General features: G+C 37.2%; 4 protein-coding genes and 1 pseudogene across 9 annotated transcripts in view; 3 read left to right on the top strand and 2 right to left on the bottom strand.

The window, feature by feature from the left end:
* Nucleotides 1-25,976: 25,976 nt before the first annotated feature.
* LOC147474563 (homocysteine S-methyltransferase 2 pseudogene) lies at nucleotides 25,977-26,592 on the bottom strand (annotated as a pseudogene).
* Nucleotides 26,593-34,731: 8,139 nt separating this feature from the next.
* Nucleotides 34,732-38,011, top strand: LOC147474564 (putative L-type lectin-domain containing receptor kinase S.7). Of its 2 annotated transcripts, XM_086582742.1 has the most exons (3): nucleotides 34,732-35,972; nucleotides 36,180-37,209; nucleotides 37,699-38,011. In XM_086582742.1, the coding sequence occupies exons 1-3, from the start codon at nucleotides 34,905-34,907 to the stop codon at nucleotides 37,725-37,727; spliced, it is 2,127 nt and encodes a 708-aa protein (XP_086438868.1). In that variant the 5' UTR covers nucleotides 34,732-34,904; the 3' UTR covers nucleotides 37,728-38,011. The 2 variants fall into 2 exon arrangements, with proteins under 2 accessions (XP_086438868.1, XP_086438867.1); XM_086582741.1 differs by having other exon boundaries at nucleotides 34,732-37,209.
* Nucleotides 38,012-38,863: 852 nt separating this feature from the next.
* LOC147474565 (uncharacterized) lies at nucleotides 38,864-39,784 on the top strand. The gene has a single exon (XM_086585116.1). It carries the CDS (start codon nucleotides 38,864-38,866, stop codon nucleotides 39,782-39,784), a length of 921 nt encoding a protein of 306 aa, XP_086441242.1.
* Nucleotides 39,785-41,947: 2,163 nt separating this feature from the next.
* LOC147474566 (serine/threonine-protein kinase Aurora-3-like) lies at nucleotides 41,948-50,207 on the bottom strand. Its single transcript, XM_086585117.1, has 7 exons — nucleotides 50,095-50,207; nucleotides 49,944-49,980; nucleotides 48,953-49,192; nucleotides 48,773-48,868; nucleotides 42,610-42,824; nucleotides 42,444-42,516; nucleotides 41,948-42,354 (listed from the first exon to the last, which is right to left on the bottom strand). Exons 1-7 carry the CDS (start codon nucleotides 50,205-50,207, stop codon nucleotides 42,250-42,252), a joined length of 879 nt encoding a protein of 292 aa, XP_086441243.1. The 3' UTR covers nucleotides 41,948-42,249.
* A 17,993-nt stretch (nucleotides 50,208-68,200) lies between these two features.
* Nucleotides 68,201-72,089, top strand: part of LOC147474567 (Tetratricopeptide repeat (TPR)-like superfamily protein) — a 5,233-nt gene continuing 1,344 nt past the window's right edge. Inside the window, exons 1-2 of one of the 5 annotated variants that reach the window (XM_086583708.1) lie at nucleotides 68,201-69,952; nucleotides 70,043-70,102. In XM_086583708.1, the coding sequence (XP_086439834.1) occupies nucleotides 68,438-69,778 (1,341 nt within the window). In that variant the 5' untranslated portion in view covers nucleotides 68,201-68,437 and the 3' untranslated portion in view covers nucleotides 69,779-69,952; nucleotides 70,043-70,102. Of the gene's footprint in view, nucleotides 71,064-72,089 lie in introns of all 5 variants that reach the window. The other 4 variants (XM_086583710.1, XM_086583709.1, XM_086583707.1 and 1 more) reach the window with 4 other exon arrangements.

Genomic DNA, 72,089 nt, shown 5'->3' on the forward strand with positions numbered 1-72,089 from the left:
CATCGACCACTTTGCAATCCGTGGGAAGCAAGTCTCGCGGACTGGCTCACAAAGTTTCACATGCTCACACAAAAAATACTGCACATAACATGTGAATTTGTATTAGCAACATTTTCATATAATTTTTTTTCCAACATATGACATATGACATCTGCATTGGATATGTAAATTTCAATTTTCATATGCAAATATAGATTTTCATACGTAAATTTCTATTTTCATATGTAAAATTGTAGTTTCATATATATTTTTTCATACACCTGACATATGTAAATATATTTTCATAGACCTGACATATGTAAAAATGTTTTCATATTTTCATACACCTAATTGCAACTAGTAATGTGGTCGGTCATCCCTAACTAACTCTCTAATTACCCGACTAACATGAATTCTGTCAAAAATAATGTTATGCTAAAAGTAAAACTAGATCTCCACCAAAAACACTGATTGACTGATCAATGATAAGTTTATAACTGGCGTTGTACAAACTAGATTTTCAGGAATACAGACCCAGTTAGGTGACAAAATTTTTAGATTTCATCTACAAATTTGAAGGACCAATCCAGAAAACATCCCTCTAAGGTTGTGATATAGACTATGAAAACATGATTATGCATATGTGAAAACAAAATTACATACAAAAATAGACATGTTATTATATTACCAACATATGACATCTGACATCTGACACATGCATATGCAAATGCATATTCTCTTTTATCATGTGAGGTGATATATGCTATGAAAATATAACTACGCATATGTCAGAAAACAAACTAAACTTACCAAAAGCTGAATAATGCATCCTGAAATTTTGAACGGACTACTGCTATCCCACTTTTGAATTTTTTCAATCAGTTCTGAGTGAACTGAGGCAGCCCATGACACACTCCACATAACTTCTAAAGTCTCAACATGCTTTGGGAAGGACCAAGCTATTCCACTCGCACCACTACTTACAAATACTGTCATCACCAGAAAAATGATGAGTAGTCTCAGCACATCTTCAATGTCTGTAGGGTCTGTTGAATCTATAATCTGGTTCAAGATTTCTTTTACAACCGTTGTTGTTATCTTGTTAACTCCGGAGAAACGTCTCAACAGGAATGGTGATCCAGAAATAGCTTCGTCTATTCTCGTTTCTGACTGGAAAACAACAACTTTCCCCATCACCGGAAGCCCAAAAGTTATAGCCACATCAGATGGACATAAAGACACAAACTTACTTCTTATCTTAAACTTATGCCTCTCCTTGCACCAAGTTGCTAACAACTTTATAATGATGTGGCTTGGTTTCTCTAACATTATACTATCGACCTTTCCATCGACAAAAACCATAAATAGATGACCAAAAGGAGTTTCTTTCATCTTGGTGATATGAATATCCCTAATTCTTCCCTTCAAATCTTGTACAAGCTTTAGCATTAGCAATGGAGAAGAACGAAATACCTTGTTAGAACCAGTAAATTTTACATCCTGCTTCAATACAAATTTCGAATATGTAAATACAAATTTCGTATATGTAAATACAAATTCAAATATGTAAATACAAATTTCAAAATATGTAAATACAAATTTCAAAAGATGACCAAATACAAATTTCAAATATGCAAATACAAATTCACTTGTGAAAATACGAATTCATACACATATATATGAAAATGCATATTTATATCATAAATTAAGCATTTTCACCTTAGATTTCGTTTATTTACAAACAAAATTGAAAAAAAAATATGATTTTTACCTTCGATTTGGTATTTTTTTTATTAGTAGTTGATTTCGATTTGGAAACTTTCGATTTTTTTGTTTTAGTGGGTGTTTCTCTCTTATTTTTCGGTTGTTTTTTCATTTTTGCAGGATAATTAGGGTTTACATGAATAGAGAAAGCGGCGAGAAGAAAGAGAGATGGTAAGTTTGAGATCTAGGGTTTTATGTGTGGGGGGTATTTTAGTCAGTTTGGGTATTTTAAAAAAATATGGGGTCTTTATGGGTTAGTACGTAATGAGGGGGTTTTTATGCTGGTCATGTATCAACCAGGGAGATTAAACCCAAAATCTGCTAAATTAAATATAGTTATTCATAAAAATATATGTTACAACGGAAGTGGTGTGGCAAATGATAAAATTGACTCTTGCCACTACACTAGCGTTGTAAATGATAAAGCTCCCTAGAAAAATAACATTTTCTTTTTTTTTTTTCAAAATATAATTATAACCATTTTCCACGCAAGAGGCATTGCAATAGTTAAATCTATGTATACTGAACTTGATAACACGATAAATTTTTAGCAGCCCCATACAGTGTTGCAATAGTTGGCTTTTAGCAACAATTTTTTAGCGTTGCAAAAGGATGCGCTACTAAAAACCCTTTCTGTGGTAGTGCTAGTAAGTTTGAAGAGACTTGAGAGGAGTGATTATAATCTTCATTCCCACACTTATAAAAAGATTTGCTCTTGTGATAATTAATTCCATAGCTTAGGTTTGTGGTTGTTGGTTATAATGAAAGCTTAGATTTTTCAATTATAGTTTAGAGTGTTCATATTCAAGCTATCTTAGTAGGGATCGATTGGTATCGTTTTTCTTAACAAGTGGTATTAGAGCCGTGGCTAGATCAATTACAAATGTTGTTATTCCAAATCTTGCTCGAAATGTGTTTGACTAAATTCCTAAGAGGAGGTTTTAGTTGAAATAGTTTGTTGAGATGAATCATATTACTATCTCTTTTGACCGGTCCCTTCAAAAAGTCTCCCTAAGCTGCCCTACAATGAAAGAATTAATTATAAAGGGTTGTAATTGGTTGGGAATCAAGAACCTTGACATTTTTGCTCCTAAGCTTCAGATGTTAACTATAGACGATGGGTGGACTAGCAGTTTTTCGTGATTGTGAAGTAAAAGTTTCTGCAAAGAGTCTCCTCTTGTAAATCATTTTTCTTTTTCTCCAGACTTTACTGTTTAATTAATTATCTATCAAAAGAACGTAGTCAGTGAGAGAACTTATCAATAGCTTTTTGTTTCGTTCGATCCCCACTTACGACGCTATTGTATAAACCCAATTCATACCCTTTAATCTTAAATGTCTAAACTCCTTGGTTTAATGTGGAAGATGAGACATAATCATCATTTGAATTGATTTGAACCCATTTGTGTTGCCTATATACCCCTTTTTCTTATTGGTCGAGTAGCCTCTCTTTCTTGGCCTCTTTCTTCTCCACGTAGTTAAGTGACACGTGGACCAATAAGGCGAGAGTAAACATACACACAAATAAGCCGGGTGCAATAAAACCCATTTTCAAAGTCCTAAATTGAAACGGAGAGGCACGCAATGTCTATTCTTGGTCTATAAATAAAAGCAAAAGGAAATTAAATCCTCTAAATTCCATCGTAATTTATCTAAAGTAATTTAATTTGTTCATCATAATTTATCTAAAATTATCTTCTGCAATTTATTTATTTTTTGTCAAATTCACCAATGGCGTCGCGAAAGAGGGAAGATTGCGAACGGTGTGCCGATAGCCTTTACGAAGTCGGCGAGAAGAAGAGAAAGATAAAAGATGATAAATAAAGTAGTGAACTGTCTGATTTGAAGGTCATCCCTTTACGATCTTCATCTGAACATGGGAAGAAATTGTTTATCAGCTATTCCCTGAAGAACGGTGCTCAATGGTACAAAATTGATCCCAACAAGAATATAAACAGTTACAGTAATGAAGCTTTTTTATCTCCGGTTTGTGTTGTTCCTTACCCTGTAATCGCAATGTTCAGTGGTTCTTTTGCTCTAGGGACCAAGATCTTTATGATGGGTGGTTGTATTCCTGGAGATTTGAGATCGACTCTTTCTCAAGGTTCGGTTGATGTCTTCTCTTTTGATACTAAGAGCGATGTTGACAGTTTTGAATGGCGAAAGGAGCCCACTCACTTGCTCGCCAAGAGGTTTAATCCTGCACTAGTTGCTACACACAGCAAAATCTACATGTTTGGAGATAATAGATTTAATCCAGAACCTCCAACACCATGGGCTGAAGTATATGATCCTGAATCTAACCTATCCTCCCCTCTTCCCGACCATCCTCCTGAGCTCTCTGTTAAGAGTTTTGAACACATTTTTGCAGCTCTCGTTGCTAATGTGGATAAGATTATTTGCGTTCAGTGTGCTCGTGCATCCTATTTTGACATGATAAATGGGTCATGGACTCAAATCTCATTTCCATTTTGCGAACCATATAATTGGTTTGTTGGAGATGTTATTGTCGACAACTTAATATTTACTTACGATAGAGGAGATGTGTTTGCTTATGATTGTGCTAATGGTATTTGGTTTAAAAGACCAGTTCAAGGTTTAGATATTATTTCATCAAGTCTGTTACCTCGTGATCAAATTTGTCGTGGATGTGTTCTTAATTTAGGAAATGGATCTTCAAGAAGGGGAAAAGGAAGTCTAGAGGACACCAATTTTGTAAAGTAACTCACAACACCAAATTCTAACAATTAGTAACCCATGAACCCATGATTTCAAATTTAGTAACCCTCAAGGACAAAATAAGTTGGCCCGACTCTTTTACTTTTTTTAAATACTAGTTATACCCTTCTGTGAAATTTTCCATTTTTTTTAAATACCAATTTAACCCCCTCTGTGTTATATTTAAAGCAGAGAAATTTTCAAACTTAGAAACTACTTTACACTGCGCACTGCGTTTTTAGTGGAGAGCGAAGATCGAGTTATTTCTTCAAATTTATCGCGACACCAGGTTTCAATCGATTTCATCTAAAAAGGTTTGATTTCAATATGATTTAGATTGATGGTTTTTATGCTATCGGCTTTGTTTTGATTGAGGTTGTTTTATGATTTAGATTTTTCTTGTTTTTTAGGTCAGATCTATTTTTGGTATGTTTTTGTTTTCTTTGTTCATAGTGACAATAAATATGAACATTGAATGTTCATACCCAAGGACTATGAACATCGATTGTTCATACCCAATGTATGTTCATACCTCTCTGAAGCATTTCGAATGATCATAGTATTTTGTTTTTATTGTGTACATCTCCTGAATTACATTTTTATTGTATTTTTGTGGGTTGAATTTTGCAGTTATGCATGGAATTTAGTGTGATTGGAGTTTTTTGCTATAATGGCAGTACTTTGTCCTTTCGTTTTGGGTTGGATTCTTTGATTGATGTTGTTACGCGCAAGGTGTGTGACAAGTGGCCTGATTTGGGATTAAGGAGTTTTTCTATGTGTTTCTTCCATGATGCAAAAGAGAATTTGATTGAAACGGATAGGGATTTGTGATCCTTGACTTTCTATTGTTATGGCATAAAGATTGCAATTGTGGAGATTAAAATAAATGTGTGTATGAGTTCAATGAGTAGCTGTAGTGGTGCAAGTACGTCAAGTTCATCAGGTTCATCGAGTTGTTTAATTGGTGGTGAGGTTGTTGGTCATAAACCTTACAAGTCTGATTTTTGGTGGTGTAACTTTGATGGTGGTGTTAGGCATAGATTTGCTTTAGGTGCCTAAGTTTAGATGTAAATTGATAGAGTACTCTATTGTGAGTGGTTACAAGTATGAGTTGATCAAGAATGATGATTTTAGAGTGACTGCGGTTTGTCAGAAGAAGAATGAGCTAAATTGTGAATGGTGTATCCACTCTTTGGAGAGTTGTGGTTATTTTGAGATTAAGAAGATTAATCTCACACACACTTGTGGTTTTGTAGTTAAAGAATATGACCATCCACATCTCACTTCTTATCTTGTGAAGACTCATATTCTTGATTTTGCGAAAGATAAACCAAATTTGACATTTGGAGATATTACCACTTTATATATACTCGTGAGTACGGGCTTAGTATTTCAAAGCACATAGCTTATGTGGGTAAGAAGTTGGCACTGAAGGAGTTGTATGGTGATGTTGCGCTGTCTTACAATGACCTGTTGTGGTATATGGAGGAGTTGAAAAGAAGAGATCTTGGGAATATTGTTAAACTTGAAGTTAAGAAGGAGAGTGGGAAGTTTGAGAGGGTGTTTGTTGCTTTTGAATCAAGTATTCATGGTTTTAAGTTTTGCCGCCCGATGGTGTATTTGGATGGAACATTCTTGAAATCTGATTACAAAGGGTGCTTATTAGCTGCTACTACAAAAAATGGAGATCAAGGTATTCTCCTAATTTTACTACTTGCATTTTATTAGTTTTAATTTTGTGTTTGGTCATGAACAATCATTGTTCATAACTGTTTTTATGTATGAACAATCAATGTTGATACACTCTGTATCACATAACACTGATGCTTCAAGTTATCTCATATATGAATAATCAATGTTCATACACTCTGGATCACATAACACTGATGCTTCAAGTTATCTCATGTTTTTTTTTTTTTTTTTTTTTTTTTTTGTTTTTAAGGATTGTTCCCTCTTGCTATTGGTGTTGTTGACATTGAAAACAATTCCAATTGGTATTGGTTTCTTGATATGTTTAAGAAGGCTTTTGGGTATGAGCCGAGGTATACGTTTTTGAGTGATAGGCATCATGGTTTGCTTGTCAACATTCCTATTGTATTTCCTGATTCCTATCACTATTTTTGCTTGTGGCATATGGAGAACAACCTTAGAACATGTTTTTCGAAGTCATGTGGTATGACAAAAGTGTTGGTTACATTATTTAAGAAATGTGCTTATGCTGCCACACATGAGAAATTTAAGGAGCACATGGCTGAATTCAAGGAAATTGGTGGAGATGCAATTTCTAACTTTCTTAATATGGCACCTTATGAGTACTGGGCTAATGCGTACTTCTATGGGGACCAATATGGTGAGATGTGCTCTTCCTTGGTGGAGTGCTTCAACAGCTGGATAGATAAAGAGCGGCATCTTCCCATCACAGCCATGTTAGATGGAATTTGGATGAAGATGATGAAGATGGCGTCTGCTCGGAGGATGGAATGCAAGAATTGGAAAAGTTTTCTTTGTCCTAAAATTGAAGCAAAGTTGCTTGAGAGGACCAATAAGGCTCATTCTGTGAATGTGACAAAGTCAGATGATCATGTATTTGAAGTTGATACGGAGAAGCATAAACATCGGGTTGACTTGCTTAGGAGAGACTGTACTTGCAACAAATGGGGCATAGACGGTTTTCCTTGCCATCATGCGATTGCGAGTATTCATTGCAAACACGAGTTGGTGTATTCATACATTGAAGATGCATTTCGCTCCACTTATTTCAGTAGCACCTACTCTCATGGCATAACTGCAATTAGCCGTAATGAGATCTGTTCGGATGGTTCTGATAAAGTGTGAATTACCACCATATGTGAAGAAGTCTCCAAGTAGACCACGAGTTAAGAGGATTGAGAGTGCGGGTGCTATGTGTTATACTGCCCACAAGTGCAGAAAATGCCACAGCACCGACCGACATGACCGAAAGAATTACCAAGGGGAAACTGTTGATGTGTTAATTACTGATAGGGAATCTAGAGAAAGGGTTGAGTAGCCTAGTGGCGATATGGTATCAAGGTCTTGCTAATTATTCTAGGTGGGAAGTACTAATCAGGCTGTTTAATGTTTTGTATGAACAATATATTGATTGACTGATTAATATTAATATAGTTTTCATATGTTTTTTATATTAGGCTGTTTAATATTCTAGGTGGAATATATTTTAAAGTCTCATATGATTTATATTATTCATTTCATTAATGTTATTGAGGTATGATTTTTATATTTGTTCATACCTACTGGAGTGTGAACAAATATTGTTCATACCTAGTGTACTATGAACATTCAATGTTTATGGTGAACAATCAATGTTCATACCTAGTACGTGTACTATGAACATTTAATGTTCATGGTGAACAATCAATGTTCATACCTAGTACATGTACTATGAACATTCAATGTTCATGGTGAACAATCAATGTTCATATATGGTGTACTATGAACACATGATAAACATCAATAATAGTTCATACATTTTGTCATTGTTTCACTATGAATCACCACTGATGCACATTCATACACGACAAAAAATATTGTTTTGTCATTGTGTACCAAAAAGACCACTAAAAAAGAACACATTTCATTTTGAATCACCACGTCAAAATATATGGTTCATACATTAAACTCTCCTTTTCTTAACGCCTCCTGGAACTCATGATCTTCCTTTGTCCAGCTTCTTGGTTTATCAAAAAGCAATCCACATGTAAGTTCTGGGCACATATTGTGTACTTCGGTTTCAGTAGTTACATCACAAAAATCCCAACGACCTTGTTCATAAAGAATTTGCATCATTTTGCAAACATGAACGCCGTAATCAATGCTGCAATTTAGAGAATACATATCTCAGGTCAATTATTATTTTCTATATGTCTAGAAGTCTCCAAGAATGTCAGTGAATAATTATGTGCTTACTTATTGTGTTGTTGTGGACATTTTCGAGGCATTATTCTTCCTTTATTACTGAGGCTGTGGATTTCCTTCTTCTCCATTTTGATTTGATTGTTGATGGGATCAACCAGTCCTTTCCTCTGCAAAATAAAAAGAAGTTATTTCATTATGTTTTAAGAAAAAAAAATTTCATGTCAGTTAAGTGTTTTATGTTGAACTCACCAGATCTTTCGCAACTTGGAGCGATTTTTTTTTCGGTGATTAGGGAGTTGAAATGAAACCATAGCTCTTGTTGTCCCTCTCTCAACTCTATTACAAGAAGTGTCCAATGTCTATTTGAATGAATAGGAATAGCCAAGAATTTTGCAAAAAAGTCGATGCTCTGCACTATTTTTTCCAAGCCTCTTTCTTCATCTAACATTTTCTGTGTCAATGATTGCGTGAAATAGTAAGAATGTGACATCATCTACAATATAGAAATGAAACAGAATTTTGTAATAAATAATTTACCTTTATGTTGGAAGTGATTAAACAAGTTTCGTTTTTTCCATGGTTCTTTTCTTGAAGGTGTTTAGACCACCAGTCGATAACCTGTTGCATTACATATTTCATGAACAATGATTGTTCATAGTACAGTATGGACTATGAGCAATGAGTGTTCATAGCTCATGACAATGAACAATGAGTGTTCATAGTCCAATTTTAGTATGAACAAAGAATGTTCATACCTCATGACTATGAACATTGATTGTTCATAGTACAGTATGGACTATGAACAATGAGTGTTCATAGCTCATGACTATAAACAATGAGTGTTCATAGTCCAATTTTAGTATGAACAAAGAATATTCATACCTCATGACTATGACCATTGATTGTTCATAGTCCAATTTTAGTATGAACAAAGAATATTCATACCTCATGACTATGAACATTGATTGTTCATAGTCCAATTTTAGTATGAACAAAATTTACCTGAAAATCAATTTCCCTATCAAATAGAAGGTCTTCAACTATAACACCCTGTACTTGTAAATTTCCATCTGACCATGCAATTGTGCTTCAAAAACCATAAGGAATTACCATAAGAAATTACCATTAGTCAAAAATGTTATATTAAACTTGTAAAACTTACAGTCTTGTTAGACTTACCCTTTGTCTACTATCGTGAAGAAAGTGTCGACAACTTGTTTGTGGCTTTCTTCTAATCCCTCATAGTAGGGACTCGTCTTAGGGTCTTCGAGTGGTCCACTCTCAATATCATCGCCAAGAATTTGCTTGCCAGTATCAACTTTCTTTCTTTTCCCCTTGCCTTTAGCAGTGTATTCCTTGCCAATAGAGTTAGTTTTCCTTCCTTTATTTTCCTTGATTCGCTTTATTAGTGAACAAGTTCGCTCTGCTCCCTTACCCCCTCAACATCCTTCTCTTCATCTTTATTTGTATCTCCCTCCTTGTCTGGAGGAGACAATATAAGACATAATTCAAATGATGGAGCTTCAAACTCTTCGCTGGAGCTTCACTTGTTGCATTTCAGCCAGGGGGACTTCATCTGGTTGAGATTGCAATTCATCCTCGACAGCTGTATCCCCCTCTTCACCTTTATCTGTATCTCCCTCCTTGTCTAGAGGAGACAAGGTAAGACATAATTCAAATGATGGAGCTTCAAACTCTCGTTGGAGCTTCACTTGTTGCACTTCAGCCCTAGGGGGACTTCATTAGGTTGAGGTTGCAATTCATCCTTGTCAGTTGTATCCCCCTCTTGCAATTCCTTTAACATCTCCTTTAAGTTTTTTATATCTTTTTAGCAATCAAGAAGTTGTTTCTCAAGTGTGGCAATTTTGGCCAACAGTTCTTTGTTTTCCACTCTAAGTGCTTCATCCATTCCTGAAGTACCCTGGACTTCATGATCTGTACTTTTGACTAAATCAATGTACATGTCACGAAGTAACTCCCTTTCAGCCTTCGTTGCTGCTTCAGCATCGACAACGATCTGAGATGTAGCTACTTTAGTAATTGGAGTCTTCTGAAACGCATCAATAAAGGTATTTAAATTCCACCTCGCACACCTGGGGAATTTACTTTCATGGTTTTGTACCTTGTTGATGACTAGAGAGTGTTCACAAAACCAAAATTGCAACGTACGTGACGAAAGCCATATTAGTTCACACACCAATAAAACCCAAAGGATTATGAATATTGAATGTTCATACCCAATCAATGTTAGGTTTTTTAGACTTTGGTCCTACGCATAGTTGGTTTATTAGACTTTGGTCCATAAAAGCTTGAATATTAAACTTTAGTCCTAGTTTTGTTTGTTCACCGATAGTCAACTCAGTCTTATGTAAGAAGATTGACCACATTGACTGTTAGTCAACTGAGTTGACTAACGGTGAACAAACAGAACTAGGACTAAAGTCTAATATTCAAGCTTTTATGGACCAAAGTCTAATAAACCAACTATGCGTAGGACCAAAGTCTAAAAAGCCCATCAATGTTCATACCCAAGGACTATGAACATTCAATGTTCATACCTACCAATTGAATTTTTTTTAAGGAGAAACAATACCATAAATATTATCGTGCAGTGATAAGATCCCAAAACTGTAGTTTTAACCCCTTAACAATCATACTTTTAGATCAATTATGCGAGTAATAAATAAGAGTTAATGCTGATTACGTGTTTTTATGTATTTCAGGCATTGAAGTCAATTATGTACAAAAAATGTGCCACTTTGGCGAGATAAAGGAGCAAGGGTTGGTTGCTAAGAAGTTTTATGATTAAAGGCCAAGATTCAAGGAGACAAAGCCTTTGTAAAGCCCAGTCAAAAGCTGAAAAGTCAACGCAGGCAGAAACAGTGCACAAGTCAGCAGAACTTCCGAAGACCATATCTTTGGACTCAGGCCTCGGAATTAGGTCTATCTTATGTCAAAACAACCGGCTCAGAAAGAGCTTTCCAATGGTCCAAGCCTTGACCCAATCAGAGGAGCAAAAGTGGATAAAAAGTCTGCTGAAGTCAAAGCTAGCTGAAACGGGCTCTGTGGACTGAAGAAATTGGGCTTTGGGCTCGATTTTCCGGCCCAAAATATGACTCCTCAGCCCATGCACGAAAATGTGAATCTGGTCTCCTCCTTTACAAAAGACAAGACTTAACTCTTAAGTCATAGTTAGTTAGGTTAGAAGGTAGCCATTAGAGATAGTTTTTTAGATCTAGATCTAGTTTTTACATTCAATTAGTTAGTTTAGAATCATATTTAGTTTTTAGAATAAAGTATTAGTTCTTCATTTCAATTTAGATTATTGATTCAATTCTTAGTTATATTTAGTTGTTTTAAATTCAATTTAAATTCATTTTGAATCATTGTTCTTATTGTTCATTAGATTAATAAGTAGTTGTTATTCATTCCATAATGACATGTTCTTATTGTTCTTGTGTTGGGAATGGTAGTATAGAAAATTCACATCATTATATTGTTAGTTAATTTAGTATAAATTCGTAGTATCATCATAATAAGTTAATTTCTTATTCAAATCATTACTCTCACCATTGTTCTTTGTGTTTGTTCAATTGAATTTGTTTAATTCTTGAGAGTTAAGAGTGGAACAAATCCGTACTCCTATATATATTGCATGAATCTATTTGAGAGAGTAAGGAAATATAATTGATAACAAAAAAAATGGTAATATTACGTATTAGTGTTGTTAACATTAATATTAGTGTTTAACTATTTTTATGGTTATCATGCAGCCATTGATCGTCAATTTCTTCTTTTCATTTCTTGTCTTTGTGCTCTCTAGCTGCATCAATTAGGTCATTGTGGATAGCTGTTGGCCAAGACAACTTTCTCAATGTATCCAAGTTGTCAATAGCATTTACCAATGGCCACATGATTCTGTAGTTGGCATTTGTGAAGAAGCAAGTTATCAGCATGAAGAGAGACACTAGCCTTGCAAAATATTTAGCTGCGTGTTACTCTTCTGGGTCGTCCAAGGTCCTCTGTATGCCATCTTCTACATGAGCCTTGGTATATCGGACGGTCTCATCACTGAAGTACTTTAAAATGAACCTAGATTTTCGTTCATCATCTCCGACAATCCGGTTTAGCTGCACCATTGTCTTGGTCACAGGCATTCCAAACATTAGGCTGACATCTTCTACAATGAGCTTGACAAGCTTTATTCCAATCTCAAATGCCTCCTCAGGTACAGTGAAATTGTCCAGAATATAAAATATTTCCTTGTTGGGTTTGTTTCCTTCTACAATAATGTTGTTAAACAATGCATCAAACATGTACCAAAATTGCGTCTTCTTCATTTCATGGAGATGTTTTTCTGGAATGCCTTTCTCCTTGAGTTTTCTTACAAGACTTATCATAAAAGACAAGGTACTTCGCAGCTGAGGTACCTTCTCCTCTTTCTTCTTTTCCACTTCCTTCTTTTCCTCCCTCTTCCTTGTTTTCCTCCTTTTCCTCTCCCTTGTCTTTCTCGGTTACTATTTCCTTTACCTTCTTGCCCTTTCCTTTTTTAGTATCCTTCCTTGGCGCCTTTATTTTTTTAGCAATAGATTGACCAACATCAGTGGTCGGCACTGCTTTCCGTTTCTTCCGTCTACGGAGTAAGTTCTGCAAATTAATGAAAGCCATATATCAAAATTAAAAAATTAGGAAAGTATAAACAATCAATGTTCATATCTTGTGTACTATGAACATTCAATGCTCATACACTAACAGGTATGAACATTGAAGGTTCATACACTAATATTTCCTACCATGCAACATGCATGTAGAAACTAACATTCACTAACATAAGAAACATAGTTATGAACTATCATTGCAAAAAAAAATCATTGTTCATACCTTTATTAGTACCTCCTCTTTTTGTTCTTCTCCTAGCTCTTGTTCATCTATTTTCTCATCATCATCCTCAATAGTTTCTCCTCCTCCTTGTTCCTCCATAAAATCATCCACCATAATATTGTCAATAACAGATGATATTTGTTGGATGTGTTTTTGACAATAAACTTGGTTTTCAAATCTAGGATTCGTGCAATTTTCCATTTTGCACAAGTTCTCGTCGGTTTCCAATGGTGAGTTTGACATTTTTACTGGTTTTGATTTTGATTTTGTTGTATTGTTTGAGTTAAGTAAGAAAAGATCTAGGGTTTGGTTTGGGGTTTTGGTTTCTTTGCGCTCTTTTTTTTTAAATGTGTGAAACTGAAAGCATAAAAGCAAGAAATGATGGACACGTAACTCTCAAAAGCGAACCGCTTTTGAGGGTAATAATGTCTTTTCACATGTATGCGCAAGTATGAACATTGAACATACCCAAAGGACTATGAACATTGAATGTTCATACTAAATACACCGGGTCGTTTCGTCTGGACCGAGCAGTTAATTATTTCGCGTCAGAGGTATACTTGACATTTCATCTACCCGATCCATTTTTTATTTCGCATCAAGGGTATACTTGACCTTTCATCTACCCGGTCCTTGTGAGTTACGAAAAAAAAAAGGTGTCCTTCAGAGTTACTTTTTCGGCAGTTTTGTCCTTGAGAGTCACTCCCTGATGGATCTTTGTCTGTTCTTTGGTACGACAGATGTAGACCTCGATATGGCACATACCAGGAAGAATATGGTTTTCGGTGTTTGACTTTTCAAGTTACTAGGGTTAACTCCGAACAAGGAAGTTTTTTGCTCGCCCATGTTCAGATTAGGTCTGCTTACTGTGTTGGTAATGGAGATATTTTTGATAATTGCATTGTTTTGTAATTTTCATTTTCTTATCATAGAAAGAAAACTATTATATATTTTTCAATATTCATTATGTTTTCTTCAAGTTTAATGTTAAATTTGAAAGATGAAAGAGCACAGTCCAGGTTTTTTTTGGGTTGGGTAAGTTTAAATTCTATTGGATGAAGAAATGAAAATACATGGAGAAGAAAGAAGAAAACAAAAAGATTGTGGAGATGGACAACAAACTGTCCTCTCTTTCACACTTAATCACTCCAATAACTGGTGTGTTTTACAACACAAGTCATTGTACTAAGGGAAGTTTCTATTTTCGCTAGCGCATCCTAATTAAATTTGCCTCTCCATACAGATGTGATATTGAATCTTTGTTTTACAACTTGGCATCTTGGTTGATGTTCCCATGGTATCTGTCAAGTCCCAAAAGCCGTAGCAGTAGCTCCTAATTTTGTTTCCATCCATATCTTTAACCATCATTCTCAAGTGCCCGTTTAACTACTCCTTCCAATATTGCCATGCAGTCTGCCCTGTAGCAAGTACTAGGCCCAATGTTTTTACATAATGTAAGCTAGAAATTAACCATCCAATCTCTGAAAGCAACACCAATACCTGATGTTAACACAATGTGGCAACTCCGTATGATCCGCAGACCAGGTGGCAACTCCGTATCACTTTAGCGCTCCAGCTTCATTCACGTTACTTGTTGCTTCAAAGGCTGTGTTTGTTGGTTTAGGATTAGGAATAGCTTGACCTGGGAACACACCTTTCTGGGTTTTATCTTGGGCTAACAAGTTCAGAGATTGTTGCATGGATGCTAGGATTTGAGTTTGCTGTTGCATGACAGATAACATTATTTCGGTGGGCTTATCTGTTTGGACACTAGTTGATGGTGTAACGGGGACTAGGTCTCTTTGGTTGTTGATAGGTGGGTTTTGATAGTTCTGATTAAACTAAGATGGAACCAATACTTTGTTCTGATTGTTAGAGGTACCTTGTCCTTACCCTTGTCTGAAGGTATTTGTTGGTTTGTTGAAACCTGGTGGTGTTTGGTTTTGTGGAATATTGGTCCATGCGAAGTTTGGATGTTGTCTCCACAGTGCATTTGGTACATTGAAAGCACACACTTCTTCTGGCTGAAGTGATGATAGGTTTGTGATCAAGGGACAAGTAGTATCTATATGATTTAAGCTTAGACAGAAATTGCATGGTAAGATATTTACGTTCATAACAAGATGAGAGGTTTGGTCATTTTGTTTGGTTGTGAGGGCATCTATCTTTCTTGTGAGGGTTTCTATTAGGGTTTTGATTTATGGATTTGATTTCACCTCAAAAATACCACTAGCCTTAGATGTACTGGTTTGAGCTGTTCTGAAATTATTTATGTCGCCCCAATGGGTACTCTTTTCAACTTGGTTTTCAAGAAAGGTTAAGGCTTCCGTTGCACCTCTATCCAAGAAATTACCATTACTCATGATGTCGAGGGTTACTTTGTGTTATGGGAGAAGGCCTTTGAAGAAACATTGGACAAGAGTGGATTTTTTTAGTTTATGGTGAGGACATAAATGGAGTAGGTCAGAGAATCTATCTCATGCTTCGGAAAATGTCTCACTCGGACTCTGTCTGAAAAACTGTATCTTGCTTCTTATCTCTTCTGTTTTTTTTGGCAGAAAGTACTTCTTCATGAAGGAAAACACAACCTTTTCCCATGTATCGAAAGAGTCGGCCTTCTGTGAAAGAAGCCAAGCATGACTCTTGCCAGCTAGAGTGAAAGGAAACTCTCGTAGCTTAACATGATTGTCGGTGACGCCTGAATGATGAAATGTATTACATACTTCATATATCCGGCGTAGATACTCGTACGGTAACTCGTGTTCTAACCCGTGGAAGATGGGTAGAAGATTGAACACGTTCGGTGGAATCCTAAAATCGCTTGTAAGCGGTGTGAGTCGTATACAAGATGGAGTCCCATCTTGCAACGGTGTGTAGAAGTTGGAGAGAGGCTCTTCAGCTTGCACTACTTCGTCAGCCATCTTAAAAGATGGAGAACTAGAAATAGGAGATTGTCTAGGGTGACGAGCTTTCCTATGTGAGTAAGTTTTATTCTTGCTAATACTAGAATTGCCTGAACGCAGTATCATACACTTTTAGCAAGACCCCAAAACTATCCTAACATTCACAAATGGTGCAATGTATGCTCAAGCAATCGAAATTCATTTTTGCAAGTATGGAGTTTTGAAAATTTTGCTTTTGGTCTATATTTTACTATGCCCTGTTCAGAGGAACAGTTGGACGCAAGACTAGGATGGCTCTACTACATGTCTTAGAAGGGTAGGTAGTCACTTCACCAAGTGGTGTGCTACTAAGAATCTCACTCATGATGAATCTGGGGGAGGTGAGTGAGGAAGGTAGTTGGTCCACCGGAATCTGGTAATTGATTACTCTAAATCCTCGTGGCTATATTTTTGTCCTTTTCTAGAGGAGCGTGACTACTTTGGGCTCTAGTTGATTGATTTTAATTAATTTTTTTGGTCTAGGGCTTTCAAGAATCAAGCAACGTCCAATTTACCTACATTGGGTAATGACTTCTCAATGGTTGTTATGGCTCGGGTTCAGCCTTATGTGCAAATATAAATTGCAGTGCATAAAGTAAATTTCAAACAATCATGTAAGTATGCTTGAACACAAAAGTATCCTCTTACTTGGGCTTCTAGGAGGTTTAGAATTTACCTCTCAAGTCGTGCTTACACGCTGATTGAGGAGCTAGAGGACGACGTCGGTTAGCGCTTGATCTGAGAATCAGGCCGAACCTTTCGAGCTTTGCCCTGGTTTAAGTTACAATAAAGGCCCAATTAAAAAACCCACAAGTTTGGTTTTTGACAATTTATACAACTTTGCCTTCAAGGGCTCAAACTTAAAACTAACCTAAGATTATACTAATATAGTTAATTAGTTTTAGATTAATCACTTAGATTAACTAGAGTCAATTGGACTTAGAGTGTTAATTACCAAGTTGATTCAAAGTGTGTGAGCTATGATCCACAACTTGCCTCACACACTTGAACTTCCCAAGGCAATTAAAACTCTAATCCCTTGGTAAGTATTAAACTTAAACCAAGTTTAATTCATGTTCATCATAAGAAATCAATCAAAAACCAATTTTTTTTTTTCCCCGTTTTTCTTTTTATCACTAACTATTACAAACAAGTTCCACTGTTTTTTCCTACTCTATTACAAAATCTGGGCTCGGAGTACAACTATTCATCACAAATCAATTGAGCTGGGATACCAAAAAATTGGATACACTTCACTAGAGGTGAGGTCGCGGTCGCCCTCGCCACGCTTGCCGGCGCCAGTGAACGGCTATCGTCTTTTGTCTGTTTGTTTAGCTCCTCTCCAGCTTTGTTGTCTTGCAACCTGATTTGTAAAAAAGTAGATCAGTACAGAGAAACAATAAAATGAAATGACAAAAAAAATAGAAATGGAGAGATGAGAATGATGCTCCCTTCTTAGATTCTCAACCAATCACTCTCAATCCTTCAATCCATGACGGCGGCACCATTTGAAGGTTTTGATTATTCACTCCCCAGCTGCAGCGCCATTTGAAGTTTTAGTAGTGGTTTGTATACTTCAAAAGAGTTTAGATTAGAAGTTAAGGTTCATCCTAAATTGTTTAGAGTTTGAGTGAGGGAGATGTAAAGAAGAAAGGTAGACTCTTGAAATGATTAGAATAGTTCTAAGCAATTGAAAACTTGAAAGCTATATTGTTGTATTGAAATGACTTGAAAACATGAAGGGGAAGATTAATTTAAACATTGAAATGAAAGCAAGTAAACAAGATTGAAGATTGAAAAAAGACAAGTAAATAACAAGTTGATTGAAATAAAGAATAAGGAAATAACAAGTTAATTGAAAGGAATTAAAACAACAAGAAAAATAAAAACATAAATTGAAAAACAAGACAAGAAATTAAACAAACCAAATGGTTTTGATCTTAAGACAATGGATGGGTTGGGTTTCTCTCTCCCTTGCTTTCAGTTTAAATACCCATACTTTTACCTTTTACAGATTTGCCTTTCTCCATTACAAACTAGACACCTCACCCTTTCACTTTTGCTTTTGCTTTTTGGTTTCTTCATGACCAATACAGGTTTAAGGAGAAAGTCTTCATAATTTGAGATAAGGGCCTCCATCTCTGGTCTTCTGAATTGAGGGCTTTGACTATTGACTTTGATCGGTTGACTTTGACTTTTTAGCACTTTTCCAATAGCAGCTACTGGTCTTCATAATAAGCGTGATTAAGGCTCCTTTTGGTGCTAAGACGCAGCTTTTATGATAAGTGGTCTGAAATACTCCTTAACCTGAAAAAGACAATAAAAACTATGAGTTGTCTTTTCGTTAAGTGTAAGAGAGACTGTAATGCAGCAATATACAGGTGATAAAACGCATATTTGGGAGCTGATCATGTATTTCTACTCTTCAACACACCAGTTGCACTTAAACAGCCAAATTTGAAGCTCTAGTAATCTTTGAAGAACAAAAACAAGATGAGTAGAGAAAGAAATGAGTTGAATAAAGGACATGCATCCTAGAATTAATTAGGACTTAATTCCTAAAACTACATAGAGAAAATCACCTACAACAAGACAAAAGCTCTACATAGCAAACAAGCCAAATTAGTAAAGAGAGTAGCAAAAAAATTAAAAAGAAACATGATTCACACAACACATAGACTCAAATAATCATTAAACACAAGAAGCCTTTCTAAGTCTACATCCTAGATAAGTGGAAAGACAAATAAATCATAAGCTGCTCAACTATTAGATATGACAAGGACTATTTACATTTTTCAACCCCGGGGTTACTAGAAATCGACATGATCCCTATCTAAGACAAAGAACTTGTGCACTAACACTAGATACTTACTACTTGAAATAGTAGTACACACGCACACATTAGCATAAAAATTTGGAATATAATTTGTAAAGGGAATATAGAACAAGTAGGTGAGTGATGAAAGCCCTTATAGTGTGGCCAATTTAGACCACACCCTCAAAAACATTGCAATTTGCAACTCAAGACACAACAACCAACGCTTAATCATGAAAATATGAGCATGTCACAAGCAAAAGTGAACATATATGAAATTAAACCCTATATAAAGTAACGCATTTCTTTCCAAACCTAAAAAACACTAGCACCAAGTACCAAACATTCTATAATAAAGAATTCTCTCTTCTTCAACATCCAACATATTCGACAAATAATGCAATACACAATTAAATAACCTAAACCCAAAACACCTCATTCGATTCTAAAAGAAAGAAGCTAGTGGAAAACAAACATATCCAGTACTAATCAAAGATATACCACTAAGCAAGAAAAAAAATAGAAAAAATAAAAAGAAAAAGAAAAAGTTGAGCAGAATTTATGGAGAAGCCAATATAAAGGAAGAATTTTCTCTGCAATACAAAAATCGAAGACATCTTCCAAGAAAGAAGCAAAACCCTTAGTGTTCTTCAGAAACCCTTTGAATCCTTTTTACTTTTCTTTCATAAACCAATCCCAAGCTAAGTTACAACCCATGACTTATCACTACAGTATAATACAAAGTCTAGAATAGGTGAGAGGATGCTAAAGCGAAGGACCCGACACTTCATATGTGATTGACATTCTTTCCATGAGACTACTTTCATCTAGAAGTCTGTTTTTCAAGGTAGTATGTGGGATGTTCATATTCTTTAATCTTTTCCCCACATACATGAAGTAAAATAGTAGATCATCTTCTGAGAGATTCTTTTATGAGAGTATGACCGGTTAGGATTGAAAGTCGAGATTATTTGTCTAAAGGTAGACTAAGGGTTTCATTTCTTTGATAGGAGAGTATATGAGATTGACTAAATACACATATAAGCCTTGGCTGGGAATTTTGTCAATTTTTACTATCTCCTTGCAAAATCTATGAGTCTTTGCAGCAATGAAGTTAGCAATGGAGACTCGTCCATTGGATTGAGCACTACGTTGGGAAGGAATTTCTCTCTCTGAAAAATATTATCATTCTTGAATATGCTATTGATTGATTTTGTGGGTAGATCACCTGAAAACCCTCACGAGACTATAACTCGTCCTTTTTGGGGAACTTAAAGGTTTAAAGCCTTGTTGCATAGGATAAATGCAATCGTGATGCCTGCGAAAGTGAGTTAAGATTTTATTTTTGTTATTATATTAGGATGTGATTTCGATCACTTATATCTTTTTATCTTATTTGATAAGAGACTAGCAAAAAGCTAGTTAGGGTTTATGATAAGTGCTCAAAAAGTGTATTTTAACCCTCAGTTATACTTCTTGTTTAGCTATCTTATTGGACTAATAGTACATGTAAGTTGTGTTTTATGACTTTACAGGTGAAAAAGAGAGTTTTGCCAAATATTATAGTTAAAGGGGCAAAACGGAGCAATTTGGAGTATTAAGAATCACACTAGCTTTCAAACCCGTCCTACGAACGGGTGCCGTTATATTAAATTATTATAAAAAATATTAGCAACTATGCATAGCTATGAGATATGAAAATTATATTAATCAGTCATTCAAATTTCTTGCACCACTCTCTATAAAAAGAAAGCACCAAACCTTGATAAAACTCATCGACTTCTTTTTGTTGTTAGGTTTAATAATAGAAGTTTGATTGAAGTTTTGTGAGAATGCCCAATGTGACGAAGATAATATTGAAGCTACTTGAATAGCATGACATTCTTAATCATAAAAAAAAATTATGATAAACACTACTTAAAATGCAAAACTATATTTGTCGAGACATTTATTCCCCTATATATAATACAAACATGTTTTAGGGTTATTAGTTCAATGCATTGCATCAACGATTTTTCATTAATTATTCTTTGAGGTTAGTTTCAATTTCAATTTCTCATTAATTATTATTTGAGGTTAGTTCAATGCGGTTGTATCAAGTTTCCGATTTCCGTTAATTATTATTTGAGGTTAGTTCATTGCAATTGCATCCACTTTATAATTTTCCGTTAGTTATTCATTAAGGTTAATTCAAGCAGTTGCATCCAATTTTTGATGTTTCGTTAATTACTCTTTGTGATTTGTTCAATACATCTGCATCCAGTTTCTGATTTTCCGTTAATTGTTTTTCTAGGTTAGTTCGATAGTTTATAATTTCTAGTTATTTATGCTTTGAGGTCAGTGCGATACAGTTACATCCGGCTTCCGATTTCCAGTTCACTATTCTTTGAGGTTATTTCAATGCATTTGCATCCAATTTCTGATTTTCCGTTAGTTAATCTCTAATTTTAGTTTAATGCAGTTGCATCCAGTTTATGATTTTCCGTTAATTATTATTTGAGGTTAGTTCAATACAGTTGTATCCAATTTCCGATTTTATGTTAATTGTTTTTTGAGGTTAATTCAATGCATTTACATCAAGTTTCTGATTTCCTGTTAATTATTTTTTGAAGTTAGTTCAATGCATTTAGATCAAATTTATAATTTCATGTTAATTATTCATTTAGGTTAGTTCAGTGTAGTTTCATCCCTTTTTCAATGTTTTGTTAATTAGTCTTTGAGATTAGTTCATTGTAATTGCATCTAGTTTCCAATTTTTCGTTAATAATTCTTTAAGGTTAGTTCAATACATCTGCATCTAGTTTCTAATTATTTATGCTTTGAGGTTAGTTCGATGCAATTACATCCTGTTTCTGATTTCCCGTTAACTATTCTTTGAGGTTATTTTAATACATATTTGCATTTAGTTTCTGATTTCCCACCAATTATTTTATGAGGTTAGTTCAATGCAGTTAAATTCGATTTTTGATTTTTTATTAATTATTTTTTGAGTTTAGTTCAATGCATTTGCATACAGTTTCTGGTTTCCCATTTATTATTATTTGAGGTTTGTTTGATGTATTTGCATACCGTTTACGATTTTCCGTTAAATATTTTTTAAGGATTTGCATCTAATTTCTAATTTTCCATTAGTTATTCTTTGATGTTAGTTTAATGCAATTGCATCCACTTTCTGATTTCTAGTTAATTACTTTTTGAGTTTAGTTTATTGTATTTGCATAAAGTTTTCGATTTCCCGTTAATTACTCTTTGAGTTCAGTTATGTATTTGAATCCAATTTTCAATTTCTTTTTAATTATCCAATGTGGTATGTAATACCAACTTCTACTGATCCATCTGTAGTGTCCTTGCAAACATGACATAAAAAATAAATTATGTTTAATTTACTATGTGGGATCATCAAAGATTATCCAGTTCCCGATTTCCCATTAATTATTCTTTAAATTATGCATGACTCACTATGTGGAATCTGCAAAGATTATCTATGAACGGGTGTTATTATATTAATTATTCTAAAAAATATTTGCAAATATGCATAACTATTATATATTAATATTATATTGATCACTCATCTAAATTTCTTATAACGTGAAAACCTCACTCTCCATTTAAAAAAAAAAACTCACCTTTGATAAAACCCTTCAACTTCATTTTGTTGTTTATTAATATAAATTTGATTGAAGTTTTGTGAGGTTGCCTAATAAGGCGAAGTTCATATATATTGAAGCTACTTGAATAGTAAGGAGTTACCAGTCATACGGAAAGAGATAAGATAAACACTATTTTAAATGCAAAACTATACTTATTAAGACATTCTCACAACATATAATCCAACTATGTTTTGAGGTTAGTTCAATGCATTTGCATCCAGTTTCTGATTTTCCGTTATTTATATTTTAAGGTTAGTTCAATGTAGTTGAATCCAATTTCTGATTCTCGTTAATTATTCTTTGCAGTTAGTTCAATACATTTGCATCCAATTTCCAATTCTCTATTAATTGTTCTTTGAGGTCAACTCAATGCATTTGCATCCAGTTTTTTATTTTCCGTTAATTATTCTGTGAGATTAGTTTAATGCATTTGTATACAGTTTTCGATTTCTCGTTTATTATTTGATAAGGTTGCATTTGCATCTAGTTTTCGATTTTCCATTAATTATTATTTGAGGTTAGTTCAATGAATTTGCATCCAATTTCCCGTTAATTATTTCTTGAGGTTAGTTCAATGCATTTGCATCCAGTTTATTTTTTAAGATTAGTTCAGTGCAGTTGCATCTGGTTTCCGATTTTTCATTAATTATTTTTTAAGATTAGTTCCACGCATTTGCATCATGTTTCCAATTTATAATTAATTTTTTTTTGAGGTTAGTTCAATGCATTTGCATCCAGTTTCCGATTTCCCGACAATTATTATTTTTATATTAGTTTGATGTATTTGCATCCAAGTTTTGAGTTTCCGTTAATTATTCTTTAAGGTTAGTTTAATGCAGTTTTATCCATATTCCGATTTTCTATTAATTACTTTTTAAGATTAGTTTAATGCTTGCATTTGCATCCAGTTTCTGATTTCCCGTTAAATATTATTTGAGATTAGTTTGATGCATTTGAATCTAGTTTTCGGTTCCCATTAATTGTTCTTTGACATTAGTTTCATTCAGTATTATATATGTTTTGAAATATTTGTCATTATTGCTTTGCCGTTATTTTTTTTTCCATTTTCTATTATATTTTTTGTATAATTTAATTTTTCACATATAATTTGTTTTGGTTTGGTATATAATTTATTTAAGCCCAACGTCCACTTTAACTGAAAATTATATATATATTGTGGCTAGAATTGTGATATATATATATATATATATATATATATATATATATATATATATATATATATATATGATGGAAACTATTGTTTTATATATATATATATATATATAGGAAAATGAAAATTGTTTTATAAATATTTTTTTTATAAATTTATTTTTTTGGAATCTCTAGATAATTTTTTGTGAAACTCTAGATTGTATTTTTTTGGAATTAGTTAACTTTGAATAAATGTCTAAAAACTTTATATGGGATGTTTTCTTATTTATATCATCAAATAGTAAAGAGGGTTTTAGGAAAATAGATTTGAGGGTGTAACTAAACTATTTGTTTTAGCAATTAAGTTTTTTTGTCTCATATTTTTTTTTCATAATTAGCTATATTTTTTTAGGAAAAGTTAGAGACTCTATGAAACTCTAGATAGGATTGTTTTTGTGAAACTCTAGATGAAATTATTTTTTAAAATTAGAATTAGTTATAGTGTTTAGTAAAAAAGTTTAGAGACTCTATGAAACTTTATATGGGATTGTTTTCTTATTTATATCATATATATTTTATATATAATAGAATAATAGAGTTTAGAAAAATTGTGATTTTTGAGTCCCCTATGAATAAAGTGTTCCAAAAATAGATTGGTGAGGGTGTAACTATAATAACTATATATAAAAAGCGATTTGTTTTTAGCAATTAAGTTTTTTGTCTCATTTTTCATTTTTTTTTCATAATTAGCTATATTTTTTAGGAAAAATCGTTTTCAAGGTGGAAATTATTGTTTTTAGAGACTCTATATTGTTTAGAAAAAGTTATGAAACTCTAGATATTGGATTGTTTTTAGAGAGTATATAAAACTCTAGATGGGATTGTTTATTTATTTATATCCTACTTTTTTATATTTAGTAATAGAGTTTAAAAAAAATTGGAGTCTTTGTGAGGGTATAGTTATAATATATATCTAAAGATAAAGATAAATATTTGTTTCCTATTTTATCTTAATTAGCCTTGACACGTAGACAATCTAGAAACACTTCCTCAATTGAAGAGGGTAGAGCTATAATATATATATAAAGATGGGAGCTCATGGATAATTATGAAGAAGGCCCAAGATTTCATCTACCCGGTCATTATGAGTGATTAAAAAAAAATTATTCTGAGAGTTACTTTTTTCCCTCATCTGTCCTAGAGTCACTCACTGTATTTATAAACCCATGTCCTAGTAAGTGTTGAACATTGTAAATGTGTTTATAGAATGTTTTACAATCAAGTCGGATCATACACAATTTGACATTTCACGACCATCGATGGATTGGGGCTTCATTGTGTATTTAGAGTATATTTCGACTCGTTGTGAGTTCGCAATTTCTACATGAGGGGACAAGTTTTGCTTAAAAGATGGGAAGGACTATATACAGACCCCATATCTCTCAAGGCAGACTCCATCTCAAGGCAGACCCCATTTTTTCTCAAAGCAGACCCCAAATTTAAAATTATCGTTGGGCACACCCCCCCCCCTGGGCCTCAAAAACTAAAAACTTTATTTTCTCTTTTCACTGTTCTCTTTCTACCTCCGGCTGTTCTCTTTCTTCCTCCTCTAAAATACAACATTATGAGCCAATTTTTTAAAAAAAATTCTTCTTCCTATGTTTAAGACGTTATAATGATGAAAAATGAGTTTTAAAACGTGTTAAGCTTTTTACCATATTTGACTAAAATCGTTGGAACACTTGGGCCCAAATCACGATCTGTGGAAGTCCTTGAATCATGTTTAAAGGCTGGGTTATCTGGTAATGTTATGTTTATTTCAATTTTGTAATGTATAAGTTTTTAACGTGTTTAGCTGATATGTGGTGATGTTTTATTGGCAGTTGCAAGATTTGATTTTTCTTCATTGAATGACCATTACCACCAGGAGACTCTTGATAATTTGAGGAAACAAAGTGTTTAAGGTAATAAGAACTTTTTTATTACCCATTTTAACTTAACTTTTGTTTAACTGTGTTGTCTTATGGTTTGATTCTTTGTTTTTAAGATTTGGGTAATGGGTATAATCTTCATACTTGATTCATAGCTATGTAGTTAGTTTTTTACTCGAGTTCTTGTTTGTGTTTACGAATTTGTGAAAAAAACATTTTAGACCTTTTAAAGAAAGACAGAGTAACATACTCATATTGCCCCATAGCTTCCTACAGAGGCTACGACCAAAATAGGCCGGTGCTTGAGAATCTTTCCATTTTTTGTTCCATCAGACAAATGCTCTGCACATCTCTCATAGTATGTATCTCGTGCCTCACATGCAATTTTAACACTTCTCTGCAGCAATGCTTCACTATCTTCTTTTGACAAACCTTTAGATTCAAACCCCTAAATAGTAGCCTGTGTCACACACAAAAAGATGATGGAATCTTCTTCTTAAAAATATATTACTTACATAACTGGAAAAAAAAAATAGACAAAGCTAGCCCAACTACCTGATAAGATGCCGTGAGAATAATATCCGCACCTGCTTCAAGGTAATTGAGGTGTACCTGTAACATAAGAGGTCATAATTACAAGCCGAAACTATTCATATGTGAATGGCAATGGAATAAAGAGATATTACAGTTTGGATTAAATGAGGAGAACTGATAAGACACTTGGCACTCCAAAGAGGGTCATTAAGATCAGCACCATGTCGTTCAAGTTCAGTTGCTAGTCCTCCATCAATCAAGGCATACCCACCCGACATTTGTTGAAGGAAATTGGACATGCTCGACAATGGATTAACGAGTCCCAACCTCATTTTGATAATTTTATAGGTTCTTGTTTTGGTTAGTAGTGGTCATCTATATTATTATAGTTAGCCTGAGGCTAGAAGCAAATGGGGTGATCAGAATTTTTTTTTTCAAATGCACTTGCATTCTGCAGACTCTTTTGTGAGAATGTTAATCCTTAGACACAGTATTCTCTTCTATGTTAAAATTATCAAGCCATATTCGTATTATCCTAAGTGCCTAATGCATATAGCTAGGGTAACTTGAAGACACAGTATTTTCTTCTATGTTAAAATTGTTAACAGTTGGCATTTAACTTTTTGTACCAATTTTACTCTTAACTAGCCATCGTATAGTATGCAGTGCTCCCATTTTCCCAACTTTTTTATTCCGGGCATCGCTGAACTATGAACTATGATGCCATTATTGATGAAAACCAAGTTTAGGAAGCCATTAGAAGTTATAAGCCTATAACTTCATGTTTGCCCACAGGAACTGGAATTGGATTCAATTTGGCATCTTGAATGTCAACTGTGTTCTGTATATATAAAAAAAAAAGGAAAAATGTCACTGTTCTACACACTTCTGAAAATGCACAGTAACTGACACTGTTCTACACACATCCAAGTAAAGTCAGCAGGAAGCACATTTGACAGTGACAAAGAGGATTTCTAGTAGTAATATTAGTACCATTTTATAATGTTGATACTAAGCAAGACTTTACTTTCCTCTGGTTTTTCTATCTTTAGCTTAATCTTGTGGTGTTCAAAGATTGTATTTTTGCTCGTTCGTTTTTTGAGCGGTTTTATTTCCTATATGACGGTGGTAGTTCAAGAGACTACCAAAGCAAGATTCCATGATCTGTTTTAAAACTTGAATCGATGAGAAATTAACTTTCCATTCTTTCAACACTCAAAGATGGAAATCTTGAAATATTTTTTTGTAGGTGTAACTTGTTAAGATCATCTGTCACCGGTATGGCTAACTGATCAATGATTTAAACAAGTGGAAATCCATCGTTTGTTACCAGTGGCTTTGGTTACTCAGCGGTCATTCTATTGTTTGCTAAGTGTTCCATTATTTCCCTTGGTTGGTCACTTGGTCTGATGCGACCTTTGCGTGTAGATTTTGTTTCCCTCATGATTTTTTGCATTTGCTATTGAATGTGGCTTTGGTGGGTTATGCACTTATGCCTAGTGTTTTCTTGTGATACAGTTTCCATCTCAGACAACTCTGAGTAGTTTTTTCTGTCTTATGTTGTGATAGATCACAAAATGGATTTGTTTGTTATTACAAAATAGAGGGCAACAATTTTTGCTGCCCTCTGACATTATCGTCTTTTAAGATATCTGCAGCCCCAAGTAATTTTGGGATAAATCCCAACCGAAGTACCAAAGAGTAAAAACTCAATCGATTCAAACTATTACAAAGACTTGAACAATCTGCGGACAAGCAAAATAAGTACCATTTCAATACCTAAGTTGTTATGGAGTATAGAGCCCAAACTTTGGAGACAGATGTGTATCACGAGATGGTGTCGCAATACCAGTGTCAGTCACTTCTGAAAATGCACAGAACAAAGAGGAAAATGAATATGCAAAAGACGGTATCACATACTAGGATAGTTCATAGTCGCATACACAAAAAAGTCCAAAATAAAATTGTATGTTACCCAATTTCTCTATTTGGCAGCATGAATTGCCCAACCTGTAGTTTTTTTATGATTCTGTTTTATGCGGAATGTGTCTGTCTAGTTTTATGATTTTTATCTCATTTCCTTGCATGTTGTGCTTGGGGTTTCACTTACTAAATTCCTTCACTTCAAAAGCTTGCATTTTCTGTCTTGCATCATAAAGTTTGGGTTGTAATTGAAATTTGACTATTGTTAGCTATTGACGTATTACAAGGATAGTCATGCTGCCCCGAAAAAAGAAAGAGAAAGTTGTCTCTAAGTGTAAGACAGTCCAGTCCAACCAACAGAGGCATAAAGGGATAGTCTAACTGGAACATCTTTGTTTATATAAGTTAGTTCAATTAAACCATTCCTAATGCAAGACCTACACATTTCGTCTATGTATAAGACGGTCCATTCCAACTAACAAAAGGGGGCATAGAGTAGCCCAATGTGAACATCTACTCATTTTAAGTTAGTTAAATTGAACCATTCTGACCAACACATCTCTCTTCATTTGAAATTTGAAATTTTGACAAAATATTTCGGTACAACTTACTGTAAGGTCGGATTTCAAAATTCAAATTCAAATTTTGGGCGGGTTTCGAGATTTCACCAAAATTTAAAATCCAATTTGAAATTTTGGGCAAAAAATTTAAATTTAAATTTTGTGTTTTGAATTTCAAGTTGGTTTTGTGTTATCACTAACTCCAATTTCAATTAAATTCATGTTTTCATATTGTATTGAACATGAAATGAAGAATACAAACCAAATTACCAAAATATTGTGTTCGAAATTTTACTAAAATTTAAAATTCAAATTCAAATTTTAAAATTTGGGCAGGAAATTTCAATTTAAATTTCATCTTCAAGACTTCAAAACTTCATACGAAAAAAAAAAAAAAAAAAAAAAAAAAAAAAAAAAAAAAAAAAAAACTACAAATCAATTGACCAAAAAATTTGAATCAAAGTTTTCCTTCACTATATATATGCTCTGAACCCAAAACCCTAAATCCTAAATTGAGTCATGTATTTAAATTTCATAAATAATTTTGTGAGCCAAAATTCAATAATAAATTTTGAATTAAAGAAAAAAAATATATTGTTCAAATTTAATTTCATTCACATCTCTGTAAAGTACAAAACCTTACCCATAAACCTTAAAACCCTGAACTCACTCATATAGTGTAGTGGGGAAGACCATAAAATGAATATGTAACATTTAGGTGTATAAACAATGGTTAGTAATGTTTTTTTAATTATTGTCTTAAAATAAAAATTTTGTCAGCCACTGTGAACCAAATTAGAGTGAATTACTAAAAATTAACCAATTTTGACCAACTAAATGGTTTATAAACCCAAAACCCTAAACTGAGTCGTGTATTTAAATTTCATAAATAATTTTGTGAGCCAAAATTCAATAATAAATTTTGAATTAAAGAAAAAAAAAGTTGTTCAAATTTAATTTCATTCACATCTTTGTAAAATACAAAACCTTACCCATAAACCTTAAACCCTGAACTCAGCTCATATAGTGTAGTGGGGAAGACCATAAAATGAATATGTAACATTTAGGTGTATAAACAATGGTTAGTAATGTTTTTTTTAATTATTGTCTTAAAATAAAGATTTTGTCAGCCATTGTGAACCAAATTTGAGTGAATTACTAAAAATTGATCAATTTTGACCAATTAAACAGTTTAGATCAGCTATCCAAAATGAGATAGGTTAGTCCAGTCCAACCCTCTAATGCAGACGGAGTTAGCCTAATCTGAACGTTTTTTATTTTAAAGTTGGTTCCAATGAACCGTTCTTAAGACAGGTCCAACACAATCTCCTATCTTTCTAAGACGGTCCAGTCCAACCATCCAATGCAGATGGAGTTAGCCTAATCTGAACGTCTTTTATTTTAAAGTTGGTTCTAATGAACCATTCTTAAGACAGGTCCAACATAATTTCCTATCTTTCTAAGACGGTCCAGTCCAACCATCCAATGTAGATGGAGTTAGCCAAATCTGAACGTCTTTTATTTTAAAGTTGGTTCTAATGAACCGTTCTTAAGACAGGTCCAACACAATTTCCTATCTTTCTAAGACGGTCCAAATCCAACCATCCAATGCAGATGGAGTTAGCCTAATGAACGCGTCTTTTTATTTTAAAGTTGGTTCTAATGAACTGTTCTTAAGACAGGTCCAACACAATTTCCTATCTTTCTAAGACGGTCCAGTCCAACCATCCAATGCAGATGGAGTTAGCCTAATCTGAACGTCTTTTATTTTAAAGTTGGTTCTAATGAACCGTTCGTAAGACAGGTCCAACACAATTTCCTATCTTTCTAAGACGTTCCAGTCCAACCATCCAATGCAGATGGAGTTAGCCTAATCTGAACGTCTTTTATTTTTAGGTTAGTTTTGATCAAAATTAAAACTCTAACTAATTTGAAATTTTGGCAAAATGTTTCAGACCAATACATGTAAACAATGAAAGTCGAAACATCAAAATTAAAATATGTAAAATGTTTGGTTCCAAAATATATAAGAAACTCAATTCCATTCTATCAAAGTCTTTACAAAAACTTTTCATCGCAAAAAATGTTTCTTCATGTATCCTCTGTAAAAGTATAAAATATTTCAAACATCTATTTGCCCAACTACACTAATTGACAAAAATTGGATCTCCTTCGAAAGCCTCCGCTTGAGCAATCCCTTGAACATTCAACCCTTGGAATGCCTCCACACAGGTTTTCACTAGAATTTCCCAGTCTTTTGCTATTTCTAGACTATTCCTGCTCCAAAACAACACTATTTTTGGAATTGGGCAACCATCTTTCAAATCTAGTTTAATGTAATGATTACTATTAACATAACCGATCCCAAGCACATTAACATTATTTAGATCCACTGGGATCTCATAGGGAGAAAGGTATAACAATATGATGTAGAGAACTGTACAAGCACAACGTCAAATCTCGACGCAAACAAATACCTAGTAATAGGCATATCCATCCATTTGTTCCTCTTGGCACGAGTTCTCTTCTTTTTCCTTATCCTTTTATTTAATCCATCAACAGCTTCCTGGGAAAATATCCTCACATAATATTCCTCATTTGACATTAACTCACTTAATAACTCTTGTCTCATCCAAAACCAGTCGGTTTCTTTTCTTCCCAAAGCCAAGCAGAGAGCCCTGAAACCACAATTTCCATCACCGACAGGGTGTCTTCAAAACCAACAATAAACTGTAGAAATTCTCGCGGAAAACACATTTTATATCCAGATTAAGCAATGGAGCAACTGACATCAAAACTCAGTTTCTTCTTCCCCTTTGAAACATATGGTTTGGCATTGGGCTTCGTTATAGATTGTGGAGTCACAGGTGGAGCATCTGGAGGATGCTCAATTTCATTAATGGAGCAACCAACATCAATATTTTGTTTCTTCCTCTTTGAAACATATGGTTTAGCCTTGGGCTTCGTTATAGATTGTGGAGTCATGGGTGGAGCATTTGGAGGATGTTCAATTTCATTAATGGAGCAACCAACATCAAAATTTGGTTTCTTCCTCTTTGGAACAAATGGTTTGGCCTTGGGCTTCGTTATGGATTGTGGAGTCATGGGTGGAGCATCCGGAGGGTACTCAAACCATGACGGATCTCGAGTAGTTGACCACTCTTCTTTTGCTGGCCTCTTCTTAGTATTGCCCTTAGGACGGCCTTTTGGTGTAGCATCCTCCTTTGGTGGCTCCAATGATGAACTTTCAGGCGTTGCAAGTTCCATGAGCATCTTTATCATAGATCTCTACTGGTCTTCAGAAGTCGATCCTAGTCGTTGAATAAATAAATCCATAGCTGGTTTGTAATCAACACCAATGGGATCACTAGCTTTCGGTTCAATAGACAACTTTTTCCAAAATTCATCAATTTTAGAAAGAGGTATTCTACACCCTTTTTGTTTGAGTATCACTAACTCATGCGCACACAGCAACCCGTGTGAAGTACGCAAAGTGTGGTCGCAAACACTATCATCTACCCCAATGACATCTATACGTCTCATATCTTCCAAAATCAAATCTAAAGCTCTCTTTGAAATAAATCCTCTAAGCTCACTAAAAAACTCGCCATTTGCTTGCTCGTCTTTGAAATCTAGTTAAACTCCTCTCAAAAGAGGCTCTAATTTAGCTCATCTCCATATTGATAACCTGGATGGATCAATTTCCACATTCCAAGAAAATCATGTTTGCATGTCCCTTCAAGCTCGGCCAAATGAGCATGCAATCCTTCCACCCTATTCGTCGTAGTGTTTCCATAGTGCTTTTGTTGGTCTATCCAGTAAGCAACAAATGCTTCTTTGTAAGGCAACCATGTTCTACGCAAATATTGGATAAGCACAAGATAGTCTTTAAAAGCTAATTCTATATAAGCAAACTTTCTCAAAAAACCCTCCTATGTCTTTGACTTTACCACATTAGTCCACATGGCACAAAGTTTATTTATGTTTTGCTCGTCACTGAGAATATTTTTTCCCATTTTCAAGACACATTGGGAAATGTGCCATCGACACAAGTGCTTCTTTGCATTTGGAAAGACTACATCGGATGCATTCTTCAAAGCTAGCTCCCTATCAGTCACAATCAACACTGGAACTTCAGGCATGAGTATCTCTCGAAACCTTTCCAATGCCCAAGTGTAGTCATACTCTTTTTCCTTTTCCATCAACACATGACATGCAGTGAAAGTCATATTGGTCGATGTCACTCCTGCAATCTCTAACAACTTGAAATGATACTTGTTTGTCCTATACGTACAATCCATGAGAAAATTTTGGTTAAAAGTCTTAGCCATTTGGATCGAACCCGGATGGGCCCAAAACAATTTGCAAACCTCATTGCTACCTTCTCGACATTTACTGTACTCCACATATCCATTTTCCCTTAACAATCTACCCAACTCTTGAAACTGTGTTCTATTTTTCATTTCATCAAGTCTAATTCTGTGTCTTGCATTATACATTTGTCTCATAGAGGACGAGTTTAATATATCTCTTGCTTTGACAGCATTCATGACCTCTTTTGGTTTGACTCCAACTCTACTCATCTCAGATACAAGAATCATTTCCATATTATTAAACCTTCCATAGTTTTTGCCATCCCATGATTATGATGACCACAATCAACTCTTAGTGTCCATCTATCTAAACTACCACGTTCAAAACACGCTTTTAATTTAAAATGACAATTCATCTTTTTTGTTCCAGTCTTTCTCACTACCTTCTCGTTTGCTTCTACCTTTTTATGAGATCGAAATTTACCACCACGCTCACATATCAAAATAAGTCTAGGAGCCTTCCCACCAATTGCATTTTGAGATTTCCCAGTGACGATAATAGCTCCCACTTCACTTCCTTTATGTTATGTCCAATCAATCAAATTTTGACGACTATCAAATACCTATAAATCAATTTAAGTATTCATTAATCCATGGGTAAGAAGGTATTAAATCAAAAAAGTAAGTTTCAAAACATATATTCATCCATGCATACCATGTTGGTGTTAAAATGTTCGGTTTGATCTATATAGTGCTCCTCCGAAGATGTATTTGAATTTTGTGAAGTCCGAAGTGCATCAATTGGTACCTCATTGTGATCAGATAGAGGATCCTATAACATTTACTGATGAATTATAATGTTAGCTAAAAATTTGTCACAAGAAAAATATGGGATATCTATCAAAGTAACTAAAGAGACGACCAAATTAGATCATCCTAATGCTTCATAAGCCGCTCGGTTGCCAGAGAGTCTTAGAAAGTTAGTTGGCTGGGACGCCTCGAACGTAAGACTATTCCCATTTCCCAACACTCACTATTCAAATCAACCATTAAACGGAAGAGATCGTCCTTATAGATTGAGTTTGCATAAATACTTTGTAATCACATTTTGTACAAGTCGTCCTCATAATGATTTCATAATAAATTGATATTGGAATCATTATGAACAATAGTTGTATATGGAGTTACCTCGTCTTGGTCGCCGTCTTGGTCACTTGATTGAAATTTCTCTTCATTAAATAGTTCATTTTTCACATTAAAAACATTATATGCCCATTCCATTTCACTCAATGTCATCAAAAAAAAAATGAAAACAAAAAGATGGGTTGTAAATAGAAATAGAATAAAAGAAGATGAATATGTGTAGAGAAAGAAGAGATGTGTGGGTTAAGTTTATTTGGATTGGAAAATGAGAGGAGTGGAAAAAAAAAGTGTGGGTTTAAAGAAGGTTTCTTGAGAGAGTAAAAAGACAAAAGTTGAAATTTATGTGTTTTCACTTTTTAAGTGGAGTCTGCCTAAGAGATTATTTGGGGACATATCTGGTATTAAATTTTTTTAAAATGGGGTCTGTCTTGAGATATATGGGGTCTGTATATAGCAATTCACTAAAATATATGTATCCCATTTTCTTGAAGTCAATGAATTGTCAGGTTTGTCTTCTTCATCGTATTGCAACCCTCATCATATAATAAAAACATTCACAAGCACTTCACCATTAATCATTGTATGCTTTACCAAAAAATAAATAAAAATTAATTATTTGACGCTATTCGCATTTTTTATACTTAGAGCTGTCCAACTCATGCGCCAAAAGACAACAAAGTCTTGGGTTACCGTTACAAGAGATGAATGAACCCAATCTCTTTTTTCTTCAAGTTCAAACCGCCCACGCGCCCATTTTCTAACCGTTTACACCCCCCATACCCTTTTCCAACTCCACATCACCACAACAAGATTCCCTCATTTCAGTTGTTGTCTCGTTTCTTGTTCTTTGTTCATTCATTCCCACCACCTCGTTTTCAGTTCTTGCACTTCAAACAGTTGCAACCCTTCTTCTGGCTTTCTTCTTTCTTCACAATGACTTCAAGAAAGCTTCTTCATCTCCTTTTCATCACATTCTTTTTCTTGAAACTTAACTTCCCATCATGCGGTGAAGCTGCAGAGGATTTCAGTTTCGACTTTGCTTCATTCAGTTTACGAAACCTCACACTTCTTGGTGATTCCTACCTCAGGAATGGAGTTGTTGGACTCACAAGAGAGCTTGGTGTACCTTCTTCAAGTTCTGGTTCAGTTCTTTGCACTACCCCCATACCATTTTTCGACCCGGAGACAAATATCTCCGCTTCTTTCTCCACAAGATTCTCTTTCTCCATTACCAATGCTAGTCCTGGTTCTTTTGGTGATGGTTTGGCTTTCTTTCTATCTTCTGATAGTCAAACTCTTGGAAGCTCAGGTGGTTATTTGGGTCTTGTTAATTCCTCTCAACTGACCAAGAACAAGTTCTTTGCTATCGAATTCGATACCCGTTTAGATGCTTTGTTCAATGACCCAAACGATAATCACATTGGCTTGGATCTTGAAAGTCTGATTTCTATTCAGACTGCTGATGTTTCTTCAAGAGGGATTGATCTCAAAAGTGGAAATTCCATTACTGCGTGGATCGATTATGATAACATTCGCAAGGCGTTGAAGGTTTGGATGAGTTACTCAAGTTTCAAGCCTGATAATCCAGTCTTGTCGGTAGAGGGTTTCGATCTTTCCAAGTATTACCAAGAGTTTATGTTTGTGGGGTTCTCTGCGTCGACAGAAGGAAGTACTGAGCGTCATCTTATTGAGGAATGGACTTTTCGGACTCGTGGACTACAATCTTTGATTCCGAGGCGTTCTAGCCACCCACACAATGTGTCTGATAATTCTGTGAGTACTTCTACTTCGATTCCAGTAATTCCCATTCCTAGTTCTAGTAATAATAAGCGCAAGAAGCTCGGTCTAGGCCTTGGTCTAGCTGGTCCTGCATTTGTTTGCTTAGCTCTTGTGGTTTTTGGTTGGATTTCAGTGAAAAAACTCAAGAAAGCTAATGCTGATAACAGCTTCAAACCTGAGCTTCTAAATAGTCCTAGACAGTTTCCTTACACAGAATTAAAGGAGGCCACAAAGGGGTTTCACTCTAGCCGAATTTTAGGTTATGGATCATTTGGGACTGTTTACAAAGCCGTTTGCACTCAGTCAGGAGCAACATTCGCTGTGAAAAGATCGAAACATACACACGAAGGTAAAACCGAATTCATTGCTGAATTGTCTATAATAGCTTGTTTGAGACACAAAAATCTAGTTCAACTCCAAGGTTGGTGTTGCGAGAAAGGTGAGTTGCTGCTCGTTTACGAATATATGCCTAATGGGAGCCTTGATAAGGTTCTCTATGAAGAACCAGAAGTTGGGATCTCCCTTCCTTGGCCTCAGAGGTACAACATTGCAGTTGGAATTGCTTCAGTTCTGACCTACCTACACCAAGAATGTGAACAGCAAGTTATTCACAGAGATATAAAGACTAGCAATATAATGTTGGATGGAAATTATAATGCAAGGTTGGGGGATTTTGGCCTTGCAAGGCTCATGGAGCATGACAAGAGTCCTGTTTCAACACTAACTGCAGGGACAATGGGGTACCTTGCTCCGGAGTATCTCCAGTACGGAAAAGCGACAGAGAAAACAGATGTTTTCAGTTTTGGTGTTGTTGTACTTGAAGTGGCTTGTGGAAGGAGGCCTATTGAGAAAGAACAAAACAGTCAGAAAATGGTTAATTTGGTCGACTGGGTATGGGGTCTGCACTCTGAGGGAAATCTCATCGAAGCAGCAGACAAGAGATTGAATAGGGAGTTTGTGGAGGAAGGAATGATTAAGCTTCTGCTTGTCGGTTTGAGCTGTGCAAACCCGTCAAGCACAGAGAGACCTTCAATCAGGAGGGTCCTCCAAATTCTCAACAGTGAGGCAGAGCTTCTTTCCGTTCCTAAGACAAAACCAAGCCTGACCTTCTCTTCCAGTTTACCATTGAGTATTGAGGATATTGTTTCAGACTGTGAAAAGAGCGAGAGTGCCAGCCCGGAGAAAAGTGTGAAAGCCAGCAGCCCCTCGTATAGAATCTCCATCAGTTGCGGTAACCTCCATTCTTTCTAATTTTAATTATACTACTGCTTTGGATTCATACTGATCATATTAGTCTCATTTTACTACTTTTTTACAAGATAGGTAACTCCTAAAACCCTTTCAACATTGTCTGGCCTGAGTTTATGACATAATAGACACCTCCTGGCCTCTGACCTTATGGAACTATATTAATGTCCCCTGTAAAACCAAGTCCAAGAAGCTTGCCTCAACATTTTTAAACTTGTGTCGACCCATAGCTAGACTTTCAATGTAACTAGAGTCTAGGAGTTTTAGACTTGATTGCAGCTTTACTGTAGATCAGGCTTTTGTCCAAGAAGCTTGCCTCGACATTGTTTAACCTGAGTCCTCCCATAGCTAGACATTCCATGTAAAAAGTTTTTTCAGACTGTATTGCTGTTTATGGCGTTTGATACAACCTATAAAGTTGGAGAAAACGAAAGGAACTCATAACGTGCTCGTTCTTATTTCTTTGTTTCAGAGGAAAGCTATGGGATGACAAGAATCTGAAGTTAGTTGACATAACAAAGCTAGTGATCCAGATTACAGTGCAAATCGAGCGGAGCGTCCAGATTACTATGCTGAACTTGTAGTTAATTTTCACTTACAACTTGAGTTGGAACAATCCTCAGGCTGTATTTTCTGTTAATCTTTACATATCTTTGTTTCCAATTCATATTGATGTGTAGATAAGTTCTGTCAGCATACAATCCTTACCAAGCTATACTGAACCTGTACTTTTAGTTTCACTTACAACTTGAGTTATAAGAATCCTATGGCTGTATTTTCTGTTAGTCTTTACATTTCTTTGTTGTTCAAAATCATGTCGATGCACAAAAGTTCAATCACAGGTTGCAAAGCATATTGGGTTATCAAACATATCGTACATAGATATGAATTCTCAAAGATATATAGCAGACCTTGACAAGGCTGTATTCTCTTTTAATCTATACATTTCTTTGCTGTTATGGTTCACCAGAATGTAACTTTGGTCGTTTATCAGGATGGGAAACATTTTGTTCTTAAAGCACTATTGTTTCTTTCTTTTTGATGACTAGATGTGTTCAACCCCCCAGCCCCTCCTTCAAAGTTGAAAAGAACCAACTTTATATATATCCACTGCAGTTCACCATAAAACTAAATTCAAGTCAAGACCTAATATATACGCAATATTGGGTAATGAACTTGGAATGTTGGCACGAGCTCAGATAGTTTATAGAAATGAATTTACTATAAACTAAAAACAAGCGCATGGTATTCTCCATACTCCATTCAACAGCGTATATACATCAAACGTTTTTAAATTTGATGCAAGCAACTTCTTTCAATGGGGACTCTCCTTAGGCGAACGGGAGTCACTTAAGATTCTTCTATTTCACGATCCTGTGCTCCATATTCTTTCCTTTAGTAGCAAGTTTCTGGGTAGGATAGATACCCTTATCTGCTCTTCCCATGCTTTCCCCCCCTTTTTTTAGTAGCTTTCTTCTCTGCAACACTCACAATCTACTATATCTCATTTTATCATGGCTGATCAATCAACCATCCCCCCCACCCCTGTAGAACCCTCTCTTGGTTCTCACAGACATCACAACCCCTCTTGGAGTTCTCTTTTCCAAAATGAAGCGAGCTCTTCATCTAATCCTGATATGCTGTTGCGTAGATTTTCTTATGAACTGGTGGAGGGAGTTGCTGAGATCCCTAACAACATAGTGCATCAAGGTGTCGACTTTTGGAGCGAATATGTGGTGGGTTTCTTCATTGGAAAAAGACTGCCATTTCTATTTGTAAAGAACACACTAAGCAAAATTTGGAAGCTTAAAGGGGATTTCTCTATTTCCACTGACAAAGAACTATATTACTTCAAGTTCAACATGGAAGAAGATAGGAGAAAGGTTCTAGATGCAGAGCCAATATTTCTCGCAGGTAAACTGTTTGTTATAGCACAGTGGACCCAGGAAGTTGAAGCTCAGAAGAATGAAATAAAATCCCTTCCTATTTGGGTAAAACTAATGGATCTACCAAAAGAGTTGTGGACTGATGATGGTCTGGGGTTTGTGGCAAGCCTGGTGGGTGAGCATAAGAGAATGGATGAGCAAACTAAACGGAAACAAAGGCTTAACTATGCAAATGTCTGCGTGGTAGTTCCCATAGACTTTGATTTTAGAACTGAAGTTAAAGTAAAAATGCTGGGAAAAGAGGTAACTATAAAGCTGGAATATCCGTGGGTTCCTATTTCATGTGCTCTATGTAAAAAATATGGTCACAAGGAGAACAAATGTCCGGAGAAACCCACCCAAGTTTGGGTAAGAAAGAGTACACCGCAAGAAGTAAATAGAGGTTTGAATGTAGGTTCTACATCTAGGGAAATACCAAGTCCAGTGGAGGAAACACCAGTAGATCTGGAGGTTGAAGAGGGACAGGGGGTTTTTCATGAACAAGATAGAGCTACAGAGAATAGTCAGGCTATAGTGGTATGGAATAACAATGTTGTAAGGGAGAATCTTGAAGAATCAGTAGTACGTGCATTAATCGCAAGTCCGGTGAATGCAAGTGAATACTGGTACTGAATGGACCAAGTAGTAAATAGCTCAGTCAAAGGTACAGAGAAGGTAAGGGAAGCAGAAAAAGGGAATAGGATTACTTCTCTTTCCCAACTACCCAATAACCGAGAAAGAAATATGTACGAAGGGTTAGTTGCTGAAAATGAGGAGGTAGATGATATGGATGACCTATCAAATTATGAGGAAGAAATGTTTAATGACCACTTGCCTAAAAATAGGTCGAGGCATGAAACGTCTTCAGAGGATTGGTCAACTGTAAAGCCAAAAAGAAGCAAAAAAATCCAAGAACGTTCTTCGGGAGAAATTAAGCCTACTCTCGCAATGATAAAGAAGGTAAAGTCACTAACCAAAAACAAAAATAGGTATCTTGAAGATTATACAAAAGAGTTTTGGGACGACACTATGGGACTCACATATGTGTGTTGTGCTTGTGGGTGTTTTTTCTGTGACTATGAGAAAATGCAACTTCATCTTAGGAAAGATCATCCTAAGATAGTAAAGCAATTGAAGGCTAAAAAGTAGGAGATCAAATGAGATGATTCCTATGAATACTTGCTTGTGGTATGTGTAATGTCATTTGTGTGAGGGCTTCATGCCTGTTGTAGTCTTTGTATGCTCCCTTTGTCTTTGATTGGGGCTTGTGGATTGAAGGCAGATGGTCCCTCAAGCTATGGTTGATGGGGTTGCTGATTGTGGTTTTATGCCAGTGTATGGAGAAATCCCAAGTGTTTTAGGTTTGATGCCTTAGGTTATGTGTACCTCCTAATGACCATACTCTTAGGGAGGGTATGTAATGCTTCTCTATGTGCAATAAATAGGTGGGGGTCTGCCTTAACCCCAGCAAACTCTTCAAAAAAAAAAAAAAAAAAAAATTGATGCAAAAACATCTGCAGCTCCGCGCGTCACAAGCTCCTTTGCAGAAGATAGTTGAGTAACCATGGTACATAGCTTGAAGAGGTATCAAAAGATAGTCGACTTTGACCAAAGTTTGGAGGCCGTTAGCCTCTCACCCTAGGTTACATTGACACGCCGTATCGGACACGGATACAAATTGTCGGACACGGCAAAATATCAAAATTTGAGGTAAATTACATGCAATATGTGTCCAACACTGACACGTGGATACGTATGCGACGGGGATTTTTTTCAAAATATGGCGTGTCCATGTAACCTAGCTCTCACCATAACTTCTGCAGTCCTCGGATCCTTATGACAGAGTAAGTGTACTATTACATAACAAATTTCCCATATTTGTGGAACAAGCAAGATATGCTTCAAAGTAAGAGAACCAGTTGGGGAAGAAGACTAGATTTGTATCCTATTAAGGAAAAAACCATTTACAAGAGCATTATCAATAATCATTGCCAGAATATGGAGATAGCTCAAAATTCGGGTTAAGTTTCAGTGTCAGATTCCCATTTGGATATTGGATGGCGAAAGTAGTGAAATCTGCAGGAAAATAACCCTGATGAGCATGCGTATACCTTTGATAATCTGCAGAGGTGTATGACCACCACGCTGGACACCTGACAAACCTGACTTTCAGTGAAATATTGATATTTGACAAACCATTGTTTCAGTTCACCCCTCGAGTGCTTGGAGGAGGAACATTGGTGAAAGAGACTTTCCATTAACACGATCGCCCCTTAAAAGAAAAAACAAAAAAAGCAAATAAATAAATAAAAATATAGAACGAGATAAACATGTTGGACTAATGGGAGTAGTAACCACAACTCTGTTCGTCATCCATAAATAGGTCGACCTCCACCTGTTGAGTTGAAAGGAGGTACGGAGGGAGCAGTAACAAATTAATACCTAGCAGTAACACAAACCTACATTTCCACTAAATTATGCAAGTGCTGAATGCTCTAAAATCTGAACCTCTGTTGTGGAACTCTTACAGTGAACAAATCACAATCTCGTTTCACATCCCCTGCCCTAGTGCCAACTTGTCAAGGATCTGCAACCCTGACTGACAAGTTATAATGCGCATAGAATACGTATTTATGACTGTACTTTGGGAGTATTCTACACAAGTCTGTCCCACACAAAAGTAATTCTCTGCCAAAGAAAATTGATAAGGAACATAGTTTCAACAATAAAACTTTGTAGTCTTTTATGCGCAAGATAAATTACTAAAAATGACCACAAAATCAGCCAATTTGGTTGTATGGTTAAGATCACAATAGGTCGTCTGATTTAAGTGATAAATTACATAAATGGAATACATTAAATCCCACTCTTACTTCGAACAAGTACAGAGTGCTGCAACATGATCAAACAGAATGACCAATATAATACAAAATGTTGCAGTGTGTACAAAACTACACAGAAGAAAACACTATATGTGCATTGGTTTACAGAAGCAAACACTATACGTCCATTGTTTTACAACAAATAAATTAGGAACATGAACCATTCCCAATTTGGTTGCAGAGCTTTGCAACGTCAGCCTTTTTAAACTTGGAACATTACGACTCGTTACAGGTACCGTCAGGGTCTGCATTCTTGATGATCCAAGGATGCTCCAGGATCTTTAGAAGGGAGAGCCTCTTCGTAGAATCCTTCACTAGAAGCTGTATTTCATTTTGCAACAATGTCAAATTGGGTTTTTTTTTCTTGTCTTTCTGTAAATTGTAAATCAAAAGCTTGTGAGCAAACTTACTCGACTGATGAGATTCTTAGCTTCCGTAGATACCTCTGGAGTGGGAGGGAAGCTCAAGTCGACCTTAAGTATCCTGTTTACCCAAAAATAATGAGCACTACATGTAATCACAACCTTGTCAAAGCAGACCTTCAACATTTAGTCAAAATTCAAAGTTGCTCTTTACCTTTTAAAAGTATCTCTCGTGTTTTCAGCTTCAAATGGTGGAGCCCCATAAAGGAACTCGTAACACAGGACACCTAGAGTCCAGTTATCAACAGCATAGTCATGAGCTTTGTTCTCCACCATTTCTGGTGCTAGATAATCCAAAGTCCCACACATGGTACGCCTTTTGCTTGTTAACTGGACTGACCATCCAAAATCAGCAATCTTTAGTCGACCCTGCAAAGAAAATGTAGTTAAATTGCAAGCTCTGATTATGCAACTATATCATGCTAAAAATGAAGCTTTCTCAGAAAACAAAACAGGTAATCTTATACAACCATGAACTGTTCCTTGATGCAGGAATAAATATACAAGTACTTAATCCAGTATTGGGAAAAAGGATGCTATAGGGCTACTCTTTTATGATAGGTAAAGCGACACGACATAGTAACAGTAAACAAACAAGAAATGCCTACAGGGTTGGTCACGGAAGACCTATAGAAATGTAAAAGAATGAAATGAGAGAGAAAAAGAAAAAAAAGAAGAATGGACTTAAAACAATCTCAACCGAAAAACATATGAAAGGATTAATCCTGAACTGAATGCAAAGGCTTCACACAATCCTCCTACAAGTCCATCTTCCCTGATGACAACACTATAAAATGAACCACCGAGTCAGCTACAGGCCTAAATAAGTTAGCACATAAGCCTCACTCCTTAGTTTGCACTCATGCCAAGAGCCTCACCATATCTCATAAAAACACAATATTGGATCCTCTTACCCAATGATAGAAAGTAAGCTAGCTTGATCTATTGAGAGAGAGAGAGAGAGCCCCATGCCATTCTAAAAGACTAAGACATTACTGGCTCCCCATGACATTCTTCATTTTCTTCCACTGTTTGCCAAAGAAATATCAATTCATGGATGAACGATACAATGGCAAGAGCCTCAACAACATAGATAGCGGGTGATTCACTAGATCCCCTAACCTTGAAAGAACAGTGCAGGAAGGATCAGAAACCATATACAAAAAAATATCCCGATATTTGGGGATATCTATCCATATTTCATAAAAAGATATTTAAATATCACAATATGTTAAGAGATATATACGACTACAAATATCAATTATATTTCGATAATATTTGTGATATTTGTGATATTTATGGGTATTTGGCGATTTTTGACGATATTTTGTATATATAACAATTTTATTTAATATTTACCATTATATTTCAAATAAATATAAATAATGTATCATGATATATCAATAAATATCCACAATATCTACGATATTTGTCGATATTTTAGATATATCCACGATATTTGCATATAAAACAATGTCAAATACCCCCAAAAAGAGAGATATATCCACGATACATATCCAGAAATTGAATATCGATAAATACCCATATCCTAATATTTTGTACTATGTCAGAAACAATAAGGAAAATGACCACAAAGGTGTAACACATAATTACAAGACTTGGACATGCAAAGAAAAAGTTCTCACGGATAGTGGGAATTAGGGGTGGGCAATGGGCCGGGTCGGGCTAGCCCGGCCCTAAACATTTAAAGCCCTTCAAATATTAGGGCCGGGTCGGCCCCTACCTAAGGTCAAGATAGGGTCGGTCGGGCCGGTCACAAGTCTAAACCTCAAGCCTTACTCCTACCCTAAGCCTCTTTAAAGCTTTAGGGTAGGCCTATATATTTTTTTTTTACTACATCGCTTTTAAAACTCATTTATATTACAAAATGTACAATAATCTACAAACTCAAAGTCCAACCAATCTAGTAATAATCTTGTATAAGTCCAAAATTTAAAATGCACATCCACAATCTAATGGTGAAGTGCATCGAGAGTTCGAATTTGTTCTTCCTTGTACTCAAACCTCACTAAAATTACATTTTAAATTGAAATACATAGACAAATAATTATATTATCATTTTAAAGGAAGAAGTAATAGATATAAAGAAGAAACATAATAGTTTTGGTTAAAAGGGTCATGGAAGTTGTTAAACTATTTGTAATATCATAAATTATTTCTATAATAGATTCAAACAAATATAATATTACCTTTCTTCTAATTTAAAAGTGATTCAAGCTTTGTATATGGAAATGAAAATATTGGCTTTTGAACAAGTGATGGAGAAAGGTTTGAGATTACAAATGTCATTTTTCTGACAAAGGTTGTTTTTTGGTTTCTATGTTACAAATGTCCGCTCAGTATTTTGCTTTTTAATGGTGTGGAAGAAAATCTTTAGTTTTAGACTTGGCTTGGATATGAATAAAAATATAATTTATAAGAAATAAGTGAGAAAAGAAATTGAAAATAATAAGTTATGGACTTTGACTTGATGATCAAAGGAATAAAGTCTTATTTTTATTAGGCTAGTGCTCATTGTTCTTCACATTAAGTTGACAAGTTTTTGTTATATAAGACAAGTTATTGGAAGTACATTTGGGTGTAAGTGATAAATTACAAAGGACAATGTTATTTTAATTGAAAATATTTAACAAAGAGTTGGACAATTATGGTATGTGTATTTATAGTGAAAGTGTGAAACAGGGCCGGTTAGGGCTTGGTTAGGGTCGGGCCTATGTTTTAGAATCTTAGCCCTAGCCCTGCCCTAGAAGGCATTAGGGCCGGCCCGCCCGGCCCTAAACTCTGTGAGGGCTTTAGTTGTGAGGGCTTTATAAGGCTTAGGGTCGGGTCAGTCAGGGCCGGATTAGGGTCGTTAGGGCCAAATTCCCACCCCTAATGGGAATGACCACAAAGCGGTAACACACAATTACAAGACCCTACCCCGGCTTACACAAGGAACAGTAATTTCAGTCTAACATACTTTCTCCAACTTTCAAAACTATGATATCCTCAACTTCTCAAGCAAGGCATACCAAGAGATCGAAAAGAATAATTAATAAAAGATTTAAATCTTGAATCCAAAATATGAAGCTATACTTATCAACAAAGGTGTAAGAAGATATTGAGACAATTAGGGGTACCAAGTAGTGCATATTTAGCAACATTTAGCAAAATGTATTCCAACTTCGAAAAGGAGCAGAACTATCCTGCCTGAGGCCATTGGTGGAAAAGTGAAAATTTAATCCTTCCAAGAACCAAAACCTTGGAGTCTACCTCCCATCATTCAGGTTCCTCCAAAGACATGAGAAGTTACTCATCCCAAAATGTTCATCACAATTGCTTCAAAACATATAACACTAAAATATATGTAAGTTGAACACGTTAGTCCCAGATATCTCACTAGCACCGAAATTGTCTCCACTTAACCACATTGGACCAGAACAAGGTGTGGGGCTTTTCTAAAATGCCCCCATGCTAGTGACTACTTTTACTCTTGGCAATCTGGGTTCTACACACCCCAACAGAACAATCCCATGGCAACACTACTATTACCTTAAACAACTTCTCAAATCCCATAGTTCCATACCTAACTTTGATAAACAAAATCGTTGAAAGCAGCTCAAATCTCATCAACAACACATAATAGTATAAAACAATCAGAAAATTGGGTATAGGTACATAGTCAAATTTCTCAAGTTTACAGGAAATAGCAAACTTTTTTTAAGTTTTTTCTCCATAAAAACTAAAATTTGACATCTGTCTCAAATTTCAGACTGACTTTTACAATTTTGACCTTGATAAGTGCATAAATGTTATATATTTATGCTCAATTTTATATTAGTTAGTCCGTTTATTTTATTTGTTTGATTTAGTTAGTGTGTTTTTAGTGATTTTGCAGGGTTGGAGTTAACTTGATTAAAAGTGTTGAAACTGTCGAGATTTGAAAATATTAGTGTGTGTACGTTGATCTAGTTCAATGGAAGTATCCGGTGTTGGTCAAGATATTATTTGCGTGTATTGGATTTGGCCTTGTTGTCTGCTAATGAGAATTTGGGCTCGGTACCTTACTACCTCAGTGCCTGATGATCAGTAATATAGAAACAAAGCTATGGATATGAATATTTGGTGAATGCACATGAAGACGAAATTTAAGTGAGCACGTGACCTGTATTCTCTAGCTTTGACCTTTGGTTGGACTTTAAGTATTTGGCCTCAAGTATTTGAATTGAGCGAAAATGTGGTCATGAGTTTAAAGTCACATGGCTAAATTAGAAGTTAGTAAGGAGCTGTGAGTGGGAATATGGAGCGAAATTAGTTATGGCTCATGAGATTACATGACCAGCAAAGGGGTGGACCAAGAAAGACCGGAGTACCGGACCATGTGCACTCAACTCAAACTAAAGGCCAACTATCTATCCTACCTACTGGACCACCAGATTGGAACATTAGTTCCTTCTCCATTTCACTTCTCACGAACAGAACCACAAAACCCCTTTAAATTCTGGCGAATTGATCGAAATCGAACCAAACAACTAAATAACCCACACACTACATTACCATAAACTCTACTCATTCTCGCGAATAGGAAGGAAAACCCAAAACAGCATCTCCTTTAATTCGAACTTGGATCGAAACCGAAACTCTTGCGATCGATTTGAATTCCATTCAAATCAAACACCGCTAAAACCGAAAACCTCTATATATACAAGTAAAAATAAAAGGGAAGGGGGGCCCGAACCACGTACACGTAACGAAACACCGGATCTTTGGAGAGCACTTAATTGGAGCGAGGGCGTGATTTGAAATGGAAAAGAAGATTTCAAAGCGGATTACGGTTTTGTCGATGATTTCTTCTTCTTTTATTTTCGTGTTGCAAATTATCATGTCTAGCTAAATTCCAAGCTAGGGCTTAGATGAAGCCCTAGACTTGTATAGGTTTTTTTATGTTTAATTAGTTTACTGTTCTCGGAACTTAAAGATTAAACTTGATTGATTTCCTTAGATAGTAATAGGATTACTTTCATTAATTATATCTTGCATGTTTTCATGTCTCGACTAATTAATAGTTAGATTATTCTCTTATTAATATCAATGCACTACGTTTATCATCTAAATAAATCTGTGAATAGTTGTGCTATAAAAATACAACTCTTGCTAGGGATTTATATTTTCGTTTGCTGAAATCCAATCAATCTAATAAATATAAGAGCTTCATGATCATATCTTCGAGAAAACTAGGGTTACCTTTCCCTTGTGCTACTTGTAATTAAAAGAGAACTTCAAAATTAATTAAACTAAGATAATCTACAACGGTCTATGATGGATTCGAAAGCCTTAGTGTTTTCGTCATTGATAGTTAATCTATATTTTTATTGGTTTCGTAGTTAATAGTTTAATTGCATTGCTTAGTCAATAGTTAAATTAAATCATACATCAAAAATCCGGTAAAATTAGTTAAGTATAATTTTAATACCCGTTTGTCCGAAATAGCAATCCCTGTGGGATCGATCCGTTCTCTGCAACTATTTTCAACGATAGCTGTACAATTGCGGTTTAACTAGGGTTAGATTAGTCTAATTAATTTAGACCGACTAAATTTCTATTAGACTTCTTTTATTAGTCCCAACTAAAGAAGCCAACTACCAACAAAAAAAAAGCTACGAACTAAATCAGTTACCAAAAGAGTAGTGGGTTAACCAAAATAACTATAATTCATTCGAAATCTACAAAATTCCAATTAAAAGTGAGATGAATTTCTGGAGAGACTAAAACAATGTGGAAAACATCAACTTCAAAAACGGAAAAAATATATGTTGATTGCAACTAATTTCAATACAGCTTTAACAATTTAAAATGCATCTCTGATAATTTTGAATAGCATGTTTAAGCTTTGTTTGATATAATTCAAATTGTGAAATTGTGAAAAGACAAATGGGTTTTTTTTTATAAGACAATTGTATTATTTGATTGCAGTACATCTTGAAGCAATACACACGCACCCTTGCCTGATGAGTGGCCTCGATTGACACACACACCTACAGCCTGAGCACATTAGATTTTAGTATTATTTATTTGTGGAAAAAATTGGCAGTTACAAATAAAAGGATAAAAAAGAGAAATAAGAAATTTTAAAAACAGTAAATACACCCAAAAAGTGACGTGTTGCTAAAGTTGGAGTAGAATCAAAAGATAATATTGGTCTTTCTCTAGACAAAAAGCACACTAAAGAAAGTGTCTCGAGCCCAATTTCTAGATAAAACAATCACACTATGCATAATAATACAATTATTATAAATTAAGCGCATAATGAATAATACCTCGAAGTCGAGCAACAAGTTCTCAGGCTTAATATCTCTGTGTATCACGTGCTTCTCATGACAGTAAGCTAAAGCTTTCGTAAGACTTGCAATATACTACAGAAAACAAAAGAATTACGATACTACTAACGCAAAAACCAAGCCATCCATGCATGCATTAGTAAGTTTACGTATATTTACCGTTGCAGCTTGGTTCTCAGATAAGTGACCACATTTACTAAGAACCTTATAAAGCTCTCCTCTATGTGCATACTCAAGAATCAAGAAAATACGTTCAGCATCATGAAACCATCCAAATAAACGTAGCACGTTCGGGTGGTGACTACTCTGAATTTCCATTTCTCGTCCCAGTTGTTTGTTCAGTCTGTATTTTTCTATCTGGTCTTTGAATATTACTTTGAGGGCAATTATGTACTTGCTCTGAGTGAAACCATTTTGAAAAATGCCTCCGATTTTCAGATGATGTGAAGAAAGAGGACGAGTGTGTTTTCTTCGTTTGAAATTCAAATAATTTAAGACGTGACCCTCGGGCCTCAGCCCACTAAGGTTTTAAAGTTGGGCCGGACGGAATGAAGGATTCTTGAGTTAGTTTGTTGATTAATTTGTATTAGTTGGACGGGGATGTGGCACATAACTCAAATTATCTGCTTAATGGATCATTTCTCGCATCCCTTTTGATTGAATGGCGTATTGACAATATAATTAAATACCATAGTGTAATGGAGTAATATCCTCATTAAAGAATATTAAGCACGCGTTAAGCATAAGTAGAGATCGCTGCGCAATCAGGACATCGTTCTCCAAGATCGACTCGCGAGCAGCTCGCTTAAGAACGTCCCAAGAAGACTGAACGACTTAGAGCAGCACGCTTCGAATAAAGACATTTTCCTTAATCCAAAGGTAATCATTACTAGAGCCATATCTGTACTTCCAATTACCGGGAATTATGAACTACTGCACCCACTCCTAATAATCACCGCCTTCCTACTATAACCAACCTAACACTCATTCGTAATCTCCACCATACATGTGTACAAGGGAGTACACATGTCCCGAAGATCAACACTCTCTTGTGCCTATAAATACCACCTACATGAACTACGTGAGACCTGATTCTTCTCTCCCCCCAGAATCAAGAGAAGATACGTAGGCAGTTTGCTACTTAGCGAACTTGGTCTTTCCCAAATCCAATCCTCTTCTTCTTCCTCCTGTATATGTAAGGGAAAAATGCACCTTTACACAAATCAAACACCAAAAAACCAAAAGTCTCAAGCCCACGAAGCATGGCAAGCCTCGAAGCTCAAGTTCAAAGCCTCGCGAACCAGCTAGGTTTGACCAATGAGAGCATTTCCTTGCTCCGGCAGGAAAATGCTGCTCTTCGTGCACAAGTCGACGCACAACAACAACCAGCTGGGAACGTTGCTAAGAACGGCATCAATGAAGTTAATCAGCAAATTAACGAACTATCGCAAAGAATCGGTCAAAGCGCAATGAGAAAAGACGCAACCCAGATCGTCCAGAAAATGCTCAAGACGTACCATGTATCGCCATTCACCACGGAGGTACTAAATAAACCCTCTCCTCAGAATTTCGTTCAGCCACGTTTTCCGATGTATGACGACAGCACATGCCCTGGGCAACATGTGGCTCGTTATATCCAAAGCTTGGCATTATATAGTGCACCAGAGTTCGATCATCTCCACTGTCGCTTGTTCCCTACCAGTCTCAAGGATGGAGCACTCGATTTGTTCTTCTCACTCGAGCCAGACTCGATAAAGACCTTCGAGCAACTCACCGATTCATTTGCTAGCCAGTATGTGCCTAACAGACTAAAGAAAGCTGATCTAGACTCGCTGTTCCAGCTCTCACTTGGCGAAGACGAAACAATTCATGAATTTTTAGGTCGGTTCAAAGTCGAACTACTGTGCATGGAAGCAGGATTGAAAGAGTCTTTCGCCACCTTGGCATTTTACAACGCTTGCCGTGTGCGCAACACGACACTCGCCAGATCGCTGATGAAAGAGCATCTCGAGACTTTATCCGAGTTGTACGCTTGAGTCAACAAGTATATAAAGTTGCAAGAAGGCCTGAAGCGTCAAGGCCTATCAGAAGAAGAAGAGGTCGCAACAATATCAGATGACCCCTCAGTCTCCAAAAACCGCCCCCGACAACAAGAGAGGAAGCCGGGTAACATAATGAATAACAACCGCGAGCTCACCGTCCTGACACGCTCGCCCAGTCACATCCTAGAAAAGATCAAGTGAGCTTCATATTTCCGACCTGATGTGCGGCAACCAGTGGACCGACCCGACAAACCGTATTGCACATTTCACCGAGCCAAATGTCACGAGACTGATACATGCTAGGGGCTAAACCACTACTTCCAAGATCTCATCGAAGCAGGGCATATCAAACAGTATACTAACATAGCCGACGACGACTTACGCCATAAGCTCATGGCTCGCCGAGTGCGCAGTAGATCCCCACTTCGCTAGAACCATCACAAGGTTCAAGCTCATTCTCGCAGTAGAGGACGTCCCTGAGACCGTGACCATTCTTGCCATGAACACCGACAGCACTCATCAGATCGCGACAACGCCAGAACTATTCATATGATCATTTTCCCAGATGATTATGTGGCATCTTCCAGAGAGAAACGTAGGCGTGTCGGCGCCCTTCAAGAAGTTTATCATTTTTCTTCACAAGCGTCACACGCTTCGCGAAGTTCAAGTCACAACACAGGGGATATTACGTTTACCGAGGCCGACCTCAACAAGGTTTGCCTCCCACATAACGATGCACTTGTTGTCCATGTCAAGATCAGCGACTGGACAGTCAAACGCGTCCTGATAGACCCGGGCAGTTCGTGCGACATCCTGTTCTATCATACAATTCAAGAAATGAACTTCCCTAAGTCAGTCTTTATAGATCCGATCACTCCTCTTTATGGGTTTAATGGCTCCAGGGACAACCCAATCGGCGATATCATACTCCCAGTTTTAGTGGGATCTAGAAAGGACAAAGTCAGCTTCAATACACGCTTAAGCATTATAGACATCAAGTCGTCCTATAATGCTATCCTAGGGCGGCGCTGGATTCACCAAATGCAAGCTATACCATCCATGCTGCATCAAGTTCTCCGCTTCCTAGGACCAAGAGGCATGATGGAACTTCGAAGCAATCAACTTGAAACTTATCATTATAATCAAATCCTCTCTGCAAACAAGACCGCTGACCTGCATACTCACACAAGGAACGAGCCCACCAGTTATACAATGGCCAAAGACTTGGTTGCTGAGGTCAGAGCCAAAACATCAAAGCAGCACGCTGGGGCTCCAGCAAGAAGGTTCAGTCATCTGTTTCAACTCTAGAAGTTAATCCAGTCATTGTCGCTCCACCAGGTCGGATCCCAGAAGTTACATCAGTTGTTGTCAATCCAGCAGTCAAGACCCCAGAAGTCACATCCGCTGTTGTTGTTCCACCAGTTAGCATATCAGAAGTCACGCCGTCATGTTTCACACAACAAATATCAATTCCGAAGGTCACTCCAAAATCTGTTGTCATAACCACAGAGGCCATTCCAGCCCCTATTGTCGTCGCCAGAGATATCGCTCCAGCTCGTGCGACCAATTCCACTCTCCCTCAGATCGATAAAGTATCCCCATTTGAGGAAGCATCAGTACCAAAGACAACATCTTAATAGGCAGACAAAGAGCGAGTGAACCTAGGAACCGAAGATGATCCCAAGTTCGTATATGTAGGGGCTAACCTTGACCCCACACTCAAGGCCCAGCTTATAAACTTTTTGGCCATGAATAAAGATATTTTTGTTTGGTCATATGTCGATGTGCCTGGAATATATCCTAATGTTGCGTGTCATAGACTAAACGTGAACCCTAATGCCAGACCAGTTCGCCAACGACCTAGATGACTCTCCCTGCGATTCCAGAAAGCCATCAATGATGAAGTCGAAAAACTTAAGCAAGTCGGGTTCATTAGAAAAGTAGATTATCCAGACTGGATCGCTAACATCGTCGCAGTTCCAAAAAAGAATGGCACAGTTCGTCTTTGCGTCGACTTCATGAACGTTAATCAGGAAACGCCAAAGGATAGCTTCCCCCTACCTCGCATAGACCGACTTGTCGATCAGACGTGTGGCCATGAGCTCCTCTCTTTCATGGACGCTTACAGTGGATACAACCAAATCCCACTCGCTGAAGAAGATCAAGAAAAAACATCATTCATCACAGAACAAGGAATCTATTGTTACAACGTCCTCCCCTTTGGACTTAAGAACTCTGGCGCAACATACCAGCGTCTTGTCATCGACATGTTCCAGGACATGTTAGGTGACACCATGGAAGTCTACATTGACGACATGGTCGTCAAAAGCAAGAAAGCGGAAGACCACCTCACTCATCTCGAGAAGGCATTCTCCAGGTTGTGCCAAACTTGAATGAAGCTTAATCCTAAGAAATGTCTCTTTGGAGCGTCCTCCGAGAAGTTCCTTGGATACCAAGTATCACAAAGAGGGATCGAAGCTAATCCAGACCAAATCCGAGCGTTCTTGGGCATGCCTGATGCCCAGACAAAGAAGCAAATTCAGAAGTTGTCTGGAATGGTCGCGGCACTTAACCGATTTATATCAAAGGCATCAGACAAATGCCGACCTTTCTTGCAACTTCTTAAAAAGGGGGAGCAGTTTTCGTGGAACGATCAATGCCACCAAGCGTTCTCCACCCTCAAAGAGTACTTGACTACACCCCCCGTCCTGGCCAAGCCTAAGGATGTCGAAACGCTGGGGCTATATTTGGCGGTATCAGACTTTGCCATTAGCTCGGTTCTTTTCAAAGAAGAAAACAACTTCGAGAAACCGATCTACTTTATAAGTAAAACACTCACTCCAGCTGAGAAGAATTATTCGTACATTGAAAGAGCAGTACTCGCATTGTTATACTCGACAAGAAAATTCAGGCCCTATTTTCAAGCATATCCAATCAAGATTCTCACCGACCTACCTTTGAAGAAAATTCTTCACAAAGAAAACAAGACAACTCGCATAGCAGTATGGGCCGAAGAGCTCGGAGAACACCATATGGAGTTCGCCCCTCACACTTCACAGAAAGGATAGGTCGTGGCTGATTTCCTAGCAGATGTCCCTGTCGATGACCTAAAATGGGAACCAAAAGCAGAGGTCGTACCCACAAACGAAGCCACCAAATCAATATGGTCTCTTTTTGTCGACGATTCTAGTAACCCTGGAGGAAGTGGGGTCGGAGTCGTCTTAGCATCCCCAGAGGGAGCCATGGTCGAGAAATCAGTTCGCATTGACTTCGTGACCTCTAACAATGAAGCTGAGTACGAAGCGTTAATTATGGGACTTTGCATGGCGATGCAGCTCGGTGTAAAGGAGCTTCAGGTCTTTAGTGACTCGCAACTGGTTGTTCGCCAGATTGCAAAAAGGTACACTACTCATGAAGGTAACCTAGCTAAATACCTTCAAGTCGTTAATCAGTTACTTCTTTCTTTCAAAAAAGTCACGATACACCACTTCCTGCGTGACGAGAACCGTCATGCAGACAGTTTAGCTTATTTGGCCACTCAAACACCGAGCTGCACCCCTAGACAATTACTCGTTGAAGTAGTTGACCGACCTGCTTATCAAGTAGACCATGTATTAGAAATCAGCGACCTATGCCCGCTCTCTGCTAATTAGATGAGCCAAACATGGATGCAGCCCATCATTGAATACATCCAACACGGCACGCTCCCAAACGAGCGTACCAAGGCCAAGCAAATCCCATATCAAGCGCGCCGTTACTACGTGCTCAATAACAAGTTGTTCAGAAAGTCCGCTGGCGGCCCTCACTTGAGGTGCGTAAGCCCAGAACAAGGCCAACTGATTTTCGCTAAGATTCATGAAGGAAAGTGTGGAAACCATGTGGGAAGTCGCTCTTTGGCTCACAAAGCAATCTCCCAGGGATACTTTTGGCCTTGCATGCAGATCGACGCCAAAACATATGTACTCAAGTGCGTCAAATGTCAGACCTTTGGCCACAACATCATACAACCAGCTTGTGAGTTGATTAGCATCGCAAGCCCTTGGCCATTTCATATGTGGGGCATGGACATCATGGGACTATTCATCCCATAGAAAAGTACTGGATTTCACTTCGTCTTAGCTGCAACTGACTATTTCACTAAATGGGTCGAAGCTATTCCACTCGCAAATGTCAAAGAGTCACATGTTAGAAACTTCATATGGACTCATATCATTACCAGATTTGGTTTGCCGCACATACTGGTGATGGACAATGGCTCACAGTTCAAGGGCAAAATGGTCAAAGAATTTCTGGCCAAGTGGAAGATAGTTCATGCATTTTCCACTCCCCAAGATTTACAAAGTAATGGTCAAGAGGCCGAAGAACAAAGCAATCTTAGAAAATTTGAAGAAAAAGATTGAGAAGACCAAAAGCCAATGGCCAAATTAGCTAGAAAATATTTTGTGGGCTCACCGCACTACCATTTAAAGTATGAAAGCGTGCGATCGCCCATTCTCCTTGTGTTACGGCACAGAAGCCGTTATTCCAACCTAGCTGACAGTCACTACTACTCGGTCAGAACTTGTCGAGTCTGGAGACAATGATTCCGTCTTAGCACGAGAGGTCGATCTGCTGGAAGAACGGCGCGACCTAGCTACCATCAGAGTAGCATCCTATCAGCAAATTCTGAAGAAGTCCTACAACAAGCGAGTGCATCCTCGATTTTTTCAACCCAGCGATCTAGTTTTGAAAAAGACTCAGGATGACTCCAAATTAGCACCAACTTGGGAAGGCCCATACATAGTGGAACGCGTTGTAGGCAACGGAGCATACTGGATCAGAACTCAAGAAGGGAAATTATTACCACGACCTTGGAACACTTATTTGTTAAAGAAGTTTTATCAATAAAATTACATTGTCGTATATCCCATGTTTTCTCTTACTGTAAATTCAAAGTTAATCTACTTTTGTTTATTATTACAATTCACTCCATTTACTCGCAATGGCAAATCTCGCAATACGCTTTCATAAGCCCACACGCTCTCCGTGAGCAAAACGCTCTCAAGAGCTTACAGGCTCCACAGCCTCTCCGAGTCTCGCTAGTCGAAGACCTATACTTCTAGGATCGACTCAGCGAGAACGCTCCCGAAGCAATACGCTTTCATAAGCCCACACGCTCTCCGTGAGCAGAACGCTCTCAAGAGCTTACGGGGCTCATGACTCTCCCGAAGTCTCGCTAGTCGGGGACCTATACTTCTAGGATCGACTCAGTGAGAACGTTCCCAGTGAGCAATACACTTTCATAAGCCCACACGCTCTCCGTGAGTAGAACGCTCTCAAGAGCTTACAGGCTCCACAGCCTCTCCGAGTCTCGCTAGTCGAGGACCTATACTTCTAGGATCGACTTAGCGAGAACGCTCTCAGTGAGCAACACGCTTTCTTAAGCCAACACGCTGTCTCCGGGCAGAACGCTATCTCCAGCTTACAGGCCCCAACGCCTTATACCAACTCACCTAGTGAGAAATCCTTAATATTAAGCTCAGCTCGACGAGAGTACTCCCAATGAGCCTCACAGCAGAGCGCAACAACCACGAAAGAAAGCGATAACTACAAGCATAACACTTCTTTAAGATAAACCATAGGTTCCTTGGACGTTCCATCCCATACGCATTATAAACAAGGTGCTAGCTATAAACATTCAAGCAAAACATGCATTCCATACACAGTCAAGGGGAATACTTAGCCAATGCCAAGACATTAATTTACCAATCTGTTGGGTCTACCCAGGAAATCCAGATCGATACTTCTAACATGTTCACAAAACATCGAACTGCCACTCTCGTGGAAACCAGTTCTCAGTATCAAAATGGCAAACCACTTAGGCAAGCCTGAAGACACAGCTTTATTGTTAACTCTCATATAAAAGAGGTGAACTTACAAAATATTTCTAAAATTCCCATAACTAACAAAGACAAGAAGATACATCACAATCAAGAATCAGCCACAACATGCTTATCTTTCGGTTGGGCATTAGTCGAAGGGTGTGCTCGGCAGATCTCAAAGACCACACGATAACGAACCACGTCCCCGTCTCCCCGTCATTCGCCTTTTTTCACCGGTGATATTTCTTGTCCAAATTTCAGATTGGACCACAAGCCATGGTATACGCCTCTTGCGCCTTGCGTGCCACCCTCTAGCATTGTTTGGCATACTTAGTCACTTTAGCCAGCTCCCCTTGCAAATCGGTCATAGCAGTAGCCAACCATAACGTTTCGTCGCAAGAAGATCCCGACACTTCTTGGTCATCACCTCCAGTTTCTTCTTGTCAACTCCCCACGCAGGTCACATACATCCTAACTCGACGTGCAGGTTAGTGTCAGTATCGACACGCTGCACAGCGTTCTTCAACTTGTCATACCCTACCAAAAACTGCAAGTACAATGTTAACATCAAAACTGCCCAAGTAACAGAAACAAAAACATCACGCATAAGTTACTCACCAAACAAGCAGCCATGTCCATGGTCCCCAACAGCGTGTCCATATCTTCATCCTCTACCTCAGCCTTGTCACCGTCCACCACGATCCCTTTCAGCAGATTGGTCGCTGTGGGTGCCGAGTGGAAGCTGCAGTCAGAGCATTTCACCGTACGCTTCTTCCTCGTCTTTCCCATGTAGTAGAACTCGCTCCCCACGTCACCCTGACGTGGAGACGAATTCTCACCAGCAACGTGGTGACCTTGCCCCAGGTCGCTACGCTCCTCAGCATGTCGATCAGTATCATCGACTCGACGAGGCGACCTGAATATAACGCCACCAGTCGAACGACCTGACCTTCTAGGTCGCTTGTTCCCTTTGGCCTCTACAGCAACAGCTTTCCTCTTACCCCGATCACCATGCACGTGGGGATGTAATTCTATTTCCTCCATTATCAGAGGAAAGCTCTCCCTCAAACTTCCTTCTCCTCTTACATATCTGCGGCACCTGGCCATAGTGTAACCTACGAGCGAGAATGACAATACGCGAGTTACCAACCAAAACAACAGTCTTTTTTCAAACGGGATACCTAAATAAGGAAGACAGACGTACCTGAAGAAGCAACAAAGAAGATGATGTAGCACAGGTTGGGGACGAAGAAATGCAGTAACAGGAAGAGCAAATGGGAGCAAATGCATTTGCTCTCCTACGAATGATGTTACTTATGGTGTAATAACGTATCTTCCCTAGGCACATCATAATTACATTGAGACGCCAAACGTCAGGCCACCTGGCAACCATCATTGCACATATCTAACCGCTCACTTGCCTACACGTGGCATGCACGTGCAGAACTATTTCACTTCTACAAAATGGAGATATTGACCTACATACTACTATCTCCACAGTACCTAATGAATCACCAACTCGCGTTACATGCGACCTGCAGCGCTAAAGGACCTAGTAAGGACAGGGCGCTCATTTAACGATCACAGGTTACTTAAAGTCAACTATGGTCACTAGGAAGCATCTACACAGCCATACAGATATAGCGATATCTCCATTCATATATTTAACCAATACAAGAATCTTACAAAGCAAAGAAACAAGGGATAAGCATAGTGTATAAGCAAAAAAGCGATCTGCCAAGGCAGGCCCAAACACAGTTCACATGGCAGCCGAGCTGCTGAGTCTACTCAGGAAATCTAGCTCGGTTAACCAACATTCATCATCGCATGGTTATCCAGTATTCACAAATAGAAATAAGAAAAGCGAACTACCCAGGTTACCCCGGGAAACCAGTTCTATTGTATCACAACTAACAACCATTCAAATTACCAACTTTACATCATAACTCGCTAGTTCCAGGCATAACAGCCAAACCTCCGGCCACCAGTGAGTCGTCAACTTCAGCTTCTTTCCCCTCAACCACTATGGACACACCGTCCAGATTTAGACTCATAAGAACATCCACTACTAAAAAGAAAGGTTTTTATCTTGGTTCTAAAATTAGTCTTATCTCGGTTCTGCTGATAAGAGAGATAATATGTCCTGTAAATGAGATAATATGTCCCATAACTTGCGTACTAACTCTGAGTATAAATCTGTTATCTCACCTCTTACTTAACTGAGATAAAATATATGGATTTTACCATTGTGGTATAGAACTGATATAATAGGAAATTTAATTTATCTCACCATTGTGGAACTGATATAATAGGAAATTTAATTTATCTCACACTGAACTAATATAATTGATATTAAACCAAATATCTCGGCACTCAAATGATATAATTGCTATTATACCAAATATCTCATAATAAATTTGGCAAAGAAAACAAAAATCCAAAAAAAAAAAAAAAAAAATTTGAAGTTCCAAAAAAATTGAAGTCCTGCTCTACAGTACTCTTTCATGACTGGCACGAACTCACAATGGAAACTGCCGTTCTAATCCCAACTATCTCGCCTCCCACTATCTCTTCGTGTATATTGCCCTCTCTTCACCTTGCACCAATTTAGAAACGATTTCCACTACCCATTTCGTAAATTAATTTGTTCATTGTCTAATTACCATCGTTGTTTGTCTCGACTGATACTACAATTTAGGTCAGGTTGCGTACCGTAGTTCATATGGTTTGGCTCTCCATTTTCAGGTGGTTTAATATTCCAGTTTTATGCTTACCTTTTCTGCAGTTCAGATGGTTTTGCTCTCTGTAAATTAATTGTTTGTTTTCTTTTGTTTTAAGATGAAGATGTGAATACCCTTATGTTGCTTACAAGGTTGTACTGTTAGGTTGAGGCAAGGCCCATTTACTAGGTCATATCATCCTATAGATGTAAATGATCATCTTTTATCTTGGATGGTTGTTGCAATAGAGAATTTAATGGGTGAATGGATCAAGGAAGAGCCTTTCATTAATAATTTGTTGCATTAACTGATTGATACTTCTACTATCATTGTGGTGTGGTTCGGTGTGCATCGATCGCAAAGGCCTTGGAGTCCTTATGTTTAATTTTGGGATGATATATATGCATCATTTTCATTGATTCCGTGAGCATCGGTGTATACCTAGTTTCTGTATATCTTGAAAAACAAAAGTTTACATGAATCTAAAGTCGATTCTTATCTCTGACATCTTGCTGTTAAGCATTATTTCTTTAGATATTTGACGACTGTCTTATATTGAAATGCTTATTTTGTAGCTATTTGGGGGTGTGGTTATAGTAATAATGCTACCCCTGGTGTTGTTGACTACACAATCTGCATCCTATGTGTTCACTCATTTTGAGATAGCTCCAGTGTCCATTGGGATCACAAGCAAAACACATGCAGTCATTCTATATGTTCTTGTTAGTTAGTACTCATTGTATGGATATGATGATGCAACACATTTAACGGAGGAAACAAAAGGAGCTGACAAGAATGGTACAATAGCAATTCTTTCTAGTATACGGATCATCTCGTTATTTGGATGGGCATATATCTTAGCCCTTACTTTTAGCATGCAGGTATTGTTTATAAACTGTTTTTACAGTTATAGTTACCTACTGAACTCATTTTGTTTAACATAGATTTGTAATTCTTAGAGCTATTTGTATGATGTTAACAGTGAGACAGCTGGAGCATTTGTACCAGCTCAGATTCTCTATGATGCATTCCATAGAAGATATATATAATAATTCCACTAGAGCAATCAGTTTGCTCTTTGTTATTTGGGCTTCCTTCTTCTTTGGCGGGATTTCAATCACTACGAGTGCAGCTAGAGTGGTATGTAAATACTACTTTTCTCCACTAATAGTCGTGGAACCTTTTGAGTAATTTGTTGTTATTATTGTTTTTTTCTGGACTGAAGAAACCATGGCAGAGGGATGTTTTGAGTCTATCAGGTCATTAAGTACTAGGCAAAAGAAAAGATTTGTAAAGTACGCTTCCTTTTCCTCTAGAATGTAACACATTGAGTTTCTTCATATCAACTATTTTCTGTTGCCATGGTCAAGCCTGATTTAGTCTCTTAGACATCACTAATAACCCGGTGTGAGAGACATTTGGGTTAAAGGTTGATTGTTCATAGTTGTCACCTTTTGAAGCATTATTTAGTCACGTAACGTGAGATGGTCAAAGAAGAACTAGCACAGATGGTTTATAGTCTCTTAGACATAACTAGTAACCCAAAAGCTCATTCAAGCACCACAAAGACATTTTCCTTACACAATGATACCTTGTCATTTTCAGACGTCATTCTGTCAAGGGACAACGAGTCCCCTTGTCATTTGAGGGTATGTTTGTTTTATTACTTTTTAGATTTATATTATTTTGTGTCATATATGATTATTATAATTGTATGATTGAAGCAATTGTTATTCTAAATTTTGGGTCTATGATAATTGATCGCTAGTTATTCATTGGTGATTGGTATGATTATTGGAGAGTTGAACAAGGTTAACTATGTGTTGATATTTTACGCATTTTGACTAGTTAATAGGATAATGAAAGAATATGGTGAACAAGTAAATAATAAAATAATAGAATCATTTGTGTGTGTGTGGGGGTGGGATTTTGCAAGAAAGTAGACGCCAAAGTGTGCAAGGACGTGAAAGCGTTTGAAGAAGTTTGTGGTGTTGGTAAGCATTGGGTGTTTGTGATATGTGGGTTTTTCGTGTAGTGCCTACTTACTTGCGGTTTGAACATTTGGGGTTTGAATGCATGTAGGAGTGGAGGTTACAAGAGAGGAAATTGAATAGATGGTGGGTAAAGTTGTTGAAGAGAAAAAGAGCACTATCCTAGAATCGAGGTATCGTACGGAGGGTGAGCTGTTTGCTTAAGTGCGAAAAATAATTCCTTGGGCTAATACAAAGACGGTTAAGGTGACACACTAAGAACCTGTTATTGCATAGTATTTGTGACTATTATTGTTTGCATAGTATTTCAGCGACCGCCCTGTGCTAAGGGTATGTAATACAAAGGAAATGCTTGATAAGCAATATGAGGCAGAGTTTTTTTCTCGTTTCCCCCTAGAACCGAATGGATACGTACATATAGGTCATGGTAAGGTAATATCTTCTTTCAGTGAGTTTCTTGAGATTTTTATTTTCTTTGGGAATAATTGATCAATTACTAGTAGTTTTAAAGGCTATGTTTGTTAGCTTTGGCCTGGCAAAAGAGATGGATGTTGCTACTTGCGGTAAGGTCCCTCTTAGATTTCCTTTTTTGCTTATGGAATAATGCTTATGACTTGACAAAAAAACATTTAATCTAGAACATTGTAATCCCCCCCCCCCTACCTACCCATTCACTGGAGGTAATGTAGGGAGTCGTTTCTGCAATTTCTATCTCTATTATATTTATTTTAAATGCACAAAAGCATATATTTATTAACAACGTTTTCCACTCTTAGGTCGAGTGGTTTAAGAAAGTTGGAGATTCTGTAAGTAAAGGGACACCGTTTGGCAAAGTTTCTGGTAAGGTCACTGCTGCAACATTTTTATACTTGTTCAACCCTTCCTTTTTTTGCCCTTCTCCTTTTGTTTATATTCTCTCTTATTGTGTGGTTCTATTGCTTAGAAGTAATTTCTATGCATTATGAGGACCCTGCATCTATCCTACCAGAGCTTCATTGGGGTGAGATAGCTTCTAGTGACACACATAGTAATGATGTCCTTGAGCAATCAAATAATTTTGTTCAGGTAGGGGCCTCCACTAAAGATGCACTTCAAGTTGAGTCCTCGGTTGCCAAGCGTTCCGCTCCAGAGCGTGGAGATATTCTTATTAACATCAATGACCGATTCCCTCGGTATTTCCTGTCAGATATATTTTCAAAGGAAAGATTACTGAAGACTCCTCTAGCATAAGTACATTGTATAGTGACGGAACTGGATTGAGCATGAACATGGAAAACCATGATCCTAAAATTGGTCATTCTTTCAGAAGTTAGCACAAGATGAGTTTGTTAGAAATGATGTTTCTCTTATGGATCAGGACCATCTTGGATATTCGTCTCCACTTACTAAAGTTGACGAAGGGAGTCCTGGAGCCTATAATTTTTCACAGCTGACGACCGATGTGAATAGGTCTTTGGATTCTCAAAAAAAATTTGAGTAGGAAATTCAGCAGGAACCATTTATAAGGAGGAAATTCAGTAGAAACCATCTGTCTCAATTCTTGAATATATAGAGAAAGGTTAAAAAAATGTCTTATTATAGTTCGAAGAATAGTAGTTGATACAATATTTGAGTTTCTATAAATAAATGATTGATCACTAGTACTCATTGAAAGTTAAGATCATGTTCGACATTGTTCTTTCTTATCTTAATGAAATAAGTTCTTTAAAGAATTTACTTATGTTAGGTTGTTTTTGTTAATTGGTGTTGATGTTTATGAATATGAAAAGGAATATATGTGGTGGTTTGGGACATGTTTTTATTTGCTGGTTAATTGTCATGAGCAATACCAACAAAAAATGACAAAGGGTGAGATAAAAGGTTGTCCAATAAATCTCTTTCCAAAAGAATTTATCTTCGTATTTTTAATATTATCTCGGTTTCAATAAAAAAAATATCTCAGTTTTCTTCTTTACTAATTGGTTTCAATCAACAATTTATCTCGATTTTATTCTATATAATATCGGTTTTATTTAGAAAATCGAGATAATATATTTAGATAAGATGTCAGACTTCTGAGATAATTTAGTAGTTTATTATCTCGGTTTTATAGAACTCTATTATCTCAGTGGATTTTACCTCGGTTGTTTTTTCTTAGAAGACCGAGGTAAATACTTTAACATCTCACCTTTTAGCTGAGCTTATAAACCCTGTTTTTTAGTAGTGATCAGACACAGCAGCTTCAGTGCGAGGCATAACAATCTCCGAAGCAGCGATGGAAGAAGTAAGAGCACCACTGGTATCTCCCTGTACCGGTACCACTGGAGGACGAAGAGTACAACGTCCATGCTCCTCTTTCAAAGCTTTATAATCAGCTTCTAGATCAACAAAGTCAGCGTCCAGCTTGTCATAAGCTTTAGTAGCGTCTTGAGCAACTCCCTTGCAGTGCAGAGCGTACTCATTCAACCTACCAATTTCCACAGTCGCTGCATTAACATTCTCTTCAGCACCCTGTAGTTTCAACTTCAGATCTTCCGTCTCAGTATCCTTCAGCATCTTCGCCAAACTAAGAGCTTGGTGCGTTTTCTTCAGGTCTTCAATCTCCTCGCGTTCCATCTTAGCAACATCCTGGACATTCTTTAGCTCCTCGCTCAGCTTCACCACAGTTTCCCTATCTGTCTCAGAGAACTGGAAAATCTCCTTCATCTTCTGAAATCCACTCACAAGCTACAAATGCACACATATGCTAATAATCAGTTCGCAACTAGTTTAATAAGCAAGCAAATAAGTTAAAACAAGACAGCCCCACACACCAGACATTGAGAGATTTCCATCCGTTTTAAGTTATCCTCCAACCCCCTCTCATCCAGCTCCTTACGGTTGCCATCCAAAGCTATATGATCAAGCAGACAGGCCGCTACCTTACTCGACCTGAAGCTGCAATCAGTCCGCTTCACAGTACGCTGCACCCCATTGTCATCCAGGTATACAAGTTGGGTCTCCAAGTCCTCAGCAGTCATAGTTGATTTCCCACTCGCCTTACGCGAACTCTTCGCCTTTGCTGGCGGACTAGGCTTTCGCACCACCGGCGACGAGCTCGACCTAGCTCCAAAAGTAGCAAGGTCCAGAACCTGCTCCGGTCTCGCCCGAGTCTTGCGAGTGGTAGTCCCACCAATTCGACCACCACTAGAACCACCCCCAGTGCTGGAACTCTCCCTAAAGCATGCCTCGCAGTTTTAGCAACCCTTACAGCGTCTTGCTCAGATGCATCAACTTTCTTCTTCGACGACCTTCTCCTTACACGAGGGTTGAAGACCACCGTCTCCAACTCTACAGGAGCATCAATCGACCGACCCTCAGGTCGCCAGCTTGACCCACCCGCACCTGAGGCACCAGCACCTCCTGAGGGTCGTTTGGAGCTAACGCGACCCCGGTTTCTATCCTCCCTGGTTACCAAGTCACTTGTGCGCTTCTCCATCACTTCTCTCCTAGTTTGACCTCGAGCTCGACCCTTCTGAATTCTTCTTTTCTCCCGGATCGCTAGACCCTCTTTCTCTACAAAGAAATGAGCAACTTTAGGCAGCTTCGCTTGTTTATGCACTCGACTTAACCGCGCAAACCTCTCTATTTCCCCACGATCAGTTCGTGTTTTAACAGAAAAATCTACAAGCCAAGCAAAGGCACAGATCAATTAGAATAGAAACAACTCACCCATTAAAATGACATGTACAAGACACTCCCACCCACCGGAGATATTGCAAATCCTAGTTTGCAACCTACACCCGCTAGCACAGTAGTTGCCAACTAGCAGCAACGGCCTCTTGGTCCAAGCCTTGTTTCTTACACCGTCGATCACACCAGAACGCGTGGTCATAGTTTGCAAGCTAAAGTTGAAATTACCAGATCGCCTTACAACGAAGTGCTCAGTAATATCAGACACCCCTATGTGGTACTCGCCACTTGCATTCAGCAGTCGAACACCTTGAACAGCCGCCAGGTGTTACCAACAAACTGACAAAGGGACTTCCAACAATGAGCTAGAAAGTTGCAAACCAGCTTCGAGGACGGTATTTGCATATGCGCTCTCAGTTGACCCTCACAGATTATTACCCCACCATTCGGCAGATTGTATTCTTCACTCCGCACATTTTCACTCGACCTTGGTTCGTATATCTCCAGGTCCGGTATGTTTATTCCATAAGCTGCCCTCAGTTCGGGGAACACACTCGCTGCACGACGATCCACCTTCCTAGGGGGCAACCCACTTGAAAACGACCCCTCACTACGACCTGACGTGCTAGCCACAGCACCAACAGAGCCAGATCGAACACTACCCTTATCTCCCCTAACTTCCTCACCATGCTCAGATTGATTACCAAGACTCATTGACTCTTCCTTATCATCCTCATGCTCACCACAGCTTAAAGAGACCTCTCGAACTTCTTCAGATCGAGTATCGTCAGAGTTAGACATTTTTACATTTTCTTCTTACCAACTACCCAAATTTAAATAATAAAGCCTAACACCGACCTATCCACTAAACACACAACGCTCGACTAAGATGAAAGAAAATGGAAAACGAAAAGGCAGCAATAGTAGAAACACTCACCTGAGAAACCCCAGCTTGCAGTTTTGCTGACGACGAAAACAAAAAATAACTTTGCAGTTGTCCCAAATTTGATTTTGTGCAACCGCCCATTCAGTTACCAAGGAGTTATGATTACAACCTACGGCCTATCCCACACACGTGGATCAAGGAACTGTCTTTTCACGATTTTGGAAAATGCGGCGACACATTTATCTACCAACTGCTATGATTCGGTCACATGCCAATCACGTGACAACTTTTGTTTTCCAACCGAATCGTCATGCAACCCAAGTCGAATGTTACAGCGTGCCAATTACTCAACTTACACTAGCCGTTCGTCCACTCATGCTCAACACGTATTGATATTTTCTCTTAGCAGATCGCTTCCATGAACAACGCAATCTACTGAGAAGGGGATGTGTAAGGGAGTAATATCCCATTAAAGAATATTAAGCACGCGTTAAGTATAAGTAGAGATCGCCAGGCAAACTGTGACATCGCCCTCCAAGATCGACTTCATGAAAGCATTTCGCTTTATATAGGTGGTACACTCCAACTCGCTCAAGAACGTCCCAAGAAGACTGAACGACCTAGAGCAGAACGCTTCGAATAAAGACATTTTCCTTAATCCAAGGGTAATCATTACTATAGCCATATTTGTACTTCCAATTACCGGAAATTATGAACTACTGCACCCACTCCCAATGATCACCGCCTTCCTACCAGAACCAACCTAACACTCATTCGTAATCTCCACCCTACATGTGTATAAGGGAGTACACGTGTCCCGAAGATCAACACTCTCTTGTGCCTATAAATACCACTTACATGAACTTCGTGAGACCTGATTATTCTCTCCCCCCAGAATCAAGAGAAAATACGTAGGTAGCTTGCTACTTAGCGAACTCGGTCTTTTCCAAATCCAATCCCCTTCTTCTTCCTCTTATATATGTAAGGGAAAAACACACCTTTACACATAGTAGTAGGCCTAGCAATCAGGTCTCCATGAGTGAAGAACTACTAGAATTAAATACTAAGGGAAAGATGGTGAGAGATAATGATTTTTTTTTGTTTATCTATACTAATTTTAAACTAATGGTCAAAATTAACTATTCTAATTTTGAAGGAGATCCTATGGGAAATCAATTCATTAATTCGATCTATGTTCCGCTGCAATCATCCTACTTTCCAACTTCATGGGATTGACACAGGAGGAATTTTTGTAGCAGATGGCTTCACTGAAATTGCATCTGATCAAGAAAATGGGTGGGATCATCCTGTCGTATGTAGCCAGGGGGCGGGCTGGGCCTATATTGCCCCCTCTAAAAAATAATTGGCCAATTTTGCAAACTTTGCATTGGGTCCATTAAAACCTTGTATATAGCGCGTGAACGGTTATAATGACGGACATCCTACCTATATTAATATCCGTTTCTCCCAAGATGCTCATAGTGAGCCACATCAGCAAAGTTTTTAAAATAGTCCATATTTGAAAAATAATTACTTGCCTTCTTACCAAACTAACCTTGAATTTGGCCTGCTCTCTAATTTAATATAAATTAAAATTGTCCTTTCATGTGTTATGCTAAAACAAAAAACAAAGCTACGCATTATTTCATTATTTCAAATGTATGCATGGGATAAAAAACAAATTCTAAAAACAATGGATTAGTTAATTGATATGTATTAGTTATTGGATATGGATATGGATATGTATTAGTTAATAGATATGGATATGGATTACTTATTGGATATGGATATGTTAAACTTCCAAGTGCTTCCCTTAAATATAGGCCCAGACATGATGGGTTTAAGAATAACAGGCCCGGCCACAGGTCGGGCTGCATGGCTAGTCATTTACTGAGTGATTCAATTCATTCACCAAAGGCTAGATTGTCAAAGTAGACCTAGGACTGTAAGTTAAGTGTTGGTAACTTGGTATTTGTACTTGGTAGACAATATTTTATTTGGTTCCTGCTTTTGATTATGTTGAATTCAAACATGTTTATAAGGAGACTAATAAGGTTGCTGATTATTTAGCCTCTATGTACTTGAATGAATGTAATAGTTCTAGCTATTTACTTGTAATTGGCAGACAATATTTCAGCTTGGTCTTTGATCTCTTTGGGGTGCTAGTGAGTCTAACTTGTAAGCCCACCCCACTCGACTATGCAGCTAAATGTAGCTCAGGTGTTTTTTAAGCGCAGTCGAGTTTTTAAGGTTGGGCCAAACGAATAAACGAACCTCTTTAAGTTTCTGTTTATATTCATTAATCACAAGTTATTAGACAGGGATGTAGCACATCAATTATTGCTTAATTCTTCTCTCAGTGTCCTAGGCCACACTGCGATGTTTACGAGGTTCGAATCCTCGCATCCCAATTTTTCAAAATTTCTTTTGAACAAATTTTTGTCTCACTTTATTTTTGTTACGTCTGTCCATACTTGAGCTGTTGTCGAAAAAATGCCTAAGATCTCTACACCTATGCTCTTATGGTCTAGAAGATGTGTCCATTTTTCAACCCAAGTTAACACCAACTTTTTAGGAGTGGACCAAAAACTAAAGAGTCTGTGTTATTCTGGAAGAATAATACAAGCAGTAGATATTTTAAGCCATACAGAATCACAGTTGGGGGCTCAAACTTACGCACTTTTATTACAAGAATGTATTTTCAGGAAACAACTCATCGTAGGAAAAAGAATACATGCTCAGATGTTTAAAGTCGGGTTTAGGCCAGACCAATATTTACAAACTAAATTAATCATACTTTATGCCAAAGACGGAGATTTAGATACTGCTCACATTCTCTTTGATACAATACCAGAAAGAAGTTTGGTCTCATGGAATGCAATGATATCTGGGTACGTACAAAAGGGTCTTAAAGAAATGGGATTGGACTTTTATAATAAGATGAGGAGGAGTGGTTTTATGCCGGACCAGTTCACGTTTTCGTCTGTTTTTCGTGCTTGTGCTACACTTGCTGCTATTGAGAAAGGGAAGCAGGCTCATGCTGTTATGATCAAGAGTGATATTAAGGATAATGTTGTAGTTAATAGCGCATTAATGGACATGTACTTTAAATGTAGTAGTCCTTGTGACGGTTATCGAGTTTTTGACAAGTCTTCGGAAAGAAATGCTGTTACGTGGACGTCTTTGATATCTGGGTACGGACACAATGGACGAGTGGATGAAGTTATAGAGTTTTTTAATAGGATGATAAAAGAAGGGTTCAAACCTGATTATGTTACCTTTCTTGCGGTTCTCTCTGCTTGTGGTCATGGAGGTTTTGTTAGTGAAGGTAAGAGATATTTTTGTTCTATGATAAAAGACTATGGTATTAAACCGAGATTGAAACACTATGCAACCATGGTTGATATGTTAGGTCGTGCGGGGAGATTAGACGAAGCTTTCGAGTTTGTTGAAAACTCACCTTGCGAGAAACATAGTGTTGTTTGGGGTGCATTGTTAGGTGCTTGTCAGATCCATGGACGTCTTGACTTGGCGAATGTCGCTGCAAAGAAGTTCTTTGAGCTGGCACCGGAAAATGCGGGGAAATATGTCGTGTTGTCCAACACTTATGCTGCATATGGATTGTGGAAAAATGTTGACAAGGTTAGGGAAGTAATGAGAGAATCAGGGGTGAAAAAGGAGCCTTCTTGCAGTTGGATTGAGATTAGAAGAGAGGTGCACACTTTTCTTGTTGGTGACAAATCGGACACACAGAGTGAACAAATATATGAGATGATTAAAGAACTGACTTGCATTTTAAAGGATGTAGGTTATGTTCCGGATATAGTTTTTTAGTGGGCCAAAAGAGGCCATGAAGGTATAAGTAGAGCCTCCAATATGATTTATATTTTATAATATAACCATTATTATTCAAATGCTAGAAGAGATGTAAGGAACGTTCATTTTATTGGAGTATTATGGCATAGTATCGGGGAGATGCATTTTACAGTATATAGATCATGATAAGAGGTAAACAGGCTTTAGTGTTGGATTTCTCCAATGGCTTCTATCTTTTGCATGTTTATGAGAGTGAAAGAGAAAAATGTCGTTGTAAACCAGGAGAGAAAGAAATGACCATCTCAGGGATAGCATACTAGTCCAGGGCTTACATCAGCACAGGTACATTTACTTGGAAACATATACTATTGCAGGTTTTGGAACCTGATATGTTCTGCACTTTTACAACCAGAAATGTATTTATTCCGTGATCGAATGAAATATGGTTTTCTGGAAAACATTACCCGAATAAGACTTCTTTTTGAACTTGTATAGAATCATGTTGAAAATAAATGTTTTAACATAGATATTTTACTTCACTGTCAATACTCAATACATGTTTGATTGTTAACGTTTATATCTTGTGTGATACATGTAGCCTCACAGGGCTTTCAAGGCTATAGCATTTTTAGTCAGATTGTAGAGGAAATTTATTGAACCTTCATTTCATTGGATTATCTATGCTAGAGTATCTGTAAATTTGGTAGGGGATATGTTTAGCAGTATATAGAGAATCTGGGTTCCTCCAATGGCTTATATTTTCCTGGTCAAGAGTGTGGACAAGGAGATTGTTGCTCAACGTAAACCAGGAGAGTACGAGATGATCACCTTTGTAGTTTGAGAACAGGGACAGCCGAGAAAAAGGAAAATTCACTAGTACCTTTTAACACAGAACCACCTATCTCTCTAGGAAAAAGTGGAATTGATTTAAACTCCAAAGTCTTCTTAGGATGGAAGAAATCAAGTGAAGACGGAACTACAAATATAAGCAGTTCGAAGAAGGGTATGCTTTCATGAAGTGTTTTCATGTTATCACTGGGGAAAATTACAAGTATATATTGAGTGATGGTGCGTGACCCTAAAGCTATCCGAAGGACAGGTTTTGGGCTACTTCATCATGTTGTATATGGAGAAGGATTTCTCTAGGCCAACAATGGATGGTGTTCTTCGTATAGATTCTGTTGGTGCTGTACAACAGGCACTAGATAAAGATTTAGGAAATTCTCGAAGGTATCGAAGATTTGCGAGGGATTGAGAGAATAGGTCTGCTAACCTCACGGCTTCTCAATACTCTCTGCAAGAGGTAATGACTCTCCTTGAAGGGCAATGTAATGTTAGTTAATGAAGGAGAACTCCAGCTTTCTAGATCAGTGTGTCAATACTACACATATCACCCTTATTCCCAAGGGATAGCTACAGGCCAATCGGCCTCGTGGTAGGTATAATAGCTCAATGAGCAGATGAGAGATACATTTGAAAATTAAGTGTGTTTATAGTCAGGAAAGAAACACTTAATGTCTTCTTGGTGGAGTCAACCTTTGTAAATTCGACATGCATAAAGATTGTTGTGCTCTTTGATTTCTCAAACTAGGAAAAGACACTTATGGTGAGGTAGATGGGGCTGGGAGGGGTAGGTGGAGGTGCATGAACTAAAAAGAAAAGTTTACAATTTCATATTACAAAAAACTCAATAATGTTAGTATGCTTTCATCTGTGGACTGTCCAAAAATGCACAGATGAAAGATTCTCTGAATGTATAATTAACACCCCCAAGATTCTCTACTGTATGTGTGTGCGTGATCGTTTGCTTATGCCATCCCCATGGTGCTAGTTGCCATTGTTGAAGATATTTTCACTTTACCATTGCAGCTGACCCCCTACTGTTTTTTTTTAAGGTTTTTCCTTGACCCTATTTTTTTAGGTTTGTCCTCAGTACAATACCCTTACTTATTCCAATATACAGGCCTTGGCTATCTTCTGGAGGAACAGAACTGAAATTTTAAACTGACATCATGCTACTGTACGTTTATATATGAATCACTGACCTTATACTACAATACCTCCAATATATGGACTGTTGTCCTGCTAGTTATCGATGTAGCTGTAATCATTATCTTTATAACCGGACAAACTGATTGGCATTTTATTTCATTTATCTGGTGCCGTGTTGCCATATACGTATCTGACTTTGCAGCTGTGCAGTTAAATCGCTACTCGCGTTTGAAGAGCGAGTAGTGAGTAGGTATAATCGGTCGGGGATTAATCGGGATAAATAGGACGATTTTTCATAACACTATTTATTTACAAATAATTATTAAATATATTAAAC

Source organism: Coptis chinensis, chromosome 9 (assembly GCF_015680905.1).
Source record: "Coptis chinensis isolate HL-2020 chromosome 9, ASM1568090v1, whole genome shotgun sequence".
NCBI lineage: Eukaryota > Viridiplantae > Streptophyta > Magnoliopsida > Ranunculales > Ranunculaceae > Coptis > Coptis chinensis.

Bases quoted from the DNA above. Each gene is read 5' to 3' on its own strand.
- LOC147474564 (XM_086582741.1), top strand. From the start codon at position 34,905: ATGAACCCAATCTCTTTTTTCTTCAAGTTCAAACCGCCCACGCGCCCA. The intron at 37,210-37,698 runs GTAACCTCCATT...TCTTTGTTTCAG, and splicing joins TAGAATCTCCATCAGTTGCG to AGGAAAGCTATGGGATGACA.
- LOC147474565 (XM_086585116.1), top strand. From the start codon at position 38,864: ATGCTGTTGCGTAGATTTTCTTATGAACTGGTGGAGGGAGTTGCTGAG.
- LOC147474566 (XM_086585117.1), bottom strand. From the start codon at position 50,207: ATGCCGTTCTTAGCAACGTTCCCAGCTGGTTGTTGTTGTGCGTCGACT. The intron at 42,517-42,609 runs GTAAAGAGCAAC...TTGGGTAAACAG, and splicing joins ACGAGAGATACTTTTAAAAG to GATACTTAAGGTCGACTTGA. The intron at 42,355-42,443 runs GTAAGTTTGCTC...AATGAAATACAG, and splicing joins CTAAGAATCTCATCAGTCGA to CTTCTAGTGAAGGATTCTAC.